Genomic DNA, 72,089 nt, shown 5'->3' with positions numbered 1-72,089 from the left:
CTCCACGATATGAAGCTGCAGGTCTCCCTTTGAGTACAGTGCATCTTCGTAATAAGCAGCACTGGCAGAAGGTAAAGGACGAGCACACAGCGCAGGCACACTTCAAACAACCGAAACACACCGATTGAAAAACTCGACCGATCGGGAGGCGATGCACAACACACGCAGAAAACGATGGAGTCCGGCCGTCCGGCGGCGTGTCTGAGCGCGTTGCATAAGTCACGTGGTCATAGAGCTGTTCCGCGCGCTGCGCACGCGCGGCGGCTGCGCCGGCCGAGGAGCTGGCGCCCCGGCCGTTGTTGGGTCGCGTGGGCGCAGCTGTCTTTCAGCGGCAGTGTTATGTTTTGTTATGCTTTGGAATCGCAGTAAGCATTGCGACGACACAGTAAGGGCTGCTTGACTACAAGCAGGCCTTAAAGTCTCCCTTCACTGGAGGGGAGGCCCTCACAAAGCGGCAATATATATGTATATATATAATCTCAAAGAAAAGATCGCCTAGCAGCGATCTTTTCGCCGCTAAACTGATGCTGCTGTGGTCTCAGCGGCTCTGCTATGCGCAGATCGTGGGTTGTTGGAACGCGATGCGAGCTGTCATAGCGAAGAATAAACGCAGGATTTCTCGATATATCGGTCCAGATCCACTTTCGCGGTCGTATTATCCAGTTTTGGCAAAAATGTTATGGTATTAAACGCATGAAAATGCATTATTTTCAAGGGATGTTGGCAGGAAATAAAAACAAAAACGTATTAGGCTGAAAAACGTATTATGCAGAATCGTGTCAACGAGATTTCACTGTATATGTATGCTATAGATTAAGCGTTAGGAGAGGTGTTTGCGATGATCACAGTGCAGTGAAGCCAACTGTCTCTAAACTGAACAAATGCTTATGAATGCTGAACAAATACATATATCATTCCGAATGTATTTGGGGCATTCATTCAACGTGTCAATCCAATCAAGCAATAAATGAAATTATTTTGGAAACGATTTCTCCAAAATAAATCGCGATGTAAAGGCTTAAATATATGTGAGCTCCAAATAAGTAACATCGGTTGACTCACTGCATTCAGAACCTCAGGCACGACAATGCTATATTTTATTTTCACTACCACTTGCCTAATAAAGTAGGCAAAATACATGCGTCTTTGCAATTACGGCAGACTTGTGATGCACAACTAAAAGAATGAAAATTGTGTGGCAAGCTTAGCAGACCAAGGTGAACCATTACTGATTCACGAGCAGGTAGCTTCACACTCAGGTGCCTCGTGAAACAGTATCCTGTGCCAAGACGCTCTGTCGAACAGGGTGGTGACCTGTGGTTTCAGGAGGCGTTGCCCGTGGTGTTCAGTGTCTCAGTTAATTGCATTCAGCAGTACAGCGATACCTGTTTACACCTATGGTTCAATTCACTGCGTGAATTGACCCATAGGTGTAAAATCCAAAGAACACCCATGGGTGTTTAACAGAACATACACCCATTGTACACCCAAAAATGAAAAAAGGGTGTGCGAAGGGTGTGCAAAGAAGACATTACACCCTTTCGGATAATACTGACAGAAATAAAGGGTGTACGATAGGTGTTTTATCGCAAATACACCTATAAGGGTGTGAAACGGTTTGCAGTGTAAAAAAATAATGACGTGAAAAGTCCGAATGAGTAAAGGTATATAGGGCAGAAATGGCGCTACCCTTTATATGATGGGGAGGAAGGGGGAAGGGGGGGGGGCATGGTACCCACGCTTATGTAGGCGCTTCAAAGGATAATATTTTTTAAGTCGTGTTGTTGCGAAGCTCATGCAATTATTGACGCCAAACGCTCATACGATATTTCGATAACGTAGCATTAAAGGACAGTTGGTTGAACGCTTAAGTTTGCTTACCATTTCTATGAAGCGCAGTCTTTTTTTTTTCTTTTCGTTATTACGCTTAACATAAACGCCCACGTTTTAGACGTTTTGTCAAGAGATTACTCGACGTTATAGTTCTATTTCCAAATCTAACATAGAAGTATGACATGTTATCACCTAGCTTTAAATTCATAACGGCGCTATGCGCGTGAACAAATTGTATAATGGAATATTAGGCGTTTATTGATAACGCAAACAGGCGTAATAGTTGCGCAAAAAAAAAAAGACGAAGACAAGAAAGTGAGCACCACAAGCGCTTACTCACAAATGAAAGCTGTATTGCTTGAACAGAAAATATATATCTAAACTTGACGCTCGACTAGGAATTAGTTGAGCGTCAAGTTTAGATATATATTTTCTCTTCAAGCAATAAAGCTTTAAGTTGTGAACAAGCCCTTGTGGTGTTCACTTTCTTGTCTTCGTCTTTTTTTTTTTTGCGCCACTATCACGCCAGCATGAATCGGTACCAACTAGCTCGCCTTTCCGTTTTGCTTCATGATAATGCAAATCTTAATATTCCAACAGGACATTGGTGCTTTTTGGCCCTTATTATGGCTGCCGCATCCAGTGAGGCTTTTAAGACGACTGAATTAATTGTGCCATTTGTCAAGATGATGAAAAAAAAGAAAGCCGCGCTGAAAAAGAAAAAAAAATGAAAAGTGTGGTATAACAGATGCCAGGCAAGCAAATACGGCGTCGAGAAGAAGCCCTATACAACAGAGACCTCAAGTTAAGAGCGAGTTGACAGCTAACGAGACCAAACATAACTGGTCATTGAATAAGTTGGCGACGGGAATAATAATAAGAACAACGACAATAATAATAATAATAATAATAATAATAATAATAATAATAATAATAATAATAGTAATAATAATAATAATAATAATAATAATAATAATAATAATAATAATAATGTCATTATTTTTCATCAAGGAGAAGTTTCATCACGTGTAGTTCCCGTCTTACGTAACAGAGAGGCCGCGTTTTCAGCGCGCGGGGCGCGATCAGTCTCGATTTTACACTTAAAATTTGATTATGAGTATTTCGAATTACGTGAAACTTTCGCGATTTCTAAAAAAATGGATATGCCATAAATTGGCACAAACTACGAATTTCCATTACAAACAAGTGCCCTCAAGTCAATTATTAAAAGTTAATCATGAAGTTTTTGTTAATTAGTCTTGTCAACGTCATTTCAGGTGCGGCAAAGTATTTCCGCCTTGGCATTAAGTACGTGTGCGAAAACGGCTCGAGCGTGACTGTCATAACTTTTTTATAAAGAGATGTATGATTTAAAGAAAAACACCCTGTAGACATCAGGAAATACGTCAGAAAATAGGTTAAATATTTATAGTGAGATGTTTGACTCTAAAAGTTGCACTCAGTATATTTAAAAGGAGTTGCAGGTCTCTCGCTTGTTCTCGCTGAGAGCCCGTGCGGCTTTCATCCTGCAGGGCCCTGTCAACGTAAGCGCTCAGATATTGCGGCCTCATACGCTTACACTGTAAACCACTTTACACCCGTATAGGTGTAACTTGGTGTCTATAACTCACACCCCTACACCCCAAAAAATAGGTGTACCAAGCAGGATTACACCTATACAATGGGTGTAATTTCAAACTTTCACCCAATGGGTGTGGTTGGGTGTAATAGCATATTACACCCAAATGAAAAAAGGGTGTAGGGTGTAAAAGCACATTACACCCAAACGAGAAAAAGGGCGTTGGGGTGTTTATGCACAATTGCACCCAAACACCCAGGCAAAAATTTCCATAATTCGAGTGGTTCCCCCCTCCCAGTTGGCTCCCATTGAAACGCTAGAAAGCTTACCCTTTAGCTAGTCCTTTCAAGGGCGCATGACCTATTGTAGTGGCTCCTGCCACAGAGGGAAAATCCTGGCAGCAGCACAGATTTTATAATGCATATGAAGCACGGCATATATGGCCCTTACATATACAGTGAAATCGTGACTGAATACAAAGTTATTACCTAAAATGTGTTGACACATATTGCAAGATGTTCACACAGTTATCCAATAGTACAAAATAAAGTCAAGCTTTAATAAACACAGAGCTCGTACATTCGAGACAAATTCTACGGTATTCAATGACCTTTCTCGAGTGTGCGGAGCGGCATCGCGTATGCCGCCAAACAAGGAGCACAAATGACGGAACACAAATGACCAAGGCGTTTGTGTCAAAATATGAAGCAAGGGCGTTATTTCCACTTCATAATGAGGAATTCAATTTGACATGCTTCATTGTAACACAGCCGTATAGTGCAGTATGGGTCTTAGAACAAGCTACACCCGTGCGAGTGGGGTGTAATAGATGAAACCGCCCTCGAAAAGGTAGCAGTTACAGGGAGAAGCACAAACGAACCTTCTCTGTCAGCCCCCTTGGGGCACTACAGACACTTGGTCCCTTCGGGCACACCCCAGAATGAATTTTCCTGCTGTAGTTGCCCTTCCCAAGAAGGGAAATATTGGTGCCACTTCTTATACCTGCACTCATGCTGTTGATAAAATAAGGTGCCATCGTCTTAAATGGGCTGCATAACATCAGTGTATGTGTTTGAAATCAACTGGAACACACAGGGTACGGTCTGGTCGTTCTCCTCTTAAGGAGATAGTTCAGAAATGTGCAGTCCCTTGATGAGAAAGTGGATTGATAAAGTTTCAAAATTCCAGCAGTGCCCACACCATTGTGCCTGTTGTCGACTTTCTTAGTAGGGTAAACACTGCCATCACACAGCTGTAGCTGATACACGAGCAGGGTATCAATGCTCCGTGACAACTCATGCAACATTATAAGGACTCAGAGCGTCGTTTTCCACAGCAGGCCTCCATATTATCTCTTTTCTGAGAAAGTACATGAGTGAAGTAGAAAACTGTGCACATTGCTGGAATTATGAAATATTTCCCACTTTCTCAAGAGCAATAGATTGTGGCTCCAACACAAAAAAGTGAGCAATCGGGCCATGACGCGCACGTCGCAGCGCATGCTAAATGCGGTAATATGCAGGAAATGCATGGGAATAGGGACGTTATGACAACGACAGCCCTGCAGAAGCATTACCTACATAACAAAAGTGGAATCAAATTTTACACGGGCATGTTCAGAGAAATTTAAAGATTATCCCTTTCCAAGCAAAGACAACAGAATCATTGGTAATTGAATAAAACGAGTATTTATTTCTTTAAATAAATATTGACAAAACTTAAAGCTTGTCATATAGCTCAAAAATAAATTTTAAAACAATATTCGATGCGCTGATTTCACTGACAAGTACTGGCAGTTTTTTTAAGCTAAAGTTTCAATAGCAAAAGATCTCAATTATTAAAACTACTGCAAAAAAGTCACAAAGTCCTTTGAATATAAAAACTAAGCCAATAACCACAAAATGGAATGACCTGCGAGAACGTGTTGAAATCGGCAGACAAAATGGCTTGTATTAAAATGTCACAAGAAAATGAGCAAGAAATTGAAATGAAATACTAGTACCGCCATAGTATTCGTTTCTGTATAATGTAAAACAAATAACTACTCGTTACCATATGAAAATATAACTAGGTGGCGACATACTTTAAGCAGAATATAATCACAGGTGGCGACATACTTTAAGCAGAAGCTAAGGCCTATTTTCTAGGCTTTCTTGAAAATGTTCAGGAGCTTTACTACTTGTGTCCTCGGAGTCATTACCCACTGGCCAAGAAGGAGCCATTCAACAGCGACGAGAACGTTGAACACCTTGTGATGGCAGTCGATATTTAACAGCCAATGTGCTGCCATGAGTGCAGCTACTCATTCTTCGGCATTGGACACACTGAAGAGCAGTTCTTTGTCCACAGGGAGGAAAAGCTTGCTTGCATAGGGAAGATCGGGGCCATCGTACACAATGCAAGGTGTTATTGGAACGCTCGCTCCCTGCATGATAAAAAATAAAAAGATCATTTTCTGGAAAGCGGTACGCAGACTTCAATTATTTGTTTCAGTAAATAACAGTTTCTGTACCGTGTACTATCGTGAGTAATATGGGCTCGAACATGCGAGCACGTGGAAAATAGCCTTAAAACTGAGATAGGATGATACGTGGATGGCGTTGCCGAAACTGGAGGGGATAGGGGGAGGGGGCGCTGTTCCGCTGACTGTTGGTACTCCCGCCTCGCTAGCGTTGCTGCGAGATGTCGGCTGATTGCGTGCCAATGACCGCTAGCAATGATAACAAAATAAATAAATGAGGCGCGGCAAAATCCTCAGCCGACACCACCGAGATAACGATGCGCAAGCATGGCCTGCGCATCGTGGCAGGCTACGTCACAGACGATATCTCAGCAGCTACCTAGTCTGATGTGGCTGTTCGCGTTGATGGGAATTCATATCACCGCTAACGGCCTCTGACACTCTCTAAGATGCTGTTTCGCATCAACAATATCGAAGCGGGAGGGTCAACAGCTAGTGGAAGCGCGGCGCCCTTTCCGCTTTGTTTCCGACAGCCGCCGCTGCGAATCAGCCGACGTAAGGTTCAAGGCTGTTCGCCACGCGCTCGCATGTTCGAGCTCATATTGCTCACGATAGTACCATCCAAATATGAAGCTCATAAGATGCCCCATATGGAACTGGAGAGAATTAACAGCTTTTCTACGTGCAATTAGCTTGTTTGGGAAAGAGAAAGTACTATTTGACAAATATCATCCGCATTTTTAAAGAAAAAGGAGCATTCTTTAGTGGCATGAAGGATTCCTGCACATCGATAAAAAGCATATAAAACAAAACTATGCACAAGGAGTTCTCTTCAAGGCTGCAAGTTGCAGCCTTGAAGATGATTGGAGAATTTAAAATCTCTTATAAATCATTAGGCTTGTCTTTTACCAAATAATATCATTGGAGGTGCTCGTGCAAACTGCGTTTTTTAATGTTTGTACACGTAAAAGTATTTAGCGAAGTTACAACGCCAAAGCGAGGCGAGGCGCATATAACTCTTAATAACCACAACAAAATAATGAAAGGCAGACATAATGGAAACAAACAGAATAAAATAAATTGTGCTCGAACGCGGGCACTCAGGCGTACGCACGAAGGGGGGAGGGTGCGCCCCCCCAGTCAATTCAGACAGAGGGGGGGGGGGGCGCAATGTCTGCCCCCATACTTTGACTTTTTAGTAAGGCGGGGGGAGGGGGCAGCGATTAACCTTCCTACTTCCCTCCCCCCTGATGGGGAACCCTGCGCACGTCTAAGTGCACACTGATGCTCGAGCACAGTTCAGGTATTTAAGGCGATTCGGCCACACATAGACATGAAAAAATCATTCGAACACAAGTCAAGTTTAACGAACGGCTCCCCGTGCACGGGTGCCGGCATTATCAGGAAACCTATGTTACGGATGAATTAAAACATCGGTACGAATTTAACGAAACGGAATGTATTAGCACTTAGGCGAGCTTCGCGCGGCGTACCTAAAACGAAGCAACATGCTGCGTTAAAATGACCCACACGCATCAACCCGAGCATCACTGTAGTTTTAGCGCACAAAACGAACACGGACGGAAAAGAACGACGCGGACACCACGTCGTTGTTTTCTGTCCTGTTTCTTTTTTTTTTTCTTGTGCGACAAAAAATGCACTTGAATTACCAACAGGCCGAAGCATACGCGCCTTAGACACGCTTGAAGCTTAGAGGTAAGAGGCGCCGTCACAACCCAACTATTCTTAAATCAAAATAGTGGTTCATCGAGAGCGGGGCCCCCTTCCAACACCACCGCCGACAGGCGGGCACCGCCACAACTGCGTTCAAATCCCCCTCCGAATCACAGCCGCGCATGCGCACACTGCTTTCAACACCAAACAAAGCAAAGCCTGCCCGCGCCTAATGTCACACAACTTTGCCTTCATCCCGATGAAACAATGCGCTCACATATGCTCGCTACGTTAACAAATGCTCACCGATCGTCAACCAGTTAAGAAAAGCTTAGTTAACGGCATTAGATCGCGCTCTCGGAGTTAACAAAGCGATGGCCGTAGCAACGTGATTGTGGTACATACCGTTTCAGTTCGAGTGCTCCACGATATGAAGCTGCAGGTCTCCCTTTGAGTATAGTGCATCTTCGTAATAAGCAGCACTGGCAGAAGGTAAAGGACGAGCACACAGAGCAGGCACACTTCAAACAACCGCAACACCGACTGCAAAACTCGACCGATCGGGAGGCGACGCACAACACACGCAGAAAACGATGGAGTCCGGCGGCGTGTCTGAGCCATGTCTGAGCGCGTTGCATAAGTCACGTGGTGATAGAGCTGTCCGCGCGCTGCGCACGCGCGGCGGCCGCGGCGGCTGCGCCGGCCGAGGAGGTGGCGCCCCGGCCGTTGTTGGGTCGCGTGGGCGCAGCTTTCTTTCTGCGGCAGTGTTATGTTTTGTTATGCTTTACACAGTGTATTCGAATCGCAGTAAGCATTGCGACGAAGGGCTGCATGACTACAAGCAGGGCTTAAAGTCTTCCTTCACTGGACGGGGGGCCCTCACAAAGCGGCAATATATATGTATATATATAATCTCAAAGAAAAGATGATCTTTTCGCCGCTAAACTGATGCTGCTGTGGTCTCAGCGGCTCTGCTACGCGCAGATCGTGAGTTGTTGGAACGCGGTGGGAGCTGTCATAGCGAAGAATAAACGCAGGATTTCTCGATATATCGGTCAAGATCCACTTTCGCGGTCGTATTATCCAGTTTTGGCAAAATTGTGATGGTATTAAACGCATGAAAATGCAATATTTTCAAGGGATGTTGGCAGGAAATAAAAAGGAGAACCTATTAGGCTGAAAAACGTATTATGTAGAATCGTGTCAACGAGATTTCACTGTATATGTATGCTATAGATTAAGCGTTAGGAGAGGTGTTTGCGATGATCACAGTGCAGTGAAGCCAACTATCTCTAAACTGAACAAATGCTTATGAATGCTAAACAAATACATATATTATTCCGAATGTATTTCGGGCATTAATTCAACGTGTCAATCCAATCAAGCAATAAATAAAATTATTTTGGAAACGATTTCTCAAAAATAAATCGGGATGTAAAGGCTTAAATATATGTGAGCTCAAAATAAGTAACATCAGTTGACTCACTGCATTCAGAACCTCAGGCACGACAATGCTATATTTTATTTTCACTACCACTTGCCTAATAAAGTAGGCAAAATACATGCGTCTTTGTAATTACAGCAGACTTGTGATGCACTACTAAAAGAATGAAAATTTAGTGGCAAGCTTAGCAGACCAATGTGAACCATTACTGATTCACGAGCAGGTAGCTTCACACTCAGGTGCCTCGTGAAACAGTATCCTGTGCCGAGACGCTCTGTCGAACAGGGTGGTGACCCGTGGTTTCAGGAGGCGTTGCCCGTGGTGTTCAGTGTCTCAGTTAATTGCATTCAGCAGTACAACGATACCTGTTTACACATATGGGTCAATTCAATGCGTGAATTGACCCATAGGTGTAAAATTCAAAGAACACCCATGGGTGTTTAACAGAACATACACCCATTGTACACCCAAAAATGAAAAAAGGGTGTGCGAAGGGTGTGCAAAGAAGACATTACACCCTTTCGGATAATATTGACAGAAAAAAAGGGTGTACGATAGGTGTTTTATCGCAAATACACCTATAAGGGTGTGAAACGGTTTGCAGTGTACCCTGCCCAAGGTAACTGTTCGCAGTTAGGCACGTGCTTTATCGCTCTACAACATTCGGAGAAGCAGCCTTAGCGGAATTGTGCGTGTGATAAGCAGAGTAGGGCATATGCCGAAGATAAGGCCTTTAGAGAGACACTTGGTCGGAATACATGGAATGTCGTCAAGCTTCTTTTTTTTTTTGCTTCGTTGCTTTGGAAGTGCGGAAATATGTTTCACAGTGCCGCAGCCTGTAACATGCCGTGACCGGCAACGCAGCTAATATTTTAACTTATTTGACCTAGAGGCAGGACTTTAAAATTAGTATATGGAACTAAATACTACAATTCAATTCTGAGGCACCTGCATGTTATCGCATTGCTGGTAAAATTTATTATCTTTCAGTGCCAAGCCTCCTACAGTTTAGTGTCAGTCGATAAGTCGGCCCTTCGATGTCTCGCAAGATATTATAGAACAAACCTGCTTATTTATCACAACATTGACCCTTAAACAATGATGGTGAGGCAGATCGTACAGTGCGTATTAAGCGATAAAAGTGCTTCTGTGCCTATTTGAGGACAATGCTATCCGTGATGAACATTGAGTGAACTACATCGTGTGTTTGCAGAGTGCTGCGGGTGCGAGACATTGTCGGACTGTGTTAAAACGAGAACTTTCTAACTCCTAAAAGGCACGGGTATAATAAGACTCCACTTCAACAAACCTCAGTTAAACGTACTATTCAACTTTTTTTTTAAATTCCCCTCCGAAGTGTCGTTGAACCTAACGCATTTCAATATAAGAACACTCAGTGCAGAGCGCATTTCAGTTCTGTGAAGATGTTCCTTGACCCCATCCAGTGCCTCCCAAGTCATATTGATTACTTGAAGTACAACCACACTTTTGTAGCATAGTTTAACTGTGGCCTATGCGAGCAGTTCCAGCAACGGTGTGCGGCCTAAAGATAATGCATGGGTCATGGTTTTACGTTGACAACGACGCTTAATTAGTCCGTGACGAACAATGGGCCCCAATGGGCTCTGAACTGGATTTGCTGCCTACTTATGTTCGTAGCCAGGCGGAGCCATGGCCGCAGCGACAGCTGCAGCCTTAACCCTCAACTGCAGTGCTGGTTATCATGAGTGCCAAACGGAAGCGCCTGTCTCTACCAACTGCACGCAAGCACGCAGTGGATGGCCGCATTATTTTCTGGCGCTACGGTAACGCATGGAAACAGGTGTGTGGTGAGGCGAGCCGTGCAGACATCGTTGTTGCAAGTACGTGGGGAGAAGCGAAATTGCGCGACGTCATGAGCCAGTATAGCTCGAAGGATATAGACAAAGCAGACGACGTCGGTGTACTTTATAAAAGCCCATAAAGAGGACGCGTACAAAGGTAAGAATAACAGCACTGTTTTCCTGCAACGCATCGGGCACGCACAGAACGAAGTCTTTAATTATCGGTCGCTATGTCCGGCCAACATGCTTTGCAGGGCTTGCATCACTCCCATTTGATTACATCCATAATTCAGACTCGGATGTCGCGCGAATTGTTTACGTAGTGGAGTGCAGGCATTACCGATGCGTTGGCAAGAAAGAGTCACAAGAATTTTTTTTAACAGCGGAGCTGTTTAAAGTCGAGGCTAATCCTTGCGGAGCGTACCGCAGCTCCTAGCGGGTGTGTGCCGCAGAAATTGGTCAAGCCCCTCTATTCACCTCCCGTTCTATAATGAAACAGCAATATGGTGTCACCAGCTCCAGTGTTTCACCAGTCGTTAGGTCAGTGAAGCTGCCTCAATTTTTTTAACAACGACGCTGTTTAAGCTATCGGTAATTCGTGTTCCGTCGTGCGAAACTCCTCAGGTGGGTATGCGCCGCTGGAATTGGGCAAGCTCGACTACCGTGTACAGCGGGTGCGAGTGTCAAACGAAAATGAACACGTGAAAGAGAGAGAGGAAAAGGGACAGAGAAACACAGCTAGTGAGAAAAAGAAAGATATAAAAAATAGAGAGAGAAGGAAAGAGGAAGAGAAAATAGACGAAAGAGAAGAATAGGAAGTTGTCTCCGGATAAAGTCATCAACGAATTTAACACGAAAACGGCCGAACGCTCAGCAATGTTTGGACCACGTTGGACATGTCGTTTTTTTTTCCTTTGTATCCAACGTATGATCGAGTATTGAGCGTTCTATGTTTGTGATCGACGCAGTGGTGCATTTGATTATCAGTCCAATATACACAGTTTCACGGAAGGAAAAAGGCGCAAACGAGCCGAACACAAGAAGTGACATGGACGAACCTAGGCGTTCGTCCATGTCACTTCTTGTGTTCGTCTCGTTTGCGCCTTATTCCTTTCGTTAAAGATGCACCAACTAACTCAGCAAAAAGTTCTACTTGAATACACAGTTTCCTTCCTCATCCCGTATATTGGTGTTGGCGTTCCGTAATGCACTATGTCACCGTACAGAGTGTAAGACGCATTTGTCCCTCCATGATACATCGCCTTCCTCGTCCGCACTTATACCCTCTGTGTTATCTACATTGTTAAATCTGTATTCTTCTTCATTGTATAACGTCAACTGACATACGGTTCGGCAAATAAATTTTTCTTTCTTGTGGAAGGGCCCAACTAAATGCATGCGTCTATGTATATGGAAGAGGGACTCTTGCGTTGGTAAAATTTTTCAGGGTAGTACCTCTTTCCTTTGTTCTTATTGTGTGTGTCAAGTTTGAACATACGCTGTTTGAAATTGTTAATGCTCACTTTATTGAATAAAAACTGTTCGCAGTATAGATTTTTAACTTATGCATGATTAGTTTTTTTTTTGCGATGACGGGAAATGACGTCTTTACCACTGTTATGCTAGAAAGACAGTAGAAATATAAGCCTTTTGGTCAAATAAGGTAATAATAAAACTAAACCGCAACCGACAGGAGAGGAAATAGCCATTTGCAAGCAGCTAAGTAGCAAGTATGCATATATTTCATTGTGTATCCTTAGTCAAATTTTAGAAACAACCAGAGAATGCTGCCTTTCATACCGTGATCTAGACCATATAGTGTACCAACAGGAGTGCTTCGAGTTATTTTATTTCTATGGAGATACTATAAGGAAAGATGTTTTACTTGTTCACAAAATACGAAATACTATGAGACATTTGCTCCATCACCATCGTTTTCGTTCCTGCTGTCCCCAACGGCAACATGAAGCACTTAATAGGCATTCTGTTTCGGCGCTGCACGAGGGACTGATGCTAGATGAACTCATCGACATCCGAGCGAACGCACGTAAGAACGTCATGGCGATTGATGGTTCGCATGATGCCGCACTGAACGCACAATGCAACGTTACAGAGCTGGATGAAATCAACGTCCGCTCCAACATACCGGTGGGCTCCAACGTCGTCACCAGCGTCCTCTACGACGTTGACGCTGCCATTCCCAGCTCATACTTGTATGCCCTTGTCAAACCAGCTAATGAAGCTAGCGTCGTCGCCAAGGTTGCTCGTTTGGGTACTGTACATAGCTTGCAAATAGATTTTAAAGGCAACTATCTACCTTCGCATGTAAACGTGGGCCGCTTTCGACATCTTGTAAGACCCTTTGTGCTGAAGCCATTGAAAGGTCTTAACTGCATGAAACTAGGTCATGTGAGAAGCGTATGCGAAAATAAGCGAGTATATTCTCGCTACGCTGAAACCCATCCCGCGGACAATTGTAAAGCCAATGTTCTCAAGTGCTCGAATTGAGATGGACCCCACGAAGCTTTCTCAAATTAGTACCCAAAATGAAAAGGGAAATAGCTGTATTGAAAAAAAAAAAAAACGGCCAGGGACCATACATCGCATCGCGAAGCTGCCGAAAGCGTCAGAAAGCGGCGGCATCGGCGCCGAAGTTTATCAAAGAAAACCAATGCCTCTGCATCTGTAGCGCCCCCTGAACGCCCTGCTTCACCACGTCCCTTGCCACCCGGACCCTTCGCGCCCGGTATCAAACAAAATACATTAAAAACCTTGGTTGCTGTGGATTCCACTTGGCTTACATTGCCGAAGCCCCAGCTACCCGGATAGGCGGTGGCTGGTACAAACCAGTACATGAAGGAAGGCATGGAGACAACTTACGCAGCTTGGCCTACGTTGCCTAAGTCGCAACGACATGCAGATTCGCAGTGCGCATCAGCAACAGTAAACACTGAATCTCCGACTGACAAGCTGTCTCAAGAAGACAAACCAATCATCATAGTGCTTCAGCGACGGTTAGACACACTTCGCGCGTTTGTTAGCAAGCTGAAATCACCCTCCTAGGCTCAGTGTGTACAACAGGTACTGGGTGTTCATGTCCAGTCCTTGCGAACCTTCAGTATTCACCATGGCTCGAATATTCACAGTGGAACGTGATACGCCCGAGATCCTGCGTCCAGGGGTGCTATGCAGGATGGCCCGTGTTTGGCGAAACTCGGAATCTTTCCGAGCTCTGGCAACACCGCCTTTTGAACGAGCTAACAGTACGAAAAGGTCAAATCCATCCCTCAGCGCGTGCAGCGTTCCATTGGTTACGATGGAACGCGGCGTCACTTCAAGGGCGGTCGACAAAGTTGGGTGGTGTCTTCAAACCAGTGGCATCTTCTTTCATTTGTTTGTCGCTCCGCTGAGTGCAGGAGTACACCCATGCAAGAAAAGTGTCAGACACTTTTGCTAACAATATTTTTTAGAGCTACGGGTGGCTTAAATTCCTTTTGAAGCGTTTAATGTCTGCGCTGAGTACCCTTCATAATAATCAGCACCATGGCGCCTCAGCTTAGCTCAGGCCAAGCGCCTTGTATAAGCACATGTATAACCATCATGGTCGGCCTGTACATTCATTCTAACTCGTTGCCCGGCCGGCATGCGCCGTCTTCGTCCTCTTATTCATCGTCTGCTCGCTCCCCGAGCCCGTGCTGATTAGCTAATTGACTGGGCGGTATGTCTAGCTAATTAATTCAAGACCATCTATAACCAAGTTAATTAAGCCAAGTGATGCTAAGACTGAGCTAATTAATCTACGTCTTGCTGAGACCATGTTAATGAAGCAGTGTAAAGCTAAGACCGAGGCAATTAAGACCATTCTAATTAACACTGCGCAAATGAAGAGGAGCTAATTGTAACCATACTAATTAGGACAATCTCTCACTAAGGTCATGTTAATTAGGGCTGTGCTAATTAGAATTGTGCGAATTAGCTCAATACTAATTAGGACCTTTCCAATTAAATCTGGCGAATTAATGTCGTGTTAATTCAAACACTACGAATTGAGACAGACCTCTTCAATATCATGTTAATGAAGACCTAGCTAATTAATGCCATCCATATTGAGGTCGAACTGACGTGGTCTTCACTCCAAAGCAGACTGAGTAGACGAGCCACGTAAAAGCTGGAAGAACCTAGGTGATCACAACCTCCTCTGCTGGTTCCAGCCTTGCACAAGTAGTGCAAGCTGACCAAATTATTTTGTATGCAAAGAAGCTGCTGCTTACACCGCATAAAACGCTTGACAGGCGCACTGGCACTATGACAGTCACGAGTTGAACTGGGGCCTTTTCACAATCAACGAGTTTGTACCCGAGTTCGCGCGTCAATCAGTTTGATTGACAGATGCCCGCGGCGAAGATAGGGTCCGCCCACCGCGTTTGCTCTTGCCGAGGAGCAGTGCCTACGCCGCAACGCTAGCGAGCCGCACGATTCATCTTTGAGATTAATTGCACAGACTATGCACACACGCACGAAGAACTAAAGGTTATATGATCACGTGGCTACGATGTCTCGTCTCGCATTCAATTTCACCGCGCTCACGACGTACCACTCACAGCCATGAAGCAAACGCCCCTGGTGGCATTTGCGGTGAGGAATGTTACTATTTACTTGTTTTTCGAGACATTATTTCTATCGATTTGTTACTGCAGAAAAATCTTCAGACGTGTAGTGTAACTAGCAGTAAACTGTCCATTTATTTATCTGTAATATTCGAGAGAAGCGAAACGAGCTGCACGACAGTGCTGCGTGTGCGCCCTTGTTGTCTTCGAGAGTGGAAATTTCCACGATGCAGGAGGAACGAAAGAACTTGCCCGAAAGAGGACAAACTCCCACGAACGCGCCTGTGGCAGGCGCGATGTTCAGTTGGTAAAGAGATAGCGCGACAATCACGCTGACGTCGCAGCAGTGTTGAAATGTTGACTGAGTGGCGACGCTGACGCGTTCGCACGTGGTGTTCCTTTGAAAACTGCCTCAAACGCCGCACACGCGCTTGTGACGCCGTGCTCGTACTCGTAGCCGTTTTTATCGACGCTGCTATCGCGCGCTCCGCACTGTCTTCCTATCATGACCGCTCTAGTGCGAGCTCGGAGCAAATTCGTGAGCCCGAGAAGCTCGGGCCATCCTGCATAGCACCCCAATACTATGCTACGCAGAAGTTCTACCACACAGCCACGTCTCTGCTTGCTATGCAGAAGTGTTGCTTAATGTCACGCGATTTTTTTGTATGCTCACTACTTTCTATCTCGCTTTCTTTTTATCTCTTAACTCCCTTCACCTAACGTAGGAGAGCAAACCTTACACGCGTCTGGTTGACCTCACTGCCTTTCCTTCCTCCTGCTCCTCCTTAATAGAGCAAAAATTTAAAAAAACCCGCATTTCCCCGAAGGGGAGTATGAGGAAGTGCGAAGCACGGGGTGATGCTATGAGGGGGCGCGCGCGACTAAACTGCAGAGCCGAGCGAAGGAGACGGCAGCGAGAGAGCACGCGCCAGCCGACCCGCGGAGGTCTGGCCGTTTTGAAGTGCAAAGCAATTTTACTGATGATGATGATCTGTCTTCCGAACTCGTTCCAAAGAACCCGCAACGCGTTCAACTTGTTGGCGGCGTTGCGCACGCCCGAGATGGGGCTCAGGTTGTTGTCGAACCACAGTCGATCGCACACCGCGTAGCTATATCCGAAGCTGCGGTCCAGGAATTCTCGCTTGAAGCACGCGTCCGGCCGATCGAATTCGAGGGCCCGCGCTCGCTCACGCATCGCGCGTCCCCGCGCCAGATCGGCTTCGGGGTGCTCGGCTCGCTTCGCACGCTTTCGTTCGGCGCCTCGCCGCCGGCCTTCATCACCACAGGCAATGCGCGGGGCGCGCGCAGCCACGGAGCGGAGGGCGGAGCGCGCGCAGTCACGTGGGGCGTGACGTCGCTGCGCCGTTGCTACAGACGCTCCTCTCCGCTCCTCGCGCCGTTGCTATGGGACGGCGGATTCAGGGTCGCTTATAAAGTGCATTCGCACTTAAAAAATCACAGTTCTACCAGAGCACAGCAAGTAGAAGGGTATGCAAGCCGTTTGAATCACAGAGCAAAGCACGTAGAAAGGTATAAGAGCCGTTTGCTAATGTCTGCCGAGATAGCGCGCGCGCCAGCGATCACGGTATGGGTTTGCCCATGTCCGTAAATACACGAGACAGTGAGAACAGAGTGAAAATGATCACGTGCTGTGCATGCGGTCTTACGCGGTACTACACACTTTCAGATCATTCCCTTGAGTGTCACTCCCTTGTGTAATGTAATGACCTATGACCAATGGCACACAAACTGGAAATGGTGCGTAGCCGGTGTGTCAAATCGCACACAAGCTGGAACGCTTGCGTTACCGGGCGCTGTGTCAAGACGCTTTCTCGGTAGCTATGCACTACACTCGTGCGCATGGTGTCAACTGCGGTTGGCCGATTTGGGCAGGAATGATTGCACAAAATCACTGTTTAACTGCAAGGGCGAAGCGATGAATGCGATAGCGACAAATTGTGATGTTATGCTGGCATCTAGCTCTTTTGGACCCGATCTCGAATAACTCTACAAAACGGTGGTGTAAGAGAATATGGCCGCTCCGGAGAGAGAAGCTAGTTAGTTCATTCGGTTTTTTGTGGCGCAAAAGCAGCTGAGGCTAAGCTGCGCCAGGCGGTTTTAGTGCAAGTCTCTTCGTGTTGAGAGCACAGCACATAGAAGGGCATACAAACCGTTTACTGACGCCTGCCGGGATAGCGGGCGCGCCAGCGATCGCGACCACGCCCTTATAATCAAAGTTCACAGTTGCTGCTCGAGCGACACAGCACCCCCCCCCCCTCTCGCCTGGCGTCCGTTCTTGCTATTTCCTCTCTGCTTTTTTCTTCCTTTCTGCTTGAACAGTCATCGACGGCAGGCCCCGCACGCGCGGAGATGTTATCTCACGGAGATGAGCCGGCTCGTTTCATCTCTGCTTCGGCCGCGGTCGTCGCCCCCGCTCACGCGCTTTTACCCGCGGGTAGAACATACGATTCGCGGGGGGATGTTATCAATTTGGACGTCATATGGAACATGACGACAACGGCAAAAACCTGTCGGGAGTGTCCATATAATTGCCATCACAATAAAATAAAAACTAAAAAACAATAGTAATGGTTGAAATGCCCAATCTACAATTTTCTTTAATTTTTTTTTCTGTAAAGTCACATGCTAAGTATAAACAGGTCAGAGGCCTGCGTACACGTGTGTGCTTGTGTGCGCGTGTGCACTTCTTTGTGTGCGTTCACAATAGAATATACAGAGAGAGAAAACAAAATGAGGGAAAGGCAGGTATAGGTTCACAATAAAATATGGTTCCTAATGTTATCTTGGAACCTGGCCCCGCCACGGTGGTCTAGTGGTTATGACGCTTGACTGCTGACCCGAAGGTCGGGGGATCGAATCCCGGCCGCGGCGGCTGCATTTTCGATGGAGGCGATAATGTTTGAGGCCCGTGTACCTAGATTTAGGTGCACGTTAAAGAGCCTTAGGTGGTCGAAATTTCCGGAGTACTCCACTACGGCGTCCCCCATAATAATATCGTGGTTTTGGGACGTTAAACACCACATATTATTATTATTAAGCTAGTTCATGGTATCATATCATGCCCTGTACTTCCCAATTGTGTTAATTTTCGAATTCCGCGTAAGTTAACCAGAGAGAACAGACCGTTTCATGTACCCGCCTGCTTCTTCCAACGCTCTACCGTTCACAGAATACAAAGTCTCTATAATGTTAATTTTCCTGATCTTGACGTTTTTCATAATCCACAGTCATTGTTTTTATCCGAGATTTTCACTGTCTTGACATAGTATGGCGCAACGTACAAAGTCTTCCCTTCTCCGTCTTTCCGCATAGTTGCATATATGCGACCTAATTTTTCATTCCCCTTCAATATTTATCGTGTTGTCTGATTTTACTCCTCCCCTTTTGTGTTCATTTCTCTTTGTCTACGCGTTTTTGCTCTTGTCATTTCTGAGGACTGCCTGTATTGCACTGTTTATGTTTATTCTTTTATTTTTGCGTGCGCCTGCACAGAGACCTTACGGTTGTTCCTGGGCACGTTATATAAATGCTTAAGTAATAAATAATTGATTATTATTATTATTATTATTATTATTATTATTATTATTATTATTATTATTATTATTATTATTATTATTATTATTATTATTATTATTATTATTATTATTATTAGATCTCCAAGATTTGCTTTCAAGCGAGGTGATTACACGGGCCTGTATCATTACTTGTCCACCGTTGACTGGTCACAGGTTACTGACAAACCAAATGTTGATGACCAGGTTGATCAGTTTGCGGAGCTTGTACTGAGCAGCATGCGTAATTTTATTCCCCAATACACACATAAACAACGTAAATATCCCCACTGGTTCTCATGTGAACTTATCAGTGCACTGAAGCATAAAGATCGCGCACACAGGAAATCTAAATGTTCTCCATCGAGCGAGTGGAAGGAGGAGTTCAGCTTTTTTCGAACTCTCGCTAAACGCCTATATAAACGGGATCATAGTTCGTATATTGAATTCTTAGAAAAAAGCGCTTCTGACAGGCCAGCTGAGTTTTGGAAGTATGTACGTAAACGGTCCAGCAAAAGCGGAGAGTCTTTCAGACTACTAGACTCAAATGAGGTAGAAGTGCATGCCGTCGCTGACTGTTTTGCCGCACATTTCTCATCCGTTTATAAGGCCTCAGACTCTAGCACTGATATCAGACAGCCTAAGGCAGTTCGCTCACCCAGTGCTTTGTCGCTGGATGAAAATCTTATCTGCGAATGCATTAAGTGCTTAAAACCATCCTTATCATGTGGCCCAGATGGCATCCCCTCCGCCATACTAAAAGCTTATAGTAGTATATTTGTCCCAGTACTGACTACGATATTTAATAACTGCCTGGACACTTCCACATTTCCTAGCATGTGGAAAACTGCTCGTGTTTTCCCAGTATTTAAGTCGGGCTCTAAAACAGATGTTTCTAATTATCGCCCGATTTCTCTACTATGTGCCACATCAAAGATCTTCGAGCTGGCTCTTCACAAAATATTGTCTTTTAGTGTTAAAAGCTCATTGATTCCTAATCAACATGGTTTTCTCGCTGGCCGCTCAACTACCACAAATCTTGCTAGTTTCATGACGCAGATCTCCACACCTATTTCTCAGAGAGGACAGGTTGACGTACTCTACTGTGACCTGAGCAAGGCTTTTGACGTAGTCAGCCACACACTGATTATGGTTAAACTTGCGCAATTTGATGTTGAGTTGTCGGTTGTGAATCTCCTGCAGAGCTATCTGCTCAATAGATATTGTTATGTAGCGGTAAATGGCCAAACGTCTTCTTTGTATAAAGTGACTAGTGGGGTCCCTCAAGGGTCAGTATTAGGCCCACTCCTATTTTTAATTTACGTTAATGATGTTTCTTTTGCCATTCGTAATTCTTCTTTCCTCTTGTATGCCGATGACATCAAGATTTTTAAGGAAATTCATTCAGTTAACGACTGTCGCTTGCTGCAGTCAGACTTGCGCTCTTTTTCCGAATGGTGCGACGGTAATAACCTTTCTCTGAATACCTCGAAGACAAAATTCATGTCTATCACTCGCAAAACATCTAGCGTGTCATTTCAATACTCTGTAAATTCTGTGCCGTTATGCAAGGTTTATGAAATCAGTGATCTTGGTGTTGTTGACAGCGCGTTAAACTTTTCTTCTCACGTTAAGCGTGCTGCTATGCGGGGCCTTCGTTCTCTCGGATGTGTTTGTAGAATATCTCGAGAATTCAGGTCTCCCATGGCCCTACACAAATTGTACACGGCAATATGTCTTCCGCAACTTGAGTATGCGTCCGTGATATGGAATGGCATTGCTCAATCCAGCGGTAACACCTTTGAACGAGTCCAGAAAAAATTCCTCAGCATATATAACCATCACTTTGCTAAAAATGACTCTGGATCTCGTTCAAGTACTGCTGAATCATTATCACTGCCATCACTTCACTGCCGACGAAATCGTTCTGATCTCTTATTTCTCTACAAGCTAGTCCACGGTATCATATCCTGCCCTGTACTTCTCAATTGTGTTAATTTTCGAATTCCGCGTAAGTTAACCAGAGAGAACAGACCGTTTCATGTACCCGCCTGCTTCTTCCAACACTCTACCGTTCACAGAATACAAAGTCTTTATAACAATAATTTTCTTGATCTTGACGTTTTTCATAGTCCACAATCATTGTTTTTATCCGAGCTTTGCACTGTTTTGACATAGTATGGCACAATGTACAAAGTCTTCCCTTCTCCGTCTTTCCGCATAGTTGTATATGTGCAATCTAATTTTTTATTCCCCTTCAATATTTCTCATATTGTCTTATTTTACTCCTCCCCTTTAGTGTTCATTTCTCTTTGTCTACGTGTTTTTGCTCTTTTTATTTCTGAAGACTGTCTGTATTGTATTGTTTATTTTTATTGATTTTATTTTTGCGTGCGCCTGCACAAAGACCTCACGGTTGTTCCTGGGCACGTTAAATAATTGATTGATTGATTGATTGATTGATTGATTGATTGATTGATTGATTGATTGATTGATTGATTGATTGATTGATTGATTGATTGATTATTATTATCCTTGAACCAGCCAGAACGCGTGGCTTAGCGGTTATTGCGAGACCCCTCTGCCACGAAAGACTATCGGATCCTCTGACGACAACAGTGATCTGTTGGCAGAACGCAGCTTTAATCGCTGCAAACTGGATCGCCCTGGCCGCCAATCTGCAAGATGATTAGCATGAAATACATTTGAGTAATACACATGTAATTTCCGGAAAGACCTGATAGAGTGACCCCTTTGCCTTTTGAGGACTATGCCTCCTGTGACTTTCAGGTTGAGACATGCGTCACGCTGGCTGCAGAAGAGACTGTAGCGAGTGCACTACCTCAGGAAGAAGAAGAAGAGGAGCAAGAAGTAACCCTTGAAGAGGAAGCACAAAAAAAACTTGACTGACGATTAGGACACTGCCTAATGAGAAGTCTGTGCGCTGCTTCGTGTTCGTTTCACTGTATTTTCTTTCTTTAATTCTATTTCATTCTTAACAACGAAATGAAGGAGGCTGGCCGCTACTAAAAAAATGGCCAGAACTTCTTCATTTACTTTTACTTTAATACAACATATATCCTGCGTCTCTTCTTTTACACTCAGTATAAGCTCGAGGTATACTGCGCGGTAGAAAACAAGGACGACAAGCAGATGGGGACAAAGTGGCTATGTAAAAGCTCTTGGTCCCGTGGTCAGGCTGATACATCAAGATAACTGCGCGAGAAACTCACGTCGAAAAGGGTGAGAGGGAAGGGGGAGGTCCCACATGGTCGTCCTTGTTTTCTAGCGCGGTATACCTCAATCATGAATCACCAACTGGCCCAATTGTCCACTCTGATCAGCATAAGCGCTACAAACTTGCGAAACTTGTATTTCCATAAAATACAGTCATAGAACGTGCGGTAATGATAGAATTAATATATGCACACATTTGTGTTTGTGTGATAACGGCGCTGGAAGGCCGAATTCGATTATCTAATGTAGACGCTATGCTAAATCATGAAGATATCTTGTTTACCCTTCATTGTTGTAATAGAAGTGTTGCATTTCAGTGCGTCGCTATTCAAGTGATTCCTGTCCAAACTAATGCGCGATCACTTCACAGCTATAAGCGCGACGGCATGCAAGAAGACTGAAATCTGTGTTTAATGGGATATATGCTTGCTTCTACTATTTTATATCCATTATATTTAGAATCTTCCGTTACCGCACAGAAGCTAAGCCACGTTCCTTATAAGGACTGCAGAAGCAGCGTCGTTTCCTCACCACATTCAATTACTTGTTTCGAGGAGTTTTTCGCAATCTTCACTCACTGGCTACCGCAGGACGAGCGATAGTGGCGACACTATATGCCACGCGCCGACCTCCCGGCGCCTTATTTCGAGCTCTTCGCGACTACGGTACAGTAAAAATCACCGTACTCCTACACGAAATACTCTTGCTTTACATTTTGCTTTCCGGTGCGTCACCTTATCGACACGGGACCTCCCCCTTCCCTCTCAGCCTCTTCGACGTCAGTTTGTCGCGCAATTATCTTGAGGTATCAGTCTGACAGCGTGTCCAAGGGCTTTTACATAGCCACTTTCGACACCCGGTCTTATATTTATTTCGACGAACAACCCTCTTGTGACGACAGAATAGCCGTACAGCGCAAGCGCCTATCGTCTTGAACAAAGCGTCGCACTCTCGTTCATTTACTTTACCCTTTGCTTTTGCAGCTTTAAAAGCGTCGTTCATCGCTGCAACGGCTGGCAAGCAGCCCTGGATTTCCATTCGTGTGGTCTTCACGTTTTACTCCAGCGCATTGCAGGACGGCAGCACATTGACGATAGCCTGCCAAACGAAGGTTCTCTACTTAAAGAATACGTTTTTTCAAGGTTCGGAACTACAGTTCAACACACTGTGGCAGGTAAATCCGACAACTGTTATTTTGTCACGTTGGGTGCGCATGTACTAAACCGTACCTCTGTTTGTTTGTATATGTGATCATTGTACAGTGCTACGAGAGAGAGAGTTATATCACAGCTGCTCTGCTCCATGCATTGCTCAGCTGCAAATAAATTCGCCGCTTTCTATTATGTGTATCAGAGAGGTCTCAAGATATGTCCTCTTTAAATTAGTGTGCACACACTGAGGCTAATGCTCTACAAAGAGAGATCTGCTTGCCAGGTGGCGTACCACATTTCATTTGCCTTGCTGAAATCACGTTTATATGCATATATTTTTAGCGCTCGATTATACTGTCAGACATGCATAATTTGCGTTTGTACCGTCTTTTGAACGTCTTTTGCTAACAGAGTACCAATAGAGCCAGCCAATAGATATAAAGACAAAGGCAGGGAGGTTAACCAGGTGCGAGTTTGCCGACGTATACTTTATGCTTACGGTGTGACAAGCGAGTAGGGAAACATGAGCACAATTAAGCCCCTTACTCAGTGTTATTGGAAATTACTTCGATTCCGTCGGTGAATTGAAGAATGTCACCTTATCTCACAAGCTTCTCTCGTTCGCAGGTATCGATCCCCAGAACGCCGAGACAGAGCCATGCCAGATGCCGTGGAAGTCGTAAAAGAGGCGTCGGAATCAAAAAGTGGACACTTCTACATAAACAACGCATTTTCAGTCGATCCATCGGATATTGGGAAGAGTGCTATTGAAAAACGTGACCCAGGCGATCTTGAATCACGCCATGCTTCGACGCCAACCAAGAGCGTGCTTTCGAATATTCGCCAGAGCCAATGGATGTTGCCGTTGGTGTACACTCACATCTGGTTTTCAGCAGCCTTCTCACTGATGCAACCTTATTTTCCACCTTTGGTACGTACCAGTATAATGCCAATTCGTCTAGTTGAAAATAATGAACATCATAAATGTTGCTTACGTTCAAGAACTGAGCAACGCTGTGGCATCATGAGTGAGCAATTCACGGCGCTCCATAGTGAGCGCACTATAGGGACCATGATATTAAACCTTTCTGTTAGTTCGCATGCCAAGCTTCTCGCTAACTGATGCCAAATACAAGTTTATTGGCATTATGTTTTCCCGACTAAGCCCCTGCTGGGGTTATATGCCATAATATTCCCCACTTTCGAGAAGTTTTCCATGAAGTGTTATGGCCCGAACGTCGTAGTGACTTAGTATAATGCTGGTCGGTGGGTCGTTCGGTTTAGGATTCAACATCCCAGAGCGACTCAAGCTATGAAAAACGCCGTAGTGGAGGACTCCGAATAATATCTAACACCTGGGTTTTTTTTAAGTGCACTCATATTGCACAGTTCACTGGCCTCTTGCATTTCGCCTCCGTCGAAATGCGACCGCCACAGCGGGGATCGAACCCGCGCCTTTCAGGTCAGCAGCCGAGCACCGTAGCTACTGAGGCACCACGGCGGCAGTAGATTGCTGTTAAGCGTGAAAGAAAAGAACTTTTGCCTAGAAAAGAGCGACTGTTTATCTGAGAAAAGCAAGATCATTTCACGCCACAACGACAGGCCGTCATTAAAAAAACAAAGGCAATTTCACGGAGATCGCCGCATTTAGTCGGACAATGTCCGTGACCGAACTACTAAAGACGTACTTTTTATTTTTAGGTTTGAAATCGTAATTAAGTGTTTATCTTCCAATTACCCTACACACATTCTGCATATCATTTATGTCTCTCTTTTAGCTCTCTCCGTCGCTGATAGATAGCACCAGTATACTGATATACCATGCCGCTAAGCTCAGTGGCCATTGCGCTGATCGTGAGGTCGCAGGTGCGATCCTTGGTGCGGCACTCTGATAGGAGCTGAATGCAAACACATTCGCGTACTTAGATTTTTGTGCGCGTCAAAGAAGCCCAAGCTAGTGGTCACAATCAGAACTGGGTCCTCTGTTACGGTATGTCTAATAATGAGATCGAAATTTTAATTAGCACGTTTCATTTATTCCTTTATTTCATTGATATTAAGTATTAAATAATGGTAAACTTCAAAATATCTTTACGATATGCACCGTAATTAACCAGCTAAGGGCACATGTAAATCACGTTGAGCGTCGAAGAACGCGAGAGTCTTAGCGTGTTCGAGCTACTTCCCGAGCTGAATGGTTTGCTTTGAGAGAACACTTTCAAGGAGAAGAAGCAAGCACACTCAGTGAAGATCACCGTAAAGTATTGCGCGTCGATGTCGATGAATTACACTAAAGAAACTCGAAAGCACTCCAGTCGCGTCAACAGGCGCGTTGCCACCACAGTGGCAATTGCACAGAGCGAGGAAGAGGGCCTAAGACATGCAAGTCCTGACCCCAACGCGTGGCGATCTCCTTAAACGTGCTTCCCACGACATGCTGAGTCGCGCGTGTGGTGAGGCGTCCTTAACATGTCGTGGTGTGCTTAATGTAGAAGTAATTCATTTGGTTGTTTGCGTGACTTTCGCTTTGCTTGACACGTTTATTTCGCCCTTTCACTCCTAAGGCTTGCGCTGCTGGTCTGGAAGCTTGGAAGTACGGGTTTTTCTTTTCTGCAGTTAAGGTGGCAATGTTGCTGGGATCTGTGTTCAGCGAACGAATTGTAAGTTTATCAATGTTCTTTGTTCCCCTAACCATAGGCGTGTGCAGGGTTCCCCATTAAGGGGGGGGGGGGGGCAAAGGTTCATCACAGCGCCCCCCCCACCCTACTAAGTCAATGTATGGTGCAGATTTTGCGGTCCCCCCCTCTTACTTTACTAGAAGGGTCAATGTACGGGGTGAAGGGTCAATGTATTAGGTGATTAGGGGGGGCGGCCGCCCCCCCCCGGCCCCCCTGCCCCCCCTCCCCCCTGTGCGCACGCCTATGCCCCTAACACCGTTCTCCATTTCGTTTCTTGTGGCCATGCATGCATGCATGCTCTAATTACCTTTGTTTTATTTCAAGATGGCCTTAGGATCACCGCGGAAGTGTTACTTATCGGGACAGATTGGTTTCTTACTGTTCACTGTTCTCTTAGGGTAAGTGTGTACACAATGTATTTATGTTTGGGGCTGACTGTATCTGATAATCGTAGAACGCAACCGTAAACAACTTAACAGAAAACATAATTAACCTGTATGGTTGAATTGAATTGAATTGAATTGAATTGAATTGAATGGAGTTTATTCACAACAAGGTTGCGAGGTTGACCAGGCAATAAAGCTGCATTGAGCAGCTTGAGGGGAACCTGGTCACCTCGTTAAATTGGAATTTCTAATCCATAAGTTCTTTTTTTTAGGCACAGCTTGAATTTACGACGCTAACGCTAAAATGGAGTATGAATTTCTTATGTATACATGAAATTTAATTAATTACACAACCGTATTTGTGTTGTATGAATTGCTTCAATTAACACCACCATTCTTTCTGCTCATTTTTTTCTCCTCCTTTTTTTTTCTTTCATTCGCTCTTCAGCTATTCTATCAGGAATTCCCGAATTCCTTCCTAATTGACACATAGGACCAGTCAAACACGCCAAAATATTGTAATCATTACTGCTCAGTGTCCTGTTTATCTCATACCTAAACTATGGCTAGTTAGTGAATGGACCACCCTAGGCTTCCAATAATTCTTCTGCTACAAAACTAAGTTATTAATGTTAAGTATTAGTTATTTATGTAAAGTGCTATTTATGCTTAGTGAAAGCAGCGCCACTCACATTGCAAAATGTGATGATGGCAAACGGAAGGAAGAAATTTCGACGGCGCGCAGAAGTGACCAATGGCATAAACAAGGCAGGCGATTTCGGAGGACGGGCACACGACACCGGGACGAATGTGGCTGAGAAAGGCGCAATGTGAACGTCAGAAGCAGCAAACGCCTTACACGAAGCGCGGTCATCGCAGTCCAAGCACGGCACAGATTACGTGAGTTCAGAACGAGCGCATTCGCCCAAAGCAGAATTTGACGAAAGGGAATTCCACCCAAGGATAACGTCGTGCGAAGAACGGAACAAAAACGACAAATTCGACGACATACACGACACCTTGAGTGACGACTCGCGCAGTGCATCATGCTGAAGGCTGAATGAACATGGTGAGACCTAGCCGTCTGCAAAGATAGGTTGTTAAGTTGAGTGGTCACTTTGTTAAGATTTCGGCAGAGCTTTTCGCTAATTACAGATACGACAGCATCCAGTGTCAACAAGTGCGTGTACGTTAACGCCATCTATTGAGAGTTCGATTTCGTTCGGGGGACAGCAATTAGGCCTTGATATTTTCGCTGCCAACGCAGTTCTTGCCTCCGCAAGTGCGCCTGCCAGTTTTCCACTCGCGGTGGGCTGTGGCGACGTAACGTTGGAAAAATTGGTCGGCGACGGGGATCGGCGACTGGGAGGTGGGTCCGGAGGAGAAGCCGCAGGGACGGGATATTGAGATTGAACAGGCATGTGGCTTGAGGTCCCTGCATTGTGACGAGAAGGGAAGCTGCGACGGCGGCAGTGGCGAGCTATGCGACCTGGTATGCCACATGAAAAGCATATGGGCCGATTATCAGGTCTGCGCCATGGGCTGACGGCAGGAGTACTGCTGGCTGAGTAAGGAACGGTAAAGGGGCGTGCAGGTGGCGGCGACGTATAAAGATTGCGAGTTGCTTGGTATGTAGCAGAAGACGGTGAACCACGTGGCCGAGCAACAACGGCAGCATACATACGTCAGTGGTGCAATAGGGTTGAAAGCTGCGCTAGTTGGTGACTGATCATTATATCATGTGGTGAAGCAGCGCACTTTTGACGAGGACAAAGGGGACCAGAAATACACGAAACTCGCTACACTCGCAACTAAATTTATTTCATAAATAATACTTGATATGGATGGATGGATGGATGCTATGGGCGTCCCCTTTATAACGGGGCGGTGACAAGTGTGCCACCAGGCTCGAAAAAAAAAAAACTTTCACTCTTTTTTTTTTAGCGTTGGCCTAGTGTCTTTACTTCAATTAAAACTATTTTACTCCAGAAGAAAAAAAAAAACTACAAGTTTTCAGCTCCGTTCTGTGCCCTTTACGGCAGAATGTCCTTATTTTTTTTCCCAATATTTATTTTTGTCATTTCTCTCTAGTTTTCTGCCACCAATACTCTAACCGTCTCTTACTTATTTCAATCGCGGGTATGTTTAGCTTTCCATTGTCTCTAAAACCCAAGGCGTCATGTAGGCTCGTGCCCAAACGTACGCCTGGGTGGATGTCTCCACATTCAATCAGAACATGATCCGCCGTTTCCTGATCTTCCCCGCAGCACGTGCATTGTTCTTCTTCTTTACTGAATCTCGCTTTATAACTACCCGTTCTAAGGCAACCCGATCTCACTTCAAACAGTAAAGCGCTTTTCATTGAATTGTCGTAAAATGCCTCCCTCCTTATTTCATTTTTGCCCTTTCGGTAGTTACTCAAAGCCGGTTTTTTCTCCATAGCTGCCATCCAGTAAATCCTCTTCGCCTCTCTGACTTTTCGCTTAACGCTCTTTGTTGACATACTGCTTATATTTACTAGTGAGCCTCCTAGTTCTTTTTCTCCACTGTGTGTCCACGCCCTTCCTATACAAGTAACGGAACACCTTCTCTGCCCATCTACTCTCCTTCATATTCCTTAGCCTTTCTTCGAACCTTATTTTGCTCTGAGCCTCCCTCGCCTCAAAACCTGCCCATCCCATATCGCCCTTTACAGCCTCATTTGTCGTCTTCCCGTGAGCACCCAACGCGAGGCGTCCCACAGTCCTTTGATTTATATCCATTCCCGATTGCACCTCTGCCCTCATGCACACCACTGAGTTCCCAAAAGTAAGCCCCGGAACCATTACACCTTTCCACAGACCTCGAAGCACCTCGTACCTATTGTATCCCCACAATGCTCTGTGCTTCATTATTGCAGCATTCCTCTTTCCTTTTGCTGCAGAAGCTTTTTCCTGTACCTCCATGTACCTGTCACCCTCATTTATCCATACTCCGAGGTACTTGTATTCGCTCACCTTCGGTATTTCTTGGCCCTGTATTGACACCGCCTGATCACAAGGGTCATTGAATACTATCAATCCACATTTTGTTACACTAAATCCTAGTCCTAGAGCTTCCCCTTCCCTTCCGCATATATCCGCCAGCTGCTTTATATCCTCTCGACTGTCAGCAAATAAGACAATATCGTCAGCATAAAATAATCCTGGAAGCTTCTGCTCAATCATCACGCCGCCCTGTTTGTGTGACAGATTAAAACCAAAGTTGCTACCTTCTAGCGCTTTTTCCATATTCACCATGTACAGCATGAATAGCAGCGGGGACAAAGGACATCCCTGTCTCAGCCCCTTGCTAATCTCAACGTTCTCTTTGCCACTCATTCCTTCCCATTCTATGCAAACTGTATTTTCTCGGTATATCTCCCTCAAAAGCTGTATACAGTCGTCGCCTGTGCCCATTCCTTTCAATATATCCCACAAAATTTCCTGATTAACGTTGTCGTACGCCTCAGTGATGTCTAGAAAAGCCATGTACAAGGGCCTATTCTCTATTTTAGATATTTCTATACACTGAGTGAGAACAAACAGGTTATCGTCTAACCGCCTGTCGACTCGAAATCCATTCTGGAGTTGTCCCAAAATATCGTTGTGTTCTGCCCACTTTTCTACTTTCATTTTTACTGCTTGCATCGCCAACCTGTATAGTACCGATGTAATGGTTAGTGGTCTATACGAGCGAATGTTATCCTTTTCTCCCTTGCCTTTATAGATCAAGTTCATTCTACCTTTTCGCCAACTATCCGGTATTTGCCTGTCCTTTAAGCATTTTTCTACAGCTTTCAGCGGTGCTTCTTTAGTGCTATTTCCTAGTACGTTAATGAGGCTAACGGGAATAACATCTAAACCCGCGGCAGTGCGCTTTGGAATTTTTCCTTCAGCCTTTTTCCAATTGAAATTCTCCAGCACTAACTCTTCCTCGGTTGCTCTCTCTGCCACACTTTTACTCACCGGTGAAATCCCCTGGACGCTCTTTTTAAACGAATCGGCTGTTACCTTTCGACTGTAACCTAGCGCTTCGTACCCTTCCAATTGATTTCCTCCTTCATCTAGAATATGTTGTTGCGTTGTGACAGACTTCCTACCTAGCGCCTTTATGTGGCTCCAAAATATCCTAGGTGCGGCCTCCTTTTTTTCGTGAATCTCTGTCACCCAGCGTTCACTTTCGCCTTTAATTTTTGCCTCGACCAATTTCTGTACAATGGATTTTTTCTCTAGATATATTTCCCATATTTCGTTGACTTCGTCCTGCGGTCGCTTGTCCTTTTTTGCCCTTCTATGATTCCGTGATGCTTCACCCCGCTTCTCGATCGCTTCCCGGATTTCCTTGTTCCACCAACTTTTTGGCTTCCTCTTTCCTTTCCAGCAAATAGTTTTCTTCTCTCTCCCTATCTCTTTCGTCATTAGATCTAATAGCTCACTGTACTTCCAGTCCTTGCCTGGTATTTTGCCTACTTCTTCCTCGACTCTTGTGACTATATTTATTATTTGTTTGTCATTTAAATACGAGGTGCCAGACTTTGATTCTATGCTCTCATTTCCAGTTTTATATCCCATTTGTAATGTTATTTGTTTATGATCACTACCCAAGCTTTTAATCCCTTCCTCGTCTATTCTCATTTCTCTCAGTTTGTGATAAATTCCTTCAGACATGAGACAATAATTAATACTTGACTGTTTGTTTCCGACTTCCCACGTGATCTGGCCGTCACAATTAGACCCCGTGTTAACTATCTCCAGACTATGTTGCTCGCGGAGATCTAGTAATAACTTCCCATTGGTGTCTGAATATCCGTCAAGGTCGTGTATGTGGGCATTCATGTCCCCTAGAAGGATGATTTCGGCCCCATTACCAAATTCCTTAATATCCTCACTCATGCAATCCACTATCTCCTGATTCTTTTCTCTGCAGTTATTTCCCGTCCACAAGTAGGCAACCCCTAGCCACGTTTTCTTTCCACCTACTGTGCCCAAAACCCAGAGGTGCTCTGAACACGTCTGTTTCACTAACCCATTTGGCGCCGCGGTGAATTAGCATTCCTACACCCCCACCTTTCATTTCTGATATGATCCTGTTGCACCCTTCCCAAACATAATTTTCAATATGTGGTGGCTCTTCCAAGTCTCTAAGGTGTGTTTCTGCAACCACATAAACGCCTATCTGTTCTTTGTTTAACTGCTCCTCAATCTCTAACCATTTTGCCTTTTTTCTGCCACCCTGCATGTTTATGTAACTAATTGCAACACGCGCCTTATCCCTTTTTCTTTTACCTTTTTTCTGGTTTTTCCCAATACTACCTGTCAAAGAGTCCTGGTTGTTTTCCCTGTTACTAGCTACCCCGGACTCCGAAGGGCCCGCGTGCCCCCCAAAAAAGCTACTGCGCGTCCTGCCAGTCGCCAGCCCACCTCATGACCAAGCCTCTTATCGAAGTGAATTCTGTCTCTTTGGAAACCGCCCCACCTGTGCACCTCCCTGTTTATATCCACTACCTCGAAACCCTTCTCTCGACTAATTCACCATACCTATATGTGCACCTACGCACCCCCTAGCGACACAGAAATGAACAGTCAAATGGATTCTCATCAAAGTACAAAATTTGCGGACACTCAAGCGATAGGATAAAGCATGTGTAGCTTAGACACTTTAAAAAAAATATAGTTTCCACAGCAGCAAAAACTAATGCCTACCAGCTGCATAGTAAATCATTCAGCAATGTTTGTTAAATGCAAATTATCCTTCGTATATTGTTCGCCCCTATCGTGTGGAAAAGTACACGTCGGCCAGACAGGTCGTTGTGCGAACACCAGGCAGTTAAAGAATGAGAGGTCATTAGGGGCAATCATTTCCACATAAAGGGACATTGTGTCCAGTGTAGATGCCGCCACTGTTCAATGACTCGTGCACCGTGGTCTTTCAACATGGCAACCAACTAACGCGAGAAATAGGAGAAGCATTTCGCATTTACAAAAGAAAAGACGGCTGCATTAGTCAGTCATTGGTTTCAGTGCGTAATCGGGAAGTCACCTTCCTGGAAAGACACTAAATTGATTTTGTAGTGTTTGCAACTGTCACGCTCTCTTTCACGTTATCTATTTCCACCTCCGTTTGAAACGCGTGTAAGACACCAATACATCTTATCTGGCTGCTACCGTCGACTGCTTATTTTTGTTTTAAGTGTCTAAGCTACACACGCTTTGTCCTGTCACTTGGGTGTCCGCAAATTTTGTTGTTTGATGAGAATCCATTTTACTGTACATTTGTGTGTCGCTAGGGGGTGCGTGGGTGCATATATATATATATATATATATATATATATATATATATATATATATATATATATATATATATATATATATATATATATATATTAGCGCGAAACGACGAAAAGAGGGGGAGGGAAGAGGAGTAATGCGAGAGCTAACTTTCGACTGTTTATTTCAACATGATACACAGGTTATGTAACAATTACGTTCCTGCGCAAAGTGTCAAACAACATACTTTCACACATCACAACACCGTCAACACACTTTCTTAAAAACGGCTGTCCTTTCCAAATTATTTTTATCTGCTATTGACCGTTCCTTGCACTATCATTTTAACAGATCCGAGGGGAATGTTCTACGGGTAATTAGATATGTTGATGGTTTTTTAATTGTTTTAAAGCAGAAGTCGATCGGTTCATACCAGTTCATTGTTGATGACGTTTTGTGAGCCTTTAGCCACCATGGGAACAGACTAGTGTTTACTCACGAGCTGTCATCCGCTAATTGCCTGCAGTTTTTAGACATCAACATCACGCTGCGGACGGATCATGCCTGCTGGAATTACAAAGAAGGGATTGTTGCCGTACGGGTCAAACCATTCTAAAACAGTCAAGAGAGCTACAGCCTCTCGCTGCCTTGAGTCTGCTCTCGTGAGGTCGTGTCATCACACAGTGCAGGCATGTTTCTCTCAATATTTGGATCGCCTGTGTTTAGCTGGGTTCCCCAGCTCGCTCATAACTTCCGTTGCCGAGCCACTCCAGTGCAGGCGCTGGCCACTCCTTCAAAAGATGAAGGGTGGAAAAGCCAACAAAAGGGGCTGAGCTAGCGGAGAGAACAACAAGGCCTGAGATCGTACCATATATACGCCGTGTGTCCCATAACCTGAAAAAAGGTGGCTATAGGCACGGGGTACCGGTCTTGTTCTCGGCACAGTGGAATCGCCCAGTTGTGTCTGCGCATACTATCTGACAGTAACAAGAAGCATGCTTGTTCAAAAAAACAACACTCAAAGCCATATGCAAAATGTGCTACAAGTGTAGTACATGTTTCCGCTATCCTGCGGCATGGCACATGTCGGCCATACCGGACGCTGCGTAAATGAGCGGGCGAGGGAACACGAGGTAAAGATGGAGCACATTTGCCTGCGCATTTCCATGCACATCAGTGTGAGCCACGGCTAGACAAGATTGGGATTCTTGGCAGAAGCAAAGATATGGCCGCACGAGAATTGTTGGAAGCTTTCCATATCAGGAAACTGGAGGATCTGTGTATCAGCGACACATCTATTTTTCTCTTTCCTACGGAAAGTCGTTTTTTTAGAAAGTGTGTTGACGGTGTTGTGATGCGTGAATGTATGTTGTTTGGAACTTTGCGCAGGAACATAATTGTTGCATAGCCTGTGTACCATGTTGCAATAAAACAGCCGAAAGTTGGCGCTCACATTGCTCCTCTTCCCTCCCCATTTTTTTCGTCGTTTTGCGCAAAGTGACCATAGTGATTTTGGTCAACACGAGTTGGTGCAGTAACAAGCGGTTGAGCATGAGTTGGTGGTAACGCCTCGGCAACTTGCGTTTCAATAACGTAACGAATGGAAGGTGACAAGGGCGCCATTGGCTCGGATGTTCTCTTGATTATAGATAGCTGCCGTGCAACCTCCTCGCGATGGACTGCTTTATGAGCGCCATTAAGGCCTACGCAGCTCATTGTAGTTCTGGCAGAGCTGAATTACCTAGGCGACCATCTGGGGACACTTCGCAGCTAGCATCTAGAATGCACCGTCATCGATGCCTTTCATGATGTGCTTGATCTTGCCTGCCTCGTCCAGAGTCGAGTTCACGACCTTGCAGAGAAAGAGCACATCTTCGATGTAGCTTTTGAAAGTGTCATCCTTTCTCTGTACCTTCCCATGCAAGCGCAGCTCAGCACGAAGCCGACGCGCAGCAGGACAGCCTCCGTGAGAGTTGTTGCAAAATCCCACCAGGCAGTGAAGTCGCTTTGATGATTTCTATACCACAGTTTCGCTACGTCGATCAAGTAAATGTTCACATCTGTGAGCTTCTCGCTGGCGTTCCACATTGTAAGCGCTCACCAATTCATACCCGGCAATCCAGTCCTCCACATCTTGGTCGTCTGTACCACCAAATGTAACTGCATCCCGCTGCCGGAGTGCGCCATGGCAGAAGGCAGGTGCAGGTGCGGGATCTGGAGCGCCCTGAGACGGACCCGAATCAGTCATCGCGAAAGGTCGTGGTAATGTCCGGCTGCGTAGTTCCAGCAGTTCCAGGGTGAGGACCAGACGTATACCCAACCCCTCCACCCGCTCAAACGGGGACGTTTTACAGGCAGGAGTTGATCCGACGAAGCACAAGTACTACAAGGGTTAACTCGATGATGATGATAATGACAATCTCTTCCCAATGCCACTCAACCACAAAGGTGGATGGCTAACTCGAATCAGGCCAGCGATCACAGTCCGTCGTCTTCCTCTTTTTTTCTTGCTCGAGCCCCGTGACCACTGCCTTCATTACAATCATGTAATTATCGTTTAGGTACTAAGTTTATCTGGGAAACCAAGCAAAATGCAAGAGGCTTATGGTCTCCTAATTACGATAAAGAGAGAGAGAGAGGTTTATTTGTAGAAAGGCAGAGAGGTCGGCCTGAGCGATATTATGCTCTAGCCTGCTACTCTACACCGGGGGTGGGGAAAGGGGAGAAAAAAGAATGATGGATGACGATGGTAAGTAAGAGAGGTGAGTATGTACAGTCCCGTCTAGGTGGTGCAGTGCTATAGCCGCGCATCCAGTCCAGTGGCTTGTAGGAAAGCTGCAACCGCTCTTATGACCACAGTTGTGCTGTTGGCGTCAGGCCATGGGCCCAACACAACCTCATCAGTTAATGGCCTATTATGCACTCCTTCAGTCGAGGAAATCAGTTTTTGTCGTTCGCGTGCGTATGCTGGGCAGGTACAAAATATGTGCTCAAGTGTTTCTGGCACTTGACAGTGGTCACAGTTGGGACCGGTGTCACTGCGGCCGATGATATGTGCATAACGTCTTGTGAAGGCCACACCAAGACGAATTCGGTGAATCATACTTGTGTTGTGTCGTTTTAATTTACGAGGCATACAGAACCTCATTTCGGGGTCCCATTTGTGTAATCGCCGGTGTCGTCGCTCCGGTTTCGTCCAGTGCTCAAGTGTGAGGTCACGCATTACGTACCGAAGCAGGGCGTTCGTGTCTGGTCGTGAAAACGCAGTGCGCACTTCAGGGCCACTGGTCAAGGCTCCTTTAGCTTCTGCGTCTGCGTCTTCGTTTCCCATTATGCCGCAGTGGGCAGGAATCCATTGGAAGGTGACAAGGTGGCCATTTGTTGAAGCAACGTGAAGAAGCTCCATAATTTCTATGGCTAAAATATAGTATGGACCTTGTCTCATGACGCAATTAATGGTTTGCAAAGCGGGTTTCGCATCGCAGAATATTGTCGATGTACGAGGTTGCTCTCCAGAAATGAATCTTATTGCCTCCCGGATAGCAACAAGCTCTGCGGCAGTTGATGTGGTCTTGTGGTCTATTTTGTACCGTCGAGCTATAACCATTTGTGGGATGACAAAGGCTGCAGCAGAGGTACATAGCGTGGTAGATCCATCGGTGTACACGTGCATGGTGCCGCCGTACGCTGTATAAATGTGATGTAGGGTCAGTTGTTTGAGGCCAATTGGCGAAACTAGGGACTTCTTCGTAATCCCAGGAATCACAAGGCTAACAGGCGGTTTAGGCAGGACCCACGGCGGTGTTCCAGGAAATCTCGGGGAAGAAAACCTTGATGGTAGAACGTTTTCGTGCCGTGATATTGCTCTTGAAAAGCTGCAGTTTGGGTGGGTGGCACGGAGTGCTGATAGCGGGTGCTGCCTGTGTCGGCTTTTACTGCGACTTTTATATGTACTCCTCGTTTAGACATAGGCAAGCAACGATTACCTCACACGTTTGAATATCTGTCAAATAGCTCACTTTGTATGGATTGATAGTATATACCGTAAAATTCGCAAGGTATGTTCAAGAAAGGAGTAGACGTAATCGTCAGGTTGTAAGTACATAGTATGGTGTCATTGTTCCCTTACGTATCTAGTGACCGTCAAGCCAGCTCGTTCAATATTACTTTGCTTGTATTATTATGCAAGTTGTGACATTTATGTGTGTGCACACTATTTTGTACGTGTTCTATTAATAATCTATTAGAGTCATTCGTCATACGCATGTTTTATTTCTCTTTCTTTGCGAGTGTTTTATGGGCATCTGCAGAGGGAAAAAATATTTTGGTGTTGTAGCACGCTATCTGGAAGAGCTTTTATCTTCAGCTTCTCTATGCGTTATCAAATGGCGCGAAAATAAGTTATCTAAGTTAATTTAAGGAGATTTAAACTGTAATCGAGAACTCCCACGTAGCGTGTTCTCACGTTACTTTCGAAAATGTAAACGTTAATGGCCTAACGTTAAAATAAGCTTTTTTACATACTTGAAGCCGGATCGCATCAGAGACTTCTCCGCTTACCTGTATTAAGTACACTTGTGAAAATAAGTTGTTGATTGATATTCAACACTCGGATCACCTAAATGTATAACTTTTAAATTGCGAAGTCGCGTCATGTTTTGCACAGATAAGGAGATCAATATTGGGTCCTCGACGGATTGCCTAGAAATGTACATTCACGTGCGTCTGACGCTCCATCTAATATAGTGCTTTATGCTAGTGATATGCGCACTATGCGCACTTGCAAGTCTGAAACTTCCGTTGCCGTGTTGTGTGTGCATCAGAAAGTTAGGTGGCATGATAACGATTCAGCCGTAAGAATAAAGTATTCTGCTCCCGGGTGGAACGCGACATCAAAACTTCTGTTATAACAACGGGTATGCGTAATTGGTCGAGATAACCACGTTATTTCGCTAGGAATCTGGCCGCTAAAGGTGCATGGTGTTGGCTCTGATGCGAGTCGAAATTATGCCGACGTGATACTAACTGAAGAAGGTGGAAACGAAAGTATGTTCATTACTCAGCCCTAATATGTCGAATTTCAATTCGTAAACATTCTACGTGCATATAGGTACTTTCACCACGTTCAGTGTCACTGCTCTAACCAATCAGCAAATGTGTCAAGATGTCTTTGAAAGCCAGTGGTAAAGAAGTAGTGCCCCTATTCACAATAGCGTCCTACGCTAAATTTTTTTTCTATGAACAAATTTTTGCCAATCCTAAAAACCTCTGAAAGACTGTTTTCCAATGGTAAAAAACATGAGTAAAACACCTTGTGAATTAGGCCCCAGGTATTTCTGCGCGAGCAGCGCCGACTAATGGTATTCGTTCGTCGTTTCGGAATGTTAAGCATGTACTTAATATTTTAAATGTCCCAAGGAGAGCTCCCTGTTGCTAAGCACATTTAAGGCTTGTGTGAGAGAAAATGCAGGCTTAAATAATACAAAATGAAAAGCTTTACTCAATTATCTCACTGTTGGCTAAGAACAAAGTAATTACGTCAGTGCTTAGAACTTTTTTAAAGATTTCTTCACCTAGCCAAATAAATCTTCCTCACATGTTTTAAGTTTTACTTGCCCTGCAAACCTACCTCATAGATTGCACGTCCTTCGTAGGCTGATGTACTGGTCACCCACAGGCAGCGTATTCCTTGGCTTATGTTTAACGCTCGCCATCATCGGTGGCTTCTTTTCGACTGTGCTTCTTGTTGCGGCATATTCAGTCGTCACTTCAGAATTTCCTATGTACACGGGTCCTATTATCGTAAGTACTAAGTCTTTCTTTAAAAAATTCTGCATTTGCATTTACATTTATATCCTTTCCTCTACCTCTTTTACGCTTTCCGAACAATTGCCACATATTGAACGTAGCATCCATGTATAACCTCAATCCTTCACAAGAGCCAGCCAACAATCACGTCTGCAGATTATTTTTTACCGAAGGCGCCTGTGGCCAATGGCATGAAGTACTCACAAACTAAAAGTTTCATAAATACATCATCTGTGCTTTACTATTTCTTTTTTTTTTTCAGTCTACAATGGAGTTCCTATGGGGCGTAGGAAACATGGTCGGGACTGGCCTTGGAGGTGTGCTCATTGACGTAAGTGAAAGATGAAATTGTCTACATGGAAATATTTTCCAAAGCCATAAATTTTTGCCTGTTTTGTGCATTCGTTTTCAATTTGTGTGTCTATGTTCGGCGGTATGCAGAACTTTCCCCCAATTCTTTCTTAGGCCTGGGCGTACCCGCTTCCTTTCTTCGTAATAGCGGCACTGTTCGGACTTTCACTGCCGTGGACGACAACCTCAAAAAAGCTGTCCGACGTACCTGTAAAAGGTAAATAAAAAGCTTTACATCCAGCTTTCACGATGGCATCCTTGAACCAGCTGGTTTGTATAAATTGACCAAAGGTTCTCATCTCCAAAAGTTAAATATGCGTTGCAGAGTGACAAACACCGGGAAACGGCGCTGGCGAGCGGTATAGTCGAGCTCATACAAGCTTTCTTTTATACGCAACAAATGTTGCCCTTATCGTTTCACTGGTTGCCTTGCCGGGACATTTATACGGTTCACACATACCTACATATAAATGTCGGAGTCTGGCATCTGGCAACGTCACGTTAGATAAGCGCGGTGGCCGAAATAATAACAGCCTCATTCGTAAATATTAATGACATTAACGCCCCTACACCGCATAACGCTGCTTGCTTCACAGGAGGCTCCATTTTGCGTCAAGAAAAATGTTTAACATAGTGGTATTTTAATATCAAGTAACATCAACAGCTGTAGTAGCTTATTATATTTAAGAGAAGTGAAATCGATGCAAATAAAAGAAGAGAAAAAAATTACTGCTGACACCGCTGTGGTTGAATGGAGGCAGAAGAGTGAACGCACAGGGAAAGACACAGTCACAATCATACCCACTGGGAACAGTAAACTTATTTCATGACTCATTTCAGATGCTCAACAATCCCCAATCTCCGAATCTCCAAAGAGGCCAGTGATATTGTACAAGTTGCTTATTGACCCCGTCTTCGTAATTGACATGGTTACTGTGATGATAAGCTGGATTATCATGGGATTTAATGAACCGACATTGGAGCCACATCTCAGACAGGTAATGAACATCGTAAAACGATGTAAGAATGTTGTTACCCACCTTCGCTGAGTAATTCTTTCATTCACGCATTTGTTCACATCCTCATAGAGCTGCCTTGAAAGGGCCCATTTATATAAGTGACCGGGAGAAAGGGGGGGGGGGTGTACGAAAGCAAACTTTGCACAAAGGTGAAGCAGGAAAGGATGGGCCATAAGAGTTACATGACCAAACTTTATTTCCGGTGAGCATAAGAAAACCACCTACTGGCAAAAAAAAAAAAAGAAGGGAGTGTACCCGACTCGCCGTCATGGCTACGAGCGGCGCTGACTAACACTCTCAGGTTTGCATGCACATAAATACCCGATAACGTTACTCGAACACTGTTGCGCGCTGAATACATACACAAGAGCACAGAGACACACACGGAGCGCACACTATCAACACTTTTATTATCAGACTGAGGTGACCTTATATACATAGATGCAGAACTACATTGCGCATGACAGGAAGTACATATCAACAAGAACCACTCAATAAACACGTGTCGTGTCACTCAGATAGCACTCAGATAGCACTCTCTATACTTGTCGGATAGAGAGATAGACGCCTGGATTAAGCATTTTGATTTTAAGCCCGAGATTTTGTGAGCCTCGATCATGAGGCATGTCATTTCGTTGGAGCTTTTTGAGATTATGATGCACTTGTGAAACTCAGGCAAGCGGCGACAACTGTTGCAATGAAGGGAAAGCCATCCCCCCGTCTTGTTTTTTTTTTACGTTGTTAGCATGCTCGCAAAGCCTGTCGTTTACGCAGCTCCTAGTTTGTCCTACGTACGAACGGTTGCATGTTAGAGGAATTTCGTAGACGAGGCCTTCACTGGTTTCCACTTATTTCGTTTGATGATTCTCGGTACCGGTTTTATTTTCTTTACCATTTGGGTTTGTCATTTTGCACACCTTGGCAAGTTTCTGTGGGGCGGAAAAGACTACTTTAACATCTGCTCTTTGAGCAATCTTTTTAATGTTGTGAGAAAACTTGTGGATGTACGGAACCACCGCCAATTTCTTTTTTCCTTGTCCGTCCTCTCGAGAAGTGGGGAGATCACTCGAGCTAGATGCCCTGAGATTCCTCAGGAGCTTCTCCGCTACGGGCACGATTAGGAGCCTCGGATACCCTGCTTCTGAAAGCCGCGAATTTGCCGTGAAAATTGTTGAAAAACATCGTAATAGGACCCTGTTCGCATCGCCCTCCCAATCGCTAGCCTGGCTTCGCTTCTCGGTGGATACCTAAACAATGCCGCTATGAAAGGAACGGCTGTGCGCCTGTAAATTGGCCCTTTCAAACTATCCTAGAATGCCTACTGGATGTACCATTGCGAAGTGCCCAACGACATAATTCTTCCTTTTGCGAGTTGGCGAGGTACCTGCTACGCGTCCGTAAGGCAACATGTGCACCTGCGCAGCTGCACACGTTGTTGATGCTGTTGTTAATAATGATGATTAATTATGCGTGTGTGCATTGTAATTAGTTGGCCTTTAAACAAACCACCCGTTGTGGAATTCACATTGTTTTGACGCCTGGTGTTATTCTACGCTTCTGTCACGAAATGTTACACGTGTTAATGACAGTCCTCGGACTACATAACATTCATGTAGTCTTTCTTTTTCACAGCAATTTTGAGCACTTGCGTGGCTCTGTGGTAGAACACCTGCTTGCCACGCAGGAGGCCTGGGTTCGATTCCCACTCGAATCCCAGACGTTGTATTGTTTCTTTATTTGCATGTATCCTGAGTTTTCGCACGCGGACAACGCTAATGTTTCGCTCACAACCAACGACGCAGACACCGGAATTTCTGCGAAACGAGCTCTTCAATGCTGCCGCGTTAAAACAGTACAGTCAGCGTCCCCTGTGCCTTCATTGGCTTCATTATCTGTTGGTTTTCACTAATGGTCGTATCAAAGAAACAAGCCCTTAAAATTCCCTTCTTTCGTTCATATCCTACGATGAAGTATGACTGCTCATGCAGTCCTATAAAATTGTCACTAGAGTCAATATTATTACAACACTAAAACAAGTAATTCTTTGCACTTCACGGAATGTCCAGGTCTTACACGCGTATTTATGGCACACCTAAATTATTTGCGTAAAAAAAAACTCACATGGTCCCTTATGCGTCCGCCTCAGTTGGCTCGAAGGCGAAGCCATCTTCTTTTTCTTTCAAGTCGATGTACAGAACCTCCCCCCCCCCCTCCGAAATCTTTCGTCAAATAACGTGGTTTTGCAGTGCCTCCAGGATCGGAGGCAGTGTAAGCTTTTTGCACCTCACTTTGTTTTGCACTGTCTGCAATGATGTCATGTGATGACGTCAACATGTGACGGCATGTTAATTGACGTCACAGTGACGTCATGATGACGTCACATATTTTGACGATCTGTGACGTCATATGACGGCGTTATCACGTGATAATAATTTTTTGCATCACTCGTGTTGACGCTGCCGACGTGGGACGCCAACACGGGACGCCGGTCAGTTTTTCCGTTTGATGAGGCATCTAAAGCTTTCGCCTTAAAACATGTGGTGAGCTTGCGAACCTTGATGAGTTCGACCTGGCGCTAACTGCACAGTATGTATTAAGTGAAGTCACTACATTTATTACGGCGAAAGCCTTATATGCCTCACTGAACACGAAATTTGATTGTCGGCGTCGTCGTCCCGCGTCGTCGGTGGCGTCTCGCGTCCTGCAGCGTCGGGGACGAGTGGTACAAGAATCATCATCACGAGATGACGTCACCATATGACGTCATCATGACGTCACAGATCACATTGTTTTGTGAGGTCATCATAACGTCACATATTCTGGCATGACGTCATGCGACGTAACGCCTCGTAATGCCGTTGTAGCGCCCTCCTTTGGGCGGTGAACAAAACCGGAGAGCGCGCGACCTCAAAAGAAGAAAGTAAAGACAACGCTTCGCAGTGGCACGGCTCGTGTTCCCTGCTGGCATCGATTCTGGTTCAGCCGTCTCGTTCCTTCGCTCCTGTGGCATAAGCCTACAACGTCATCACATGACGGTGCAGGATTGGTCAAAGGTTGCCTGACTACGGAGCCAGTGATAAGCCAGGTGAGGTGCCTCCGATCCTGGAGGCAGTGCGAAACCCCGCTAGGTGCACAAAGCTTTCGGAGGGTGGCGGGGCAGGAGCAATACATCTAGGGAGCATACATGACCGGCTGCTCATGCAGGCCCCCTTATACATCGACTGAGAAGAAGCATAAGATGGCTTTCGCCTTCGAGTCGTCTTAGGTGAATGCACAAGGGACCCTGTGGTTTTCTTTCTTTAGCTGTTTACTGTCTTGCAACTGGACCATGATGAAGCTCATGTAGTGACAAAAAATCACAGGGTTACTTATGCATTCACCTAAGACGACTCGAAGGCGAAAGCCATCTTATGCTTCTTCTCAGTCGATGTATTGGGGAGCCTACATGAACGGCCGGTCATGCAGGCTCCCTAGATGTATTTATCCTGCCCCGCCACCCTCCGAAAGCTTTGTGCACCTAGAGTGGTCAAATTTCTGTCAAATTTCGTGCTTAGCGAGGCATATAAGGCTTTCACCTTAACATATCTCCACGCCGAATGACACTCAGTGCTTTTATAGGTTGATTTTATTATTTAGAGATGACCCAAGTTTGCAGAAGTTTCAATATTGAATGTTGCTCGCTAGTAACTTTAGCAAATGAGCCCTTGGAACTTCGAAAATTCTATTTCTCATTGAATTGCACGTTTTCAAAATTAACAACTCATCTCTTTCAGTTCGGCATTGACACCGCGGAACTGGGTACCGTTTATATGGTTCAGTTTGCCAGCTACACAATATCGGCGCTTCTGGTGGGCATCTTGTGTCAACTAAAGGTACCGTGCGCCTTTGATTATGCCATAAAATGTTTCATTTCGCTTTGCCTATATGAAGAACATTGTTATGAGATCCTTGAAGTGTTCCAAATCACCCACCTCACATAATGATGAACATTCTATGGATCTAGAAGGACTGAAGTTTTTAAATGTCTACTGCGTTTATTTAGCTAAATCTCAACTATTTCAACCGTCCCATGAGGTATCTAACTGCGAGCGATGCCAGCATAGCGCGTACGCACGCGCACTTTAGCATATTTAAAATGTTTAAAATGTTCTGACTGAGGGACTGGAACATTGCACCCCCAGTATTGAAGCCCGATTTTCTATCCATTAGGACACAGTAGCTTTGTTTTACAGCGAAAGCTGTACATGGCTAGGCGAAACGGAAATTCGTCTGTCCGATGTTGACAGAAACTTCTCCATTGGCTGCGCCGTCAGTGACGTCGTTCTATAGATCGCGCCCAAAGGCGTGCCCAAGCGCGTGCACCACTGGCTGCGCCGTCCGTGACGTCGTTCTCTCCGTCGTACACAAGCATGGCGGGCGGATGCTTGGAGGAAGCGGCGAGGAAGTGGCGCTGCGGGCAGAGTAGCGTTGCGGTCCCTATATAGTAGCGTCAACGGGGCAATGGCGTGAAGGCGCTCACCGGGGCCAACGCCCGCTTTCGGCGGGAGTTTCTCGAGCGGCACTTCGGCTGCGGCTGCGACGCCTGCGACCGCCTAAGGTTCGACAACAACCTGGCTACGATCGATGGGATCCGGTCTCAACAGCAACGAAGTAATGCCATGGAGGTACTGACTCGGTGGTTCCCAGCTGCTCCCGACGTCGGTCAATTTCGGGTCTGAGGGACATGCAAGGAATCTCTAATCAAAGGCAGTCTGCCAAATTTAAGCACCGTTAATGGCTACGTTTACCCACCGATGCCTTCACATTTGCCCAGGCTCAACGTCGTCGAGGAACGACTAGTGACCCCGTGTCAGCCGTTCATTTGTATTCGGCAATTAACATACGGCGACAGACAATATGCAATCAAATGACAAATTGTGAACGTTCCGATCAACACGCAAAACACCCTGAAAGTCTGCCGCTTAACATCGCAGACGACGTAGCAGTCGAGGTACAGATCAAGCGCCGTCTCCTCGCAAAGCGTACATACAAGCGGGGCGTCGTCAATAAATGCAACATCAAAACCTGGCTACTGTACCTCATTGACACCGCTTTGTACCTGTCGGTACAAGATACGAGTAGAGCCCGCCACGTTAGACGCCGTCCTGAAGACGAGCCGATTAACGAAGACGAGATCGAAGCCACTGCCGAAGTAACGGATCCCGACGATCCCGTTCAGTGCGCGTCTGCCACGCACGCATTGAGCCACACGGCAGTGTTCGACGACGCAGCCGTGGACTCAACTCGTCTCGTCGACGGCACGCATTATACCTAGCCATCGCTTCCGGACAAGGGCAGGTTCCTGTGACCCTACTGTACGACGAACACGCAGAGGAGTTGTTGTTTCCGCAGATATACTTCGGCCATCCGTGGAAAATTCCCAAATTCACACGCCACGCCGTTCTCCAGAGCCACCAGTGCGATACGGGGCTCGGACCGTCGAGGCGTGTAACTGGCTCACGTCTTGTTACATGGCCATGAAAGTGATCCGGTGCAACATCGTCGAAAAGACCGTCACATTCCGTACCAACGATGTTACGAGCACCATCACTCGTCAACAACTAGGGAGCGGTGACTTCGTGGGAGATGCGCTTGGCGTTCATGCGTTCATGCGTTCATGCATGGCGTTCATGCGTGGAGTCCCAAACACGGTTCATTACTAGCAGGAACGCAAGAAGGAGGTCTAGGGAGCGGTGACTTCGTGGGAGATGCGCTTGACTGAAACATGGCGCTCATGCGTGAAGTCCCAAACACGGTCAATTATTGGCAGGAACGCAAGAAGGAGGTGTTCGCAATATGACGATGCAACTCGTCAAGCAAACGGGATTTCTAACTTTGTCGGCCTCCGAAGTTCATTGAGACCGCTTAATTGAGCTCCTCGAACGCATCAGGGTACACGGAGACTACACGCAACGCCGGTCCGTGCAGGAGATGGCGCTCCTCGAACGCGTCGAACTTTGGAACAATGACGCTGTGGCGTGTGCTATTTACGTCAACAAGCTCTTCGACGTCATTCTCAACATCCTCAAAGAGCGGCGTATTTCGCCGTTCAAACCATACCAATAATTGAGAAAGGCTTCAAAACACCGTCAGGAACCCACTGCTTAAAGCGGGGGACAGACGGGTCCGATTTTCCATGCGATCCGACGGCCGACGCCGCGGTGGGGGAGAGGGAATGGTGGCTGTACGATGCTATGAAAGGTCACCATTCCGGTTTCCCCTCCGCCGTGTCGGACGTCGAATCGCATAGAAAATCGTACCGTCTGTCTCGCCCTTAACACCGGTGCCGGACGTTTCGGCTTCGCTGTTTAACCATCTGTATGGAGTGTTTGGGCGGTGATTTTTTTCTTTTGTGTTTCTTTTTTTTTTGCGCGTGCCTCATCAGCTGGAATACAACACATTTAAGAACGTACATCGTGCCAGCACGCGAAATCAAACACTTGACACTTTTTACAAGCTTCTTTAACAATTTCGTTCGTGCAAGCCAGCGGGCTTTCACAACGCCGACGGGATGTCGTCAAGCTGCTTGTTCAGTGGAATGTACGTGCATATCGGCACCTAAGGAAACACTTCGTCAATGACAATGCTATATACATTGACTATGACAATGATCTTTAGATGGCATATACTGTAAATTTTTTCTTGCTATGGCCGGAAACGCGCAAACTTGTGCCCTTGGCTTCGGCAAAGACAGCATTGATATGCTTTACGCAGCATTGACGAACGTGATTAAAAGGCTGCCCTGAACTCGATCAGAGCGGTTTCGTGGCGCCCGTATTTGCACAAAAAGAGGCTGGCTGGCAAGCACTTGAATGCAATTTAGAATTCACAGTTTTACAGTTGCAAGTGATGCTAGCGACCACCTTTGTTTTCTTTTTCAGCTAGCGTACTGATGTTTAAATGCAAAAGAAAATATTTTTCTTAAACAGACTTGCATTATTCCATTCTACCTTATTTTTTTTTGCAGATGGATGCATTTATTGCCTTCGTGGGGCAATTTCTTACAGTTTTCGTGTTTCTTTTACAAGGACCAGCGCCTTTCCTTCCAGTAAAAGCGTAAGTAAAAGTTATTCAGTGCCAACGGCAGAAAAAAAAACGGCTTCCCGAAAGCCATGTCATGTATGGCTTTCTCGTGTTAAGTATTTCTGGTTTGTTCGGTAACCTGCCCTTTCATATTAACGATGAGTAAGTGCACATGTGTTTTAAGCCTTTAAAAAGCACACACATGGTCAGAAACATTGTGCTATAATAATGTATGCTAACAAATGAAAATGCTTCTGTACAGCTTGGAAGGCGTAATGAAAGCACAATTTCAGCAGATCGAGACTCCTTTGTGAGCAACTCTCACGCTATGGCCCTTTGCACCATAAACACCTGGAACCACGTCCGAGCAGAGAGTATTCCAGATCTAAGCAGATTGAACTAAGTGGTCGAATGGGTCACGACTATGATTCCGACACGACAACGTCAAGTTCTGGCTGTAATGTGCATCGCGGGCTTTCACAAAAGCCCTCCACCACGCCTATTGCATAACAGCATTATAAATATACTTAACCCAAAAACATTTAGAATAGGAGACATGATTTAGCCATTGTACATCAAGCTTTTAACGATTTAGCATCCCAAATAAATTCTGTGGCTACGATAGGAGCTACACGATATTGAACTCCGCATTATTCTTCAGCACCTATGTCTTTTTCGCCTCGAACATTATTTTAAGTACGCATTTTCCCCATAACAGTTCGGCCTCCATGACCAGCAATCTACTTCGCGTCCGTGCATTTAGCAACAAAACACCATAACCAGGCAAAAGCCTTGTGTTCCAGTCAGACAATCAGGAAACAGAGATCTTGATTCCGTGTTTTTGGTATTATATCCGGCAAACACTGGCGCATGCAGATACCAGCCGTTTTAAACGCATTCGTTACGAGCTATATTATGATAGCCGTTTACGCTGATCCACTGTTGATGAATCATTACGTTTAAGTAGCACCTCCTCACGTGTTATTGCAATGAATTTGTGGAGCACAGCAATTCTGCAATAATGTGGAGCACTACATGGCTGAAGTGCACTCACTATGCAGCTGCATTCGTTGAAACTATATTTATGTTCTTGATGCACTTGTAAATATGTCCACATGATTGACTGCATATGAAATGAAACAAAGAAAATGTAAATATTATCGGTATTGTGAAAAAACATTCAGCTGAGATTAAAATGTTCCTCATGGTGCCTCAAACATCACAATTTTCATAAGCTAGTGTGAAATATGGTTCGAGTAGCCCGTAATTCTTCGCAATTATTACGCTACTGAATAAAGTTAAGTTTCCTGTACTTGCCTCCTTTCTCTCTTCAGAGCTATATGGATGGTGTACCTCTCTCAAGTGTTCACGGGGACAGGAATGGCCGCTCAGTTCGTTTGCGGTTATTGCCATGCACTAAAGCACGCAGTGTAAGTTTCGTCATTAGGACGGCATGCATGTAGCACTGTTGGGTTATGGTCGACTGTATAGAAAGGGCGCTTAATACATTTACATGTAAAACCTTTTTTATATCTGTCAGAATTATATCTAATGTTATCAAATACAGCAATAACAAAGTCATCGAAGCAAATATCTAAAGCAACATCGCAGCATGCTGTCCAGTGGTCTTAGCGGATTTCAGCCGCCCGCTGCTTTCATTATGGATTTTCGCGTGCGTCCACCCGGGGATGAGACAGCGCGTCGACTTGGGAGCGGTACATGCGAAACCATGTGACGCTCCCTAGCGTGCGAAGACGCGCCGGGATCACGCTTTCGTACGCATGATGCACAGTGCGTGATTTTCGCCACTGATGCTATCCGTGAGGCCTTCCTACACACCACCGCTGATTATGATTTCCTGCGTACCTTCGGGAAAGAATTCGCTCAAGAAAAGAACGAAGGTGGAATATGCATAATGTATCTGGAACCTGCCCTAGGGTTATCATTTAAAGCCCTTGAAGAAGTTCGAAATCGGCCCGTCAGGTATATTCATTGCTTATACTCTTACAACGTCAGCGTATTATGCTTAAAAAACAATCTTGCATATCACTTCTTCCCTGTCATCGCCACATCAAAACCATTCTCCTATTTAACCGGTTCTGTTACCCAAATACATTGTCCCTGCAACACACCGTTCACAAAGCATCGGTCAAGAACTGCACGACGCAAAAACAAGCTTGCACATGCATTCATTTTCAGTAATAATAACAATTTCTGGGGTTTCAAGTGCCCTCCCTCGTGAAGATGCTGCTATCACCTGCCAATTGAAACTTTCTCATTATGTAATTACTTTTTATGTTCTCGAAAATGTGGTAACGGCTTGTATACATAACGCGCCCACCCTTTAGGTAATACCCCAGGCAATCTGCAATGAAATGATGCAATGTGAAAGCGATAAGGTCAGAGTTTCGCTCGCAGACGTCCCGACGTCCACGTTCATTATGCTTGGCTCAAGCTATCTAAGATGCCTAATTTTAGCGACCCAACTCGAAATCATCTCACTGTCTTTGTAAATGACACACTTATGTCATTGGCAGCTCGCTCATAAATGCTTTATGTTAATATGTCACGAAGAGCTGTCACGTAGAGTAATATGCCACTAGGTACTTAAACTATCTTCAAGCCGAACCTGTCATTAAAAAAGCGCTTACAAGTGAATGTGTGATCCGCATAACATGTTCTCCGTTATGCAATGAAACTATAATGATGTAGAACACTTCACTTGGTCCTGCCGGTGCTTTAGTGTCGAAGGGAAGATCCTGCTTGACAGTGTAAAAGAACTTGCAAATGCATGTATACAAGAGAAAATATTCGTCGAAGGAAGGACCTATAAAAGTGCGCAAGGAGGTTTCATGCCTACTACTTGAACATTAGGCTTCACTGAACTTATAGACAGCTGATGCAAAAATGGACGAACAAGAATAAAGAGAGAAAAATACCAATTGCCTGCGTAGATTGCCAGGCTAACGCTGCTTGCAGAAAACCCCTAAACCAGCCAAACAACCAATAATAATGCGAAAAATCCGGAATCAAATTTGACAAAGTATGCCGATAAAATTTCGCTAGAGCTTGACAAAGATTTTGCTCATCTGTCTGTCTGCTCACAAAATTAACCCAAATACTTACAGGGCACGAGGATACCCAGACGATATAAAAACGACGTCTTTCGTTTCCACTGTCGTATTTACAAGTCTTGTCTTTGGGTAAGCCTGCTCTTGCTTGTTACTTAGTTTCTAGGTGTTTCCTTATATACATATGTAATTCCAGAATTAAGTTTAAAACATTAACTGATTTTGTTGCGGGGACTACCTCCAGAAGTGAACAAAAAGCGTTTACAGTCAAGTGCACCAACCAGACATAAAACACTCGTGGAAGAACCTCCGAACATGTTCGTCATTGTTAACAGCCTTGTTTTGTAAAATTTGCATATACATTGCAGTATTTTCGGTCGATGTGCATGTTGATCTTTAGACCTAGTGGCACACATCTACTCTGAGGGGATCGCGAAAAACTTTTCCCGATTCCATCGCCAACCATGCTAGGACATTTTTTCTTCATACATTCACAATCAAAGAAAGCTGAGCACAACGTTTCTTTGGCAGTGTAGATCTAAAACATATTACCAGCTCAATTTCAAATGAACTATAAGCACTGGGTGTTTGTTGCTTTTCACAGGGCTACATTGACGCCTCCTATTGCTGGATATCTTGTGGAAAGGTTTGGATATAGGAACGGGTCAATGTTCATGCTTGGCCTCCTTTTATTTTGGGTGAGTACGTTTTACATTCAAACTCCATGGACAGAGAAAAATGTACCTATATTTCTTTGCTTGATTATGTATTTTATCATTAACGCTTAACTCTAAAGCAAGAACGTTATGTGTGCGCAGTGCAATGCAGCAAAAGCAAGAACTGCCAACACATATATATGCACATGCTTTCAACTGGCTCCATGTAAACAGAACCGGTATAAAATGCTCTCAGCAACATTAACACAACATAATCTGTTCGTTAAATTCATTTCCCACATAGCAACCTCACATGTTATGTCATTCTTTCCTGTGTAAAGCTGTGGATGACGTTTTAACATAGATTTGTACCTCAAATATGCACCTTTCACATTTTTTGCCTTTTCACAAGCGACATCCTGCTCCTTATTTAATGTTCTGAGTTTAAAACCATGACTTGAACCTGTAACAGCAGATCTAATCATCTTTACCTCGCGAACCTCGAATTCTTGCTGGGGAGGCCGACAGTGCAGAGATCACTTATACCCCTGTCACACTGGACGTTTTAATTTCATTCGAATGGACTGACATTCGCATCTAATGACATTATGCGGCTGCTACACAGTGATATTTAATGTCATTAGAATCGAATGCATTAAGAAATCGAATGAGTTCGAAAAATGCCCCCACCTCCCCGAAGGGAATCGTGACGAAATGCGAATGCATTTCTTGCGCCGAGAGTACACGGCGCAGTAATTTTAATGGCGTAAATTAATGACGACACGAGGATTCGTACCGTAACCATTTATTTACACATTCATCAGCACCTGTTTGTGTTGTCATTGTACCTGACGGCCATAATCTCAGCCTTGTGGTCGCCGTTGGTATATAGTACACTCTACCGTTGGCGTTTCACAGCGGCGTCTCGAGCACACATTTCTTCTTGAGAGGCGCCCAGCCAGCGGACGGGAGAGTGGGGCGCAGGGAGGAGAGAGAGCGAACGGCGAGAGAAGGAGCGGCGAAGCACTGCACCCAATGCCACCTAGAAGAGCGGTGCGGAGCCGGCGCGCGCCCGCGCAAACCGCGGTGAGGAGGCGGAGCGCGCGCAGTCACATGGGGTGTGACGTCGCTGCGCCGTTGCTACAGACGCTCCTCGCGCCGTTGCTATGGGACGGCGGATTCAGGGTCGCTTATAAAGTGCATTCGCACTTAAAACTCATTCGCCGTCGCAGCCGAACCGAATGTATACTCTCTACCCCAGAGACTACTTAAAATATGGCATTCAGCATTCCCAATTTGACAAGCATTCATACAAGCTCGCTATTAATGTTGCTTTTTTTGAGGCATCTCTCATTTTAACGAGAACAGGTGTACGCAAGGCTGCTGCAAAATCTTTTTACTCCCCCACTCAGTGGCGTCTGGCCGCCGGCGCTCTCGGTCGTAGTGTAAACAAACAGACGCTTGTGTGCACGTGTATCTGCAGCGATGGCATTAGCTCCACGAGCACACCGGATCCAGGCGGAGGCGTTTGCTCTCATAAGGCTATGGGAAGACAATTTTGCGGAGTTCCTTTGCAAACTGCTTTCCCACATAGACGCATGTGAGACTGTGTTTTGAAAGCGAATAAACGTGGAACGGTCTGGGTTTCTGAGTGTGTGCTGTCGCACCGCAAACTGCCACGGGTGCCTCTGTCACTTGGGGTGGGGGAAGCTTCAATAGACGCGGCACATCCTTTTTTTTTTTTCGTCACGCCGCGAATGCCTTAGGCGAACGCACTCCGCCTTGTTTCACATTCATACCCAACAGGCTGCGTCTTGATTCTTCTTCTATCTGAAGATCAATGAGTCTCTTCGACTGCCTTATGCGCTTTTCTCGCAACGCGAAGTACAAAGCAACTAAATGCTTTATTTGCTGCAGCTTAGCGTCGTTGTTCAGCGGCACTGCCATGTCAGCCATGTTGCTTGTGATTATGTTGCTACTGGCTAAGCGTCGTGTTGGCTTACTGTGGCCACATATTATGCGATACAAAATTTGAACCGTTAATTTTTTTGTGAAGCGACTTCCCACATGTCTTTTAAAATAAATAGCTTCACTTTTCTACAACTCTAGATGACCTTCCTCACCTTTCCCGGCCATTTTTGTCTGAATTATCGACATTGGTATCATGAACGAATCACATTACTTTTTCCTGTGTAGCACCATCACCGATCGAATGGCATTCGTTGCACCGAATGACATTCGAACCTAATGACATTAACACCTCCAGTGTGACACGGGTATTAGTCTGCGTTACATATGTTACGCAGTATGATCTCCTGCGTAAAAATCCACCTTTGTTGCTTACCTCACACACCATTTCCTAGGGATCCCTGAAGGGCGGCATTCTGATGAATTATGGGCCGTCTAATGGTATCGTCATCTTCAACCGCGCTGTCTCCTTCCTGTAAACCGCAGTAGCTCAGTGTGTCACCTAAGTGATAATGACTGGTGTCTTACAAACTAAGGCCGATACATGCAATAAGGCGTGATCTAAATATTGTTTTTTTTTATTTTTACAATCTAAGGCATAGATCTTCCATAATGATTATAAGTATTCAACTTTACGTATATACGAGACCTTTCCCTTTGTTTGGGTTTGTTATTGTATGCAGCATTTAGGCAATGTATTTTGCACGCTGACGCGTTAAAATGTTCTACGATGACGTGAATTCAGAATTAATGTTTGCGTGAATCTGTACCTTCTTTTCATATTCTGCCTGTAATTAGAAATGCTATTTCTTACCACGCCCTTTTCTACCTTTCAGACTCCCGTTACATTCCTTCAGTGGATGGCAACGTCCTGCAGCAGGCAACGAAAGAAACAGTGTGACATAACGACTTATTCCGGTACATGTTGACCGCACACTGCTAATTTATGCTGATCCTAAAGAAAACATTACATCTATGCTCGCTCGCACAATTCCATCCAAGCAGCCAGCCGCCACGTTCAAAGACTTCATGTGTATTCGAGCTAAATGAATAATTAAGGAAATTCGAGGGGCTCAACTGTTATTCATCGGCAAGCCGATATAGAATCGAAGAACGAATCCAGGTGAAACATAGGGAACAAATAATTGTTAAATTTAATAGAAATGCGGAGAGAATTAAGCAAAAGAAATGAAAGAGAGCGAAAGAGCAGAACGATCACTTAAAGGGGGGAGGGTACTTTTAGCCTTGTATCGTGGCCAGAGTTTTCCCAAATCTGGAGCGGGTCGTATGTATCTCTTCTCGTGTGTGTATGGCGCGGCACCGCGGGCTAACCGCCGAACCATCTGAAGTTAGACTCCGTGTGTGTGATGTGTAGAAGCGACAATTCTCTTTTCCCCTTTTCCTTGGTCGCTTGCTCAGGCCGCCTTTTTATCTAGCCTACGAAGATAAGACAGGGATAACCCGCCCGCCTCGCCCGCCTCCGGCGGCTCTCCGTCTTTCCTCCCGCTGTCATTTCCCTGCCTCGTTTTGCGGCCACTGACGAACGCTCCAACAAAGCAATTGTCGCTGTTGCTTCCTTCGTTATGTATCTTATTCTTTTTTTCTCTTTTTTGCTATTTCTTGCTTTTTTTGAAAGTGTCGTTTAGCGCCCAAACTGGGTGGGCGGCCCTTGTGCTGTGGGTTGGGCCATGGCCGTATCATTTCGACTACACCCTCCGAAGAAGGCTGAACCGCCAGGCGAAATTGCTAGGACAAAATAGATATTTGTTTGGTTTCCTATATTGTAGTACGAAGTTTTTCATTCACACACACACACACACACACACACACATATATATATATATATATATATATATATATATATATATATATATATATATATATATATATATATATATATATATGCAGAAACAGAAACTGGGCTAAATTTCATGGGAGCGTAAAGCGAGCCTAAGTATCTTTAACTTCTAACATAGTTGGAATCAAAATGGGGCCATTCCTGATTGTAACGTGAACTCAAAAAGGCAGTTCCTAATCAAAAATGAGCCAAATGCTGCATCTGTTTCAAATAAACTGAGCCAGATTCATTAAACCAGCGCTGCGTCAACAATCGTGACCAAAACAACCAACATGGTCTCATCCAATCTGTTTCATTTGTGTCCTCGTTGCTTTGCTATCGTGTTTACGCTCCACAATTAGTTTTTCTAGGACGATTTGGCACTTACTGATGGGCATGATGTTGCAGGGCAAACTCGAATATAAAGAGTAAGAGGCCGGCTTTCCTACTTCTTAATGCCTCTTAGCGTTTCTTTTCGAGTTTAGCGCTGCAGTATCATGTCCTCCTTTCGCTCGAAGACGATGTATTTGAAATAAAAGATATATGAAATGAAAATGTTGGGCCCCGATCTATTCCTTGAAGAAGTTATCCGAAACGGCATGGCATAAAACGAGCTCTGAAGAAGAAGACCTGGAACACTTTTCAAGGCCTTCAATAGCTGCCAAGAACAAGAAAACGCTGATGACAGTCCAGAATAGTGCGCCTTTTGCCAGGAAGGACCACTCGCTCTTCAAGTCTAATTGTCGCCATCACGCGCATGCGACGGAGGACGGCACCGATCGAAGCACAAAGATGATGTTAATTTTATCGCAAAATATTGCTGTACCGTAAATTCGAATCGTTTTAGACTTCTTTTTATGGGCTAATTCACGCCCAAATGAAGTGTTCCAATCTATAAAAGCCATATACGTACAAACATTACTCCAAAATACCGACGATAGTGAGCTATATTGATTTTAGCCGCAAGACAGATTTGACTTATGTAGGGGACAGGAACGCACTAGCAAAAAATTGTTGGAGCAGGCCCTACCATATTGGCAGTAGCAAAAAAAGTGCGTTTGTCTCAGTTTCAGTTAAAGTGCATTTGGGTCTTTTAGAAAAAAAAACGGCATGTATGTATGTATGTATGTATGTATGTATGTATGTATGTATGTATGTATGTATGTATGTATGTATGTATGTATGTATGTATGTATGTATGTATGTATGTATGTATGTATGTATGTATGTATGTATGTATGTATGTATGTATGTATGTGCGTGTGCGTGTGTGTGTCTAAAGTCTAAGCCAGCTTAAAACGAAAACCTGAAAGCTTCGCTTCATTAAACCACAGCCTTCATTTCTAACTTCCATTGGGCACATGTGTACAAAATTGTGGACGTGGGTTTAATGACCTGCGGCTGTGTTTTACAGCAGCCGCATGCAACGCAGGGAACACTTGAAAAAAAAAAACAAAATTACACTTATGTCGCTGGCGTTTTGCTGTTATTCCTTTTCTTTCTTTGTTGTTTTGCTTGTTAAAATTGCTTTCACACAAGAGAGCGTTTTTTTTTTCGAAAGTCTGCCCTTAGGCATAATATTTATTCAGAAATACACATATAAATTTGCTTCGTGTATGAAGTCCAGTAACGAGCGGTGGTGAGGTCCACTAATCCAGCGGTCAAGGTCGGGTGGTCGGCCAGGCCTGAGGCCTGTTGCACGTAAATTCTAAAGAAGATACATATGGCGTTTCGTGTGAATAGTAGATGTACTGTACGTCCACCCTCTACAACTGAAGAATTTTACTGTTTATTTGGTCACATATCTAGCTCTGCAATTCCAAAGACAAACTAACAAAACAAAATCTTTTTCCCAGATTGCGGTAAGTATTATAAACAATGTAGCGCAGTGTGGAATGCAGCGGACAGCTTTAACCCGTGAGTTAAGATTCGACGACCGATGAAAGCACTTGCCACTACAGTTGCAATTCTAGTATTGATTAACTTTTAGGCGCGAATCCGCGCAATAAACAGTACCACAGTTAGCTCATGCTTCCAGCAGAAGTTTCTCATTATTCACCGTCGCTAAAACATGCAATATTGTTACGATAGGAATTTCAAATATTGGTGTGAAACCTCACATCCCCAAACGAGCGGCCTGACCAGCTATTAAATCCGACCCTGGCATATATGCCCGCAAAAAAAAAAAAAATTCAACCATCTCCGCTTCACGGACACCTGGTGGCGTTCCCTTCGTCAGGCTAACGCATTTGTATGTTTTGCAAGTCTTTCAGATATGTTGCATCACTGCTCTTTATTATACACTATCTGTTAAGCCTTGAGGTGGTAGTATAGTTTTATTGCACCGTGACCATGCCACTCTTATACACAGGCTTACAAACAAGCCTTCGCTTAAGATGTTCCGATATGTTGTATCACTGCTCTATATTAAATACTCCTCGTTAAGCTTTGAGGTGGTAGTACGGCCACAAACCTCTTATAACCACAAAGTATCACGTGACAGTGGTGTGACTATGGTAACGCGCACGCCATTTGTTGGGCTAACTGTTGCCTTCTTCCTTTACCTTGCCTGAGTTTTACCTGAAAGGTAAAACTCACGCAAGAGCAGCTGCAGCAGTTCAGTAGCTGCGCTACAACAGAGACGCTTGTGAAGCGCTGTCGGTTTACAGCTTCCTGTCATGCCAGCGTATTTTATAAGCCTAGCATCACAAACATGAGCAGCTAAGCGTGCTGTTCCGAAGAATACATATAGAAGTCTGCTAAGCATAGCGTATTAAATACAGAGTGTTTCAGATAAAAAGCACAAATGACTAAAAAATTAAGCATACGTGCTACGCGTCTCCAATTAGCGCAGTATTGTTCTCAGCTATATAGAGCACGTCAGAATATTTCTTTCCAATCCGCAAAGCTCGGAAATTAACGAATATTTCTTAATAAACTTCTTAAATAGTAACTCTAGAGAAAAATCTTCAATACAAAAGTTGTAGCGCTTGTTCAGAAACACCTAATTTTTCAATCTATGGTAAGATAACTCCCCTGCTTGATTTTTTCTGGCCTTTCTTTAGAGCGCGCGAATTAAAAAAAAAAAAAACACCACGTGACTGGCGCGCCTAACGCGCGGTGCTTTTAGTGCCCTCAAATGTAAGCTGATGAAATTATCAAAGGCTGCTCCGCGCACGAAGGTCGATTGAGCAGCCTGTATCGGTGACTGCGATGGACGCCAAATGATGGTAGGGGTGTACCGTCTAAAAAAAAAATCTACAAAAGAGCGGTCGCCACGCGTGAGTGAATCTTTTATCTCGGTCCTTCATCACGCTGTCACCCTCGCCCCTTCCGATGTGTTTCTTCATTGGTGTGAAAAGAAAATAAAAAATGCCTACGCTGCATCTAATAATAATATCTGGGGTTTAACGTCCCAAAACCACGATATGATTATGAGAGACGCCGTAGTGGAGGGCTCCGGAAATTTCGACCTCCTGGGGTTCTTTAACGTGCACCTAAATCTAAGTACACGGGCCTCAAACATTTTCGCCTCCATCGAAAATGCAGCCGCCGCGGCCGGGATTCGATCCCGCGACCTTCGGGTCAGCAGTCGAGCGCCATAACCACTAGACCACCGTGGCGGGGCGCCTACGCTGCATCAAATGCTGCCTACGGTCTCATGTGGCATTTGCTCCGTGGCTTCCGCTTTTTCTTTGAAGAATTCTTTTGTTGTTGAAACGGTATGCTCCTTTTGTCGCTTAACGTCCATCGCTGTCACCGATAGCCTGTTCAGTCGATGTCCGTGCGCGAAGCAGCCTTTGATAATTAGTTCAAGTTACATTTGAGGGCACTAGGAGCGCTGCGTTAGGCGGCAGTCACGTGGTATTTTTAAAATTCTCGCGCTTTAAAGAAAGGCTGGGAAAAAAATTAAGCAGGACAGTTATCTTACCATAGATTGAAAAATTCGATGCTTCTGAATAAGCGCAAGAACGTTTGTACTGAAGCTTTTTCTCTAGAGTTACTATTTAAAAAGTTCATTAAGTAATCTTTGTTAATTACCGAGCTTTGCGGATTGGAAAAAATATTCTGATGTGCTCTATATGACTCAGAACAATACTGCGTTAATTTGAGACGCGTAGCGCCTACTCTTATTTTTTAAGTACTTGGTGATTTTTATCTGAAACACCCTGTATAACTCCACTGTTACCTCAATAAGCAAACTATGTTTTGGAACTTAGGTTGAAGAATCTTCATGTCTCTTGACGAATACAGTCTGGAAGAGATTACCAACTTTCAATAATACCGTCTGTTCAGAGTTACCACTAAGTGATTACTGACAGCCAATATTTTAAAAATTATTTTTCTGTGCTAATGAGAAAGCATGCTCTTTATAATCATAAAATGTCACCCCCGCATCCACAATCATTAACTAGTTTGACCACATGTGCTAGCTTCGCCACCAACCCCGTCTATAGTTCTGAGCAAAAGCGAAGTGTCTTATCTGTAATCTACTCGACTGCACGTGCGGTCGTGTCTATTCACGTGGCTCCGTGCAGACGTAACTCCGCTGCCCGAGCGAAGGTGTCCCTAGCGGCAGGAAGCGCAGATTTGGCGGGATGCTCTCACGCGCTCGCAACGGGGTGAAATCGAGGAACGATGCCTTTTACGATGACTATACCTTTCGTGCTTTTCGCGCTTGGCCAGTGACCATAGCGACGGTCCGTCCGCGTTATCAACGTGATCAGGCAGCTGCAGGTGGTGGACGATAAGAATAATATGGCATAAAACATTGCTTCGCGATTGCACCCCTGCTCGCTCCACGCTCCTGCTGTGAAGGCGCGAGGTATTTTCTCGGGCAGTTCGTTTTGTGTCGGTTGCGAACTCCAGGAATAATTGCGGCGTTGTTGGGTGCGATAACACCTACAGGAATTCTCCGGGCACGTGTTTTTACCGGTTTCCATTTAGAGAATATGAACGGAATCGGCGTGAACGGTGGATCGCGCTAGTTGGACGACAAAAGTGAGTGTTGTGAATAGATGGGGTTTTTTTTTCTTTGCGAGTGAGAATTTATGAATGCTACATTGCACTACAGCAACGATGGGTCTAATTGGACACCCGGGCCGTACAGCAGAATATGCAGCAGGAACTTTGTAAGAAATGTCAAGAGGCGCACCCAGCATACAATCCATCGATATTTCCTGAGCTCCGCATATTCACACAGATGGAAAGCGTTTTTTCATTCAGCGGCCGTGACAGTGCAATTGCTGGTATCGCCAGTTTCAAGCTGCCGCTGAGTTCGCTGCCGCGTTAGCCCGAGGGTGATAGGCTGTGACTGTTTAGTGAGCGAGGCGGCTACACGTGCGCAGTTTCGCTCATCGGGCTCGTCACCTCCGTTGTCTTACCCCAGCTCATGCATTTTATGTTGCCGCATTCACTGAGGATACACGAGGTCTGGCGAAAAGAAGCACACACGCTAACGCTACGTTCTCTGGCAGCGGCTAACAATTTGACTTCTTTTGTAAGCAAACGGGAAAGAAAACGCCTCAAGCGAAGCAACAAACGGCGCAGTGGCTTGCCGCCGCCTGCGTCGTCTGCTCCCTTGTCCCGCCAAATCTGCTGCCGTGGCCGCTTTGGCGCTGGAGGCAGCGCGCGACTAAAGTCACTGGAACGGGAAAAGTACCGCGACCGTCGTGCGTGCCGCCATATTTGGTCCAGTGCGGCTGAAGCTGCGGCGGTGCGGTGTTGATTTGACGTGGAGTAACGCATGTTTTACGCATTGCGCGCGCTTTTGCAGCCCCGAATGAAGCATACCTTTGTTCTCTGACTGATTAGGAATGAAATAGCGGCAATTTTCACTCGCCTACATGCTCACGCACGCGTACTAACGCGATAAAGAAATGCGAACTGCGCGGCATTTACGCGCTCGGCTGTCTGCATTTATTAAATGCAAAGCATTTCTTAGCGAATTTCTGTGACTTTGTACGTATCTATCTATCTATCTATCTATCTATCTATCTATCTATCTATCTATCTATCTATCTATCTATCTATCTATCTATCTATCTATCTATCTATCTATCTATCTATCTATCTATCTATCTATCTATCTATCTATCTATCTATCTATCTATCTATCTATCCGCCCCCGACTTTGTGCTGTCCTGGCCGCTTCGTTAATGGGAAGTACACCAAATTTGGTATGGCATAACATGACTGCATGACGAACTTAAATTAAGGTGATAACATGAAAATGATGACATGCATGCCATGTACGGCATGATTTACATGCCACGCTGAGGGTGCGATCGCGGCCGCTTCGATAGCTTGATACACAACAAAATTAGTATGGCGTGACAAGAGTGTATGACGAACATAAGTGACTGGTTATAATGTGCAAATCATGACAGACATGCCATGCAAAACATGATTTACATTACATGGTTTCGGGGCGCTCGTGGTCGTTTAATGAAATGCATATATACCAAAACTTTTATGACGAGCTATTTCTGTATGACGAACGTTAGTGATATGTGGTAACATGAAAATCATGACTACCATGTCATGTACGGCATGACTTACTTGCCACGCTCATGCTGCGATGGCGGGTGGTTCGCTAGCTTGAAATGCACCCAAGGTGGTATAGCGTGAGGTGACTGTATGACGAGCACGAATGACAAGTGGTAACGTGAAAATGAGGACGGTATTTATGTTGGTCATACAGTCACGTCACGCAATACGATTTTGGTGCATATCAAACAAGCGAACCGACCGCGAGAGCATCATGAGCATGGCATGTAAATCATGCCTTACATGACATGCGTGCCATTATTTTCATGTTACCCACCTGTTATTCACGTTCGCATTACAGTCACGTCACGCAATACCGATTTTGGTGCATATCAAGCAAGCGAACCGGACGCGAGAGAATCATGAGCATGGCATGTAAATCATGCCTTACATGACATGCGTACCATTATTTTCATGTTACTGCACGGTATTTATGTTTGTCATACAGTCACGTCACGCAATACCGATTTTGGTGCATATCAAACAAGCGAACCGGCCGCGAGAGCATCATGAGCATGGCATGTAAATCATGCCTTACATGACATGCATACAATTATTTTCATGTTACCTCAGGGTATTTATGTTCGTCATACAGTCACGTCACGGAATACCGATTTTGGTGCATATCAAGCAAGCGAACCGGCCGCGAGAGCATCAGTCATTATTTTCATGCTACCACCTGTTATTTGTGTTCGTCATACAGTCCCGTCAGGCAGTACCAATGTGGAGCAGTCAGTTTTCATAGCGCGCTGATCATTATATGTGAACCCCAAGGCGTCAATTTTACGCCAAACATAATAAAATGTTATTGTGCATGAACCTCCTGCAACAACCACGCGAAACAAGCTGCACTAGTGCAGGGTAGGCGCAAACATTCCCCGAAACATTCGCGAATTCTCAATGAAGCGCTTACCTGACAATGCGGGTATCATTCGTGCGAACAAATTTTTCCCGCCTAATTCTGTGCAGCCACACAGCCCGTCGTTTGGCATCCTTTTTCCCGCCGGGAATAGCAAAGAGGGCCTTACCCGGGCATTCTTCGATGCCTCGATAGGCTTTCGATGAAGTCTCAAAACGATACGGGATGTCGTAATGTTCCTGCACGCTTTCCTGAGCCTATAAAAACAATCGCCCTCCAAAGCGCCGTGCGTCTGCGCCCGGGAGACACTAGCGAGGCGAGCGGGCTGGACCATTTATGTGGCGAAGCCGCCGAAAGGGCACGGCGGCGAAGAGAAAAGGAACGCGGTACTTTTCCCGTTACAGTGACTTTACGCGCGACTGTGGCGGGCGTCACCGTTGCCGTTCTTTGCTGTAATCTCACAGAAAATAATGCTGAAGCCTTTTTTTTTACCTATACTCTTTTATAAGCCTCATGTTTTGCGGCTGCGTAGTGTTTAAACAAACAATGTTCGTAGGCTATCCATATGGCGCACGTGTTATGGCAGCAGCATCGCCCGCAAGAGCGATGCGTAGAATAGCGCACTGTCAGCATCAACACTTCGTACAATATATAGTGCAAGCAGCTGGCGTTTCGCCAAACTGCCTCCACTTTGCTCTTGGTTCGTTTCACCCGACGTGCAGATATTTTCTGCTTCATATCGGCATAGCAACAAAACAGCTCTTTCCAGCGTACACGGTATTTTTTTGCGTTATTGATTTCTTTATTTTGATCCTAGGACGGTGCTACTCGTCTACGGTGCTCAGAAATTAAAACATGTATAAGGTGGCATCCACTTCTGAGAATACATAACTTCCTCGAAAGTATTGCATGTTCCTGTTCCCTCCGCAACACTACGTTTAGATGCTCTTTCTTCAATTATTTCTATCCTTACGGGCTGTGTCAACCATTGCATGGTTTTGCAATAAAGCTTGGCTCAAAATGTGCTTCTCTACCACGATAAGACCATTCAAACGAACAAAAAAACACCTATAGGAGTGCTTTGGCAAGGATTGAGAGAGAGAGAAAGCTCTGTAATAAAAAAACAGAGAATTCTGCCGGCGTATATAAAGGCGCCTACGTGCTATACTCTGTATAGAGGTGGAGACTGAGGACAGAAAGGCCCTAGGAGGAGGAGGGCAGAGAAAAAAAAAGAAACTATTATGATCGTGGTATGTGCATGTCACAACGTAATGGTGATGATGTAAGTTACACTACAGTTTATATCAATTCGGTTAATGTCCTCGAGGAACCTGAACAGAAATTTTAAAATCTGATGATGCTGAGAAGGAGAAGACGTTCGTCCAAGTATTTTTCCGAGATCTAGCGGTAGAATATGCTAGCAACGATTGATCACAGACGTTCTTGTTGGTGCGGCATATCTTTGGAGTGTTTATCGCAGAAGCTTTTTACAGAAGGGAAACAGTACTTCTCATTTAATAATAATAATATCTGGGGTTTAACGTCCCAAAACCACGATATGATTATGAGAGACGCCGTAGTGGAGGGCTCCGGAAATTTCGACCACCTGGGGTTCTTTAACGTGCACTGAAATCTAAGTACACGGGCCTCATACATTTTCGCCTCCATCGAAAATGCAGCCGCCGCGGCCGGGATTCGATCCCGCGACCTTCGGGTCAGTAGTCGAGCGCCGTAACCACTAGACCACCGTGGCGGGGGGACTTCTCATTTCGCATATCATAATTAAAACATCTATAATACATTTCCTGCCCGCAAACAAGCGCTGCCACGAAAAAAAAAATCGAGATGGCAATGTACGTGCACTAAGGCCCAATTGGGGCCGCCTACAATGACTTTACTTTTCCTTCTTCGTTTTTACATGGTGATCTGGGTATTGCGTGCCTACAACATCGCAAACTCAAGTCCCAGAAAAAAGGGCTCTTCGTTCTCCTATATTTCTTTTCTTTTTGCCTAGTTAGCCAGACGCGAGGCCAACGCTGGCGTGGGCCCATTGCGTCGCAACGCGAGACACCTCACCGCAAGAGGCCTCGCGATGCGGAATTGTATACTTAAACACGCCTACTGTCCTCTTTTGTCAGGCGCGCGGCAGTAGCTACAGACATGGGTAAGGTCACACGCTACCTGAATCCCAACGGACTCAGGTGATACAACAGCGCTCAAAACAAAAGGTCTCGCGTAGGCTTGCCAGCGATACCCGTATCCAAAGCGTTACATATAGATAAGCACAACGTGTAATTGATCAGCAGACCCTGAAGAGGTGCGGACGGACGAGGCGGATGTGAAAGCTGCAGACATTTGTACGCTCAGAGCCACATGTCTGGTGCGGAAGAAGAAGCGTGGATTTCATAGGACTGACGACGTATTTGCTTTTAGGACACTCAAACCGAGGACCTGCGGAGCCCTATAGCCAAGGTATGTTCTCGTTATTTCACGTGATACCCCCCCCCCCCCCCAATGTTATTTTTTCAAGAAAGCGTTCACGTATCGAACTGTTTTATGGAAGGTAAAAACTTAGGCTTGCGGGTAAGGCATACTTTACTCAACAGCCCAGAAAAGAAAGGACGAATGAGCAGAGAGAAAGAAAGAAAGGGAAGGGGAATATTTAGTGAATCCTCAAGTAATTTGCTGAGAGCCACGTCCAGCATGTGACTACAGATAATTATGATAAAGAATGAAATTATATGCTCAGTGCACGAAACTAAATCAAAGTGCACACAAAATTCAAAACTTCTTGTTGGGACCAGTGTGTCTGTGAAGAAATATGTACGCTGAGCGGAATGCAGAGGCAGCCAAAACCCAAAGACATGTTGTTTATGCGATGGAATTCGTTTATGAATATGCGGCACAAGGTCTTTCTTGAAATGTATATATTCTGCAAGCGTAGGTTATGAGGGCTGTGTCTTGCCTCGCGCTACCCGTAGGACGAATATGTTACGTTGTTTTTAGTTTAAAGACAACGTGCAGCACAGCATGTAGACTTCGCTTCTTATTGGTCGTACAATTGGTCGTACCTTTCCTGTGCTCTGAAGTGAATTATGCTTTGCGGATGCTGTTTGAACACCGGTAAATTTTCATTGCGTTACCTGATCTGTGAGAAACTTCGACTCTTGATGTGTCTACGACGAAATCTGCGTAATGTGTCGCTCATTGTGAAAGAAGACATTTACAATACTCTCGCTTATGTTTCTGGAGATGCGTGCTCCGTCACATAATCATCGTGAATGACAGCTCTGCAAATTCTACAAGTTACAGAAAAACAGAGAGGAAAGGGATATAGACACAGGAAACTAAATCCCGAAGTTCGCACAGTACAAGTGTCCCTGAGGATGTGAAAACAACTGCACTCGGAAGCTCCACGTCACAAACACAACATTTGCGAACACGTAAGCGAGACTGCGTGTGCATCACACTACACGTACATCATTTGCCGTACGTGAAACAGTCACGCACTGAATTGCGTCTGCATATCCATCATCATGAAAAAGAAAACCCTTGCATTTCGCAGGAAACAAATATTCGAATCAACGTCGTTGTAAGCGTACCTGTACAACAACTTGATATGCGGAATTCCGGAGCATTCCAGTAACATCGTGCCATGTTTTCTTGCATATCGCGAGTTTTTGTTTCGCTCACTATGCGTAGTATACGGGCTCATCTAAGAACGGTACGTTCAACAAATACAAAAAAGCAGAATTTTTGGAAAACAGATATATTTTTGTCCGGTTTAAATCGATTTTAAATAGCTCCCAAGTTTCCGCGGCTATTCATAAGCTACGACGAGCAAATATACTTGAAGGAACCCTAAGGCGAAAACGATTTCTCTGGTATTAATAAAGTACGCTTTAGCAATATCGAAAGCAAAACTCTTGCCTCAAGAAGACGCTTGGTAGGTGAGGAAAAACGTAAAAAGAAAATGCAGCTTGCGACAACACCTTGGAGTTCTCGCACATATTCGCTGTGAAGTCACAGATTTTGGCAGCGTCTGCTAGTGCCTACGCCGTTGTTAATCGGTAAAAATGGAATACATTACCCTCTGAGGGGGCCAGATGCCTAACGTATTAAGGTTCAAGAAATGTTGTTAGAAAACACTCTGATATTTCCGATGTCACGTTGACGACCGTGGGCCGAGGTTATTGCGCGAAATGTAATACTGAAACGCTGACCTTAATTTTTTATTTTATAACCAAGTACATGATGGCAAACTAATAACAGCAGAGCTTTCAAGGAGCGATTTCTCGGTCTAAATTGATTCAATGTTTCCATTAAGCGTTCCTTTAACGCGAAATAAACATTATTACACCCTTAGGGTAGTTTATCCATCATACAAAATACTCAAAGCCTCGACAGCATTCACATGCAAATCTCATGTGAAATAATCAACGGGAGAAAGAGTCTACTAGTATGTTGCGTAGCACAAGATCTGAAGTCTATGTCTGCTGTAATGAATGCATACGTCACACTCGACTTTCAATAGACAGCCGTCGCTACAGGCAAGCCCTCCTGCCATGGTGCTCAACGGTTGTCCTTCAGGTTCCGGAAATTCATGAAAAACGCTAATGTGGATCCGGACGGTCATAGCCGAGCAATCCGTCTGTAAGAAAACACACACAAAAAAGCCATAGACGCGTTGTGCCCTTCATTCTCTCTCCCACTTTCCGCAAGAATCCTCACCTCTCTGACGCAAATCCCGCCTACAAACTTCAGCTGTTCGACGGCGTGCATGTATACAACCGCTTTCGGCATAAATACTTCATTTATCGTTCAGGAATAATCACAGCCCGTTGGGAGCTACCTAAGGTCCATACAGCGTGACCTCGCGCGCCGCATCGAAGCAATCCACCGCGCTGCGCATAGTCTATTGTTCGAACTTTTTACTTTAACTTCGCACGTGCTACCTGTTTCAGTAGCTGTTGGCAAGCAGCAACTGGTTTCCCATCGCGCGCTTCCCGCTTCTCTCTATTTTCTTTTTTTTCTTCCTAGCACGCAGTCCACGGCTGCAGCTCGTCGCTGCCAGGCAACGTGAGAAACCATTTCTTTCCCGCTTACAAAAGAGCAGCTGAGCCTCGGCAATTTTGCCACGGACGCAACAGCAGGAGAGTGCACTAACTTGACAACGCAATACTTGCCGTACTAGACGCACACAATGTCGCGTGCCGGTAATTTTACGACTTAAGTCCAAATGAATAGTTACAGCTGATGTGCAATGCTTCTTTTTTTTATCAAACTGCATCTCAAAGCCAGAGAAAAATAGCCGCGCAGAATCTCATCCGACAGTTGTCTGAGTGATGCGTAAGCGTAGAGTGTAAATGCAGGTCGCGCCCTTCTTAGATATAATTTCCGGGTGGCATCGCCATAGCGTCTGTCATCTTTCTGGCGTTCGTCAGCGTCTGGAACAGCTCCATGGTAGGCGTATCACTCGGCCACCGAAATCCATTCATGACATCAAGAGTTCGCAAAACTGGAATTTTCCTATGTCTACAATCCTCCATGTCAGCTTTAAATGTTTTCCTAGGGTGGACTCTCGTTACAACACCAAAAAATTCAACAAAGCCTTCAGAAAAAGTGTTTTTCAGCATTTTTTTGCACTCCGCGTACAGCTCATTCATATAGTTCATATATATTAACATTCTCCGAGGGTAGATGCGTATAGCGCAGTGAATAAGACGCTTTGGACACGTGGATGCTTGGCTTCATACGCAGCCTTACCAAGAAGATTTCTTTCACTTTATGCATTTCACTTCGTCTTGCGTGACAGAGAGGCAGATGGGAGGACAGTTTTCTCGTTTTATTTTAGTTCCGAATATAAAAACGCAACGCTTAATCCAAATTATGCGTAGAACAGAGACATTTTAGTCTATTTATCTGCACAGGAAATCCCCAAGAAAAAGCAGCAATATGGCAACGCCGAATTTGTAGGACGGTAGCTTCTTTGTTTTACATTTTCTGTTTCGAGACTTTTACGTGGTGTTTTTAGAGAACATAAACAATACAGGGATACTAAACAGAAAAACAATTTTTCTCGTATCAGTAAATTACTCTCTCTCAATACCAAAATCCTTACGCATGCCGCGAGAAAGCGCTTGCTAAGCAAGAAAGCGTGCAAAAACGAAATGCGGCTGGCGACGCCACTTTCAAATTCACACACCAATCGCCGTGAAGTCATACATTTTGACGGCGTCTACTGGGAACTACGTAGTTACTAATCGGTAAAAATTAAGTACATTGTCCTCTGAGGACGCCAGAGTCTTAACATACCAAGTTTCAATTAATTTCGTTGAGCCAATGTCGCCAAAATACGAAAAATACACTTTGAAATCAGTGGCGTCAGGCGCAGAAATTTTGGCGCGAAATCTGATGCTATCTTCGACAAATCGCACCGGTGTGCACCAGGTTGCCCAGGCGCTGCGATCATTGGCCGAAACGGCGCTCCAGTGAGATTTGATGAAGATGCCATAAACATGAAACTTTGACTTTGATTTCCTCCTCTATTAATATGCCTGTGATGGTGAAATTAAAGACATTAGTGTTTTCAGAGTGAATTTTATCATTCTAAACCAATTAATTGCTTCACTTTAGTATCCCTTTAATGTTACTTTGCCTAAAAATAACTTTTCTAGACAATTAAACGCTTTTGAAATGTCTGCATCGCTAATGTGTCATAACCATGTGGGAGGGTTGGTCGTCTGTCCTCATCTCAAATCTGCAGCTTTTCTTGATATGAATGATATCATAATAACCAGAGGCGTAGCCAGAAATTTCTTTCGGGGGAGGGGGGGTTCAGCCATACTTTATATATGTTCTTGCGTGCGTTTGTATGTGCGCGTGTATATATACGCAAGCAAAATTAAAAATTTCGGGGGGGGGGGGGGTTGAACCCCCCCCCCCCCCTGGCTACGCCCCTGATAATAACGGCATGTAACAACCCAGGATTTCATTTCGCATAAAAAATAATCGGATCTACTGCGAAGCTTTATGGGCATAAAGATGTCGGCTTTTTTGCAAACCAAATACAAAACTGAACATGTGTTCTCAGACGACGCGTGCCACGCACCGAGACAACAAATTGCTGGAGTCACGGAAACACGAGCCAAGCTTCGGGAATTCGTGTCGTTGAAACGCGATACGGCGCTGCTCAGACACGCAAGCACTGTCTGCCTTATTGCTTAGCACTGCGCGCCTTTTTCCGTGTCTCTCCCGAAAACGTGCATGTGAATCAGCAAGAGTGGGCAGCTGCAGCCATGCATATCACATCGTTGACGGCACAAAGAATTACTGTCCTTGTAATATAACATTGTCGGAACTCGAGGTAGTCGGTGCTTATTCATAGTAAAAGATAGCGCGATACTAAGCAAAACAAGGAAGACGACCTAAGACAATCACTGAGACCGCCAACAAGTTCTTATATTCTAGAAGAACTTGTTTTTGGGCGAGTTGGTGCCTTAGTTTGCTGAACATATCGTAACTGGCGCGAAGCTAGAAACATGACAAAGGGACGGAGGAAAGAGACAGAAGGGCGCCAAGAGCGCCAATAATCGTCGTGCGAATATTTTCCTCGATGAAAGAATATATTACGAAACAGTAAGAACAGATGCACTTTACCGTATTTAATCTTGACATCTTGCTGATCCCCAATTTCTTGCTAGTAATTCTTTCTATCGTGTCATTTCTCAATATCGACACTGGTTCACTGTATTAAGAACAGTATGCATTACAGTCTACCTGTTCAGAAGGAAACCCATGAAAAGCCTATCTGTGTTCTAACCTTTATTTATTTAAACCTGTAAAGAATATGCTTAACGATAGGCTTTTGTTTTGCCATTGTTGGTACCTGTGAAGTGCCAATGAAGCTTTTTAAAATCTGAATGCGCACGTATGTACGCAGGTGCCGGGGCTCAGAACCTTCTGGTGTCAATCATCGTGTCGCGATGCTGGAAGTTGCAGAAATCTCACGGCGAATGTCAGGATCCAAGAACGCTCCAGGATACATCAATCGTGCATTCATCATCGACCCTTCAGATGAAGGCAAGAAAGACATCGAAAACTGCAGCGCAGACGACGACAAAGAGAAGGAAGCCTCAGCGGCGCCCAAAGGGGTGCTGGCAATAATCCGCCAGAGCCGATGGATGCTACCTTTAGTCTACACTCACATATGGATGTCGGCTTCCTTTTCAATCATGCAACCGTACTTCCCACCTTTGGTAAGTGTCTCTCTTCAGGGGACTGACAACCAACCTTTAATGGTACCTGTTTTCTTCAGTGCAGCCGATAACTTACCGGCTCTAATCATAGAATGGTGACGCGGAAAACACCACGGAACGTCTTAATGTCGAAGCTGTAGTCAAACCATAAAGACGGCAGTGGTGTTGCAAGAAACTCGCCGCGCCGTTGCCTAGCAACCGCCGAGCAAAGCACGCGCTCTGCGATGGAGACTGCCGCGCATAGCACGCGCTCGGCAATGGAGACCGCCAAACCATAAAAAGCACAAAAAAAAGAAAAAAACTTGCTGCGCTAGAAACCGTCGAGCACGCGCTCCATCACAGACCGCCGTTCATAGCGACCGATGGAGACGCCGGTTATAGCGTCCCATGGCAGTTTAAAGCCATGGAAGGCAAAGATCACAGGTGATGTCATGCAAAGCCGCGCTCTGCGATGGAGACCACCGCGCATAGCGACCGATGGAGACTCCGCGCATAGCGTCCAATAGCAGTTTAAAGCCATGGGCGCAAAAAAGAGAGGAAATAACATAGAAAGAAAGAGGGAGCAAGCATCGCGACCATATGCCGCACCACCTGACCAAGCCGCGCATGTGCGGCAGCTAAGCCACGCCCACCGACGGAGACATCGCGCGCAAACTCCGCTCTACAGTGCAAAGCCTGGCTGCGCCCGATCGTTCCGAGACAGCCACGAAGCGCCCTAAGAAAGAGCGTACTCCCGGGAAGGAAGCCGCGCATCTCGAAGCTGCACGTGTCGGTCGACGGGGAGTTCGAGCGTCGACGGGCCCGTGCTCCGCTGTGCCAAGCTTTGCGCGACTTGATGCAATCTTCCCGAATCTTTTTTATCAGAATTTTTTTATCAGCAGTGCCGATGAAGGCGTACACGCAATACATGGTGCAAACAGGGGTAGGCGGGCGCGATAGTGATTATACTCCGACAAACAAGGGAGACCTGATCAAACAAGCCAGCGTTGCGGCGGTTCCTGTTTGCGCTCTCCGGCACTATATGCACATGCTTGCACGCTTCGAGCATGCGCCGCGGCTCTACATGGGTTTTCGGTCCCACTAAAGGCCACGAAGGCAGCGCCGCTTCTAAGCCTCAATTTCTTTTACCTCGTAATAGACTCAGAATAAAAGGGCGATGCCTAATATACACACAACAATGCTAAGCCCGTATTTGGGTGCGTCTAAACAACGGCAGACTGCGGAGCAGGGCTGAGCAAAGATAGTTTAAAATTGTATCGCGATACGATATAAGATACTAAGACCGGAAGTATTGGAGATACAGATACAAGGTACTACCGCAGGAATTATGTCCGATACGATACTTGCCAATTGTATCCTAAGATACATCGATACATTAGCAAATTTGCTATTATAGATACATACAACGTAGCAGCGAACGCCTATGCACGAAAATGTCTACTTGAAAATTTCTTAAATCTGACGAATTTTGTTTTATTTCGATGAAATGTTTCTTAGTATCCCAAAATTTTTATCTTTCTTGTTCAAAGTATATTAGTTACCTATAGAAACAACTTATTGGGATTATTCTGGCTGCTTAACATGACAGCTCTTTATACGCTGCGCTGTCAGTGGCTTTTGCTTGTCACTTTCGTAATTAATAATAGTCGCTGCTCTGCTTGCCGATTAGCTGGCGGGTTGCCATCTAATCACAAGAGCTTCAATAAGAAGGCTTCGCACGATGGCGCGAATAAAGGTGTGGAGTTTGCCCTGGTCCGTAAAACACCGCTCACTCAATACCAGATCACCGGTGTACACGAGCAACAACGCTGGTAACGTCATTTTTGCGACGCGTCGTGCATACGTAGAGGATATAAAATTGCAAATATATATTCTACCTATCTGTTGGCATTCAGCGTTCGTTATCGATATACTCACTA

General features: G+C 45.0%; 2 protein-coding genes across 2 annotated transcripts in view; both read left to right on the top strand.

The window, feature by feature from the left end:
• Positions 1-12,824: 12,824 nt before the first annotated feature.
• Positions 12,825-53,146, top strand: LOC119397683 (uncharacterized). Its single transcript, XM_037665105.2, has 16 exons — positions 12,825-13,073; positions 21,784-21,864; positions 23,296-23,372; positions 24,009-24,312; positions 25,946-26,041; positions 26,384-26,457; positions 38,387-38,534; positions 38,803-38,871; positions 39,006-39,108; positions 39,732-39,889; positions 43,684-43,782; positions 46,917-47,005; positions 48,307-48,402; positions 50,101-50,175; positions 50,648-50,741; positions 53,063-53,146. The coding sequence occupies exons 1-16, from the start codon at positions 12,825-12,827 to the stop codon at positions 53,144-53,146; spliced, it is 1,896 nt and encodes a 631-aa protein (XP_037521033.2).
• Positions 53,147-66,973: 13,827 nt separating this feature from the next.
• LOC119397681 (uncharacterized) overlaps positions 66,974-72,089 on the top strand; it is a 57,649-nt gene continuing 52,533 nt past the window's right edge. Inside the window, exons 1-2 of the mRNA XM_049416659.1 lie at positions 66,974-67,066; positions 69,856-70,170. Coding sequence (XP_049272616.1) covers positions 69,898-70,170 — 273 coding nt within the window. The 5' untranslated portion in view covers positions 66,974-67,066; positions 69,856-69,897. The remainder of the gene's footprint in view (positions 67,067-69,855; positions 70,171-72,089) is intronic.

Source organism: Rhipicephalus sanguineus, chromosome 6, assembly GCF_013339695.2.
Source record: "Rhipicephalus sanguineus isolate Rsan-2018 chromosome 6, BIME_Rsan_1.4, whole genome shotgun sequence".
Lineage (NCBI taxonomy): Eukaryota > Metazoa > Arthropoda > Arachnida > Ixodida > Ixodidae > Rhipicephalus > Rhipicephalus sanguineus.
Note: the sequence above shows the minus strand (reverse complement) of the source record. Positions and strands in the feature narration are given on the sequence as shown.

What these genes read in the sequence shown, in the direction of transcription:
- LOC119397683 (XM_037665105.2), top strand. Translation starts at nt 12,825, where the DNA reads ATGCTAGATGAACTCATCGACATCCGAGCGAACGCACGTAAGAACGTC. An exon ending in GTCCGACGTACCTGTAAAAG is followed by an intron (nt 39,109 to 39,731) that starts GTAAATAAAAAG and finishes GACTCATTTCAG; the next exon opens with ATGCTCAACAATCCCCAATC. An exon ending in GCATCTTGTGTCAACTAAAG is followed by an intron (nt 43,783 to 46,916) that starts GTACCGTGCGCC and finishes TTTTTTTTGCAG; the next exon opens with ATGGATGCATTTATTGCCTT.